Genomic DNA, 72089 nt, shown 5'->3' with positions numbered 1-72089 from the left:
TGGGGGGAGTAGCGACGCCATCTGTGCGTTCACGCACTCAACAGGTCAGTCGGTATCAAGCCGTGGTCGAGTGAACGTCGTACCTGCGCTAGTTTAGTTTTTTTGGCAGTTTGAAATGTGTGCTGCAATAGAAAACCCCGCCAAATGTGAAGTGCGTGCTGTCATAAGGTTTTTTACAGCCAAAGGATATTCTGCAGCAGCTATTCATCGTGAGCTTTGTGCCGTGTACGGACCAAGAGTTATGAGTGAAGGAGTTGTCCGTGAATGGGTACGTTTATTTAAAAGTGGACGAGAAAACGTTCATGATGAAGAGAGGAGTGGTAGACCATCATTGGTGACTGACGAACTCGTTCAGACAGTTGATGCAAAAGTTCGTGAAAATCGACGTTTCTCAATGTCGGAGTTGTCTACTGGTTTTCCACAGATTTCTAAGACTCTCTTGTACTAGATAGTGACAGCAAGATTGGGTTACCGTAAGTTCTGTGCACGATGGGTGCCCAAAATTCTTACCGACCACCACAAAACTCAAAGAATGGCCTCTGCATTAGACTTTCTGTCACGTTATGAGGACGATGGAGAACCATTGTTAAACAGAATCGTGACCGGTGACGAAACCTGGATTAAGTACTCGTACGTGAACCCTGAGACAAAAGAACAACCAAAGATGTGGGCACATTCAAATTCGCCTACCAAACCAAGAAAAGCCTCGCAAGATTTTTCTGCCAGAAAACTGATGGCAACGGTGTTTTGGGATGCCAAAGGGGTGGTGTTGGTTGAATTCAAGGAACGTGGTACGACCATTAATCAAGACGTGTACTGTGAAACAATAAAAAAGTTACGACGGGCTATACAGAACAAACGCCGTGGTATGCTGACTTCCGGTATCGTTTTTTTGCACGATAACGCCCGTCCTCACTCTGCTCGCAGAACAACGGCCCTTCTTGAGTCCTTCAAGTGGGACGTTATCAACCATCCACCTTACAGCCCAGACCTGGCGCCAAGTGATTATCACCTCTTCATGCATTTGAAGAAATGGCCCGGGTCACAGCGGTTTGATGACGACGAAGAGCTCAAAGATACGGTCACAGGCTGGCTCCAGGCACAAGCGGGTGATTTTTATGCAGAAGGAATTTCAAAGCTTGTGAAGAGATACGATAAGTGCCTCAATCGCTATGGAGACTATGTAGAAAAATAGTGCAAAGATGTAGTTGTAAGATGTATACATTAAAATATTTTTATTTAACTTGGTGTATTTTTTTAAATCAACCGGAGGTTACTTTCTGAACGGCCCTCGTATTTAAGAACTTCAGGTAAATTCTGTGTGTCTCCAACGTTAAGAGGACTTGCTATCGAGAAAATTTCAGAAAGAATGTAATTTCCAAGAAGAAACTAATAAACTAAAAAGGTAACTATTTATTGAGTTTATTTTTCAGGTAACATATTTCCACTTAGGTACGTACTTTAGACGTAATTTGCTGCTCGCAGTTACGTGATTCATACTTTGTGCTAAATTTCATGTTCTATGAATTTACTTGTGAAGCGACGTGCTTGCGTACGCTGATTTTGACAATGATTATTAATGAACTGGGTTGTAACTTGTGTATATTATGCGTCACTTGGCTGCACTGCTTTTTCACTGATGTCATATTTTTTAATTATGTGCCTGCTGTGCTTATTTATTTAAATTATAATTGTCACCTGATTAGTTGTGCTGATATGTATGTAAGTTATACTTTGTGATTTATCTGCTTGCGCCTTCATGTTTACTTATTAAGATGACATATGAACATTTATTTGCTTGTGCTGATATGATGCTAATGACGTGTTTATTACGTAAGATATATGTTTACTGCTATGCGTATGGATTGCATATTTACACATTTCTGTTTTGTTGTCATAACTACTCTTTAATTTGGTATATAGAAATGCTGATATACTGTGTACAAACATAGAGTTTAGGTCACCCTATTGTATTAATTATAGATTGTTCGCTTGGCAGAGCCTCGTTGTAAGAATTGTGCTGCATCCACTTGTTGACATTCTGTTCTCTACTGGTATATTTACTCGCTATTACATGTTTTGCTTACGCTCAGTGCCTTATATTTTTAATATAGGAAAATGAACTGCTATAATCCGACGAACGACATTAGTACAAGAAACTTCATAGAAGTCACATGAGCTGGAGGTTTTATGAAAACTGTATAAATGTATGCTAATAGGAAGGAAGCTAACGACATGACATACCAAAACTAGGTTTAGACCATTGACAGTTATTACACTGCATTTTTCGTGAGCAATTGAAATAGGAAGTGACACTTGACACAAGAAATACTCCACATGTTTGCTTCTGTTTGCCATAAATCTTGAAGTGGTGTACACACTGTGAAATATTATGATCATTCACACTCCGTAATCGTACTTAATTACTGAGAGTTATTCGAACTAAGTCTGTTAGAGGTCATGTATGCAATTCTTTTATTTAATGATGGACAGAAGATTTGGCTCAGATGGATTACACAGAGGTTGTGTGTTGACAGTGTGTCTTCGGATTGTATGGGATGATGAGGTTTGCATTAGGATTTTATCTGTACTTGTTCGAGGAGACTGACTAGAGGAAAGAGTTGTTATGGAAGTGAAATGATATTGGCGGTAAGGTTTATATGTGTCGACGTATTCAAGAGGTATTATTGAGGTATTGAGATTATATGAAGTTGATGATTATTGGAGTTTTTGTGGACAAGAGGTAAGGTAAATGATATTGATGATAAGATTTATATGTATCGACGTAAGAGGTATTATTGACGTATTGAGATTATGTGATGCTGATGATTATTGGAGGTTTGGTGTATAAGAGGTAAAGTAAGTGAGGTGCATATTTTTTTTGTTGGTCTATATGGAACAAGGAGGATGAAGATAGCAGACTAGAACACTAAAGTGGAAGGAAGATTGTCTACACACACTTTGTTAAATCAATAAGCAGTACATATTTTTTTTTTTTTTGGAGAGAGGAAGTAATTGTATATCTTGGCTCACTGACAGTTGTTCAGCAACCGTACATTTGATCTGGCTTGGCAAACATTGGTCTTGACATGATGACTACGACGTTGACTTAACTATTATTGACTGTTATACATTGCTGCCACTACTACTTGATACACATGATGAACATGAAATTTTGACAGAATTGCATTTACACAGTTAACACTATTCAATTACACAGTAGTACTTAATGTGGATGAACGATGAGTGAGTGTGTTTTGTGTGTTTTCTTTTCCTAATCCTACCCACCTATCTCCTAAATATTATTTTATTTGTTTGTAGTGGCTTGCACTGACACCCATAATTATTATAGGTTTACTGATATTTGAGTATTTGTAATAGTTAATATGACAATTATTGGATATCATTTGTGTGTTTATTAGAATTTATATGTTTAGTGTGTAAAAGCATTTGTATGTGTATTCAAACTATTGTTCACGCCTGAACTGTCTGATTAGTGATGGTGAATATTATGAACTGTTACCTGCACTGGTTCAACATTGATGGGTGCCACTTAGGAATGATTAATTTCTGCTGATGAAATGTGTGCTTAGGATAGTGAATATTATGGACTGTTACTTATACTTTTTCTACATGATTGGTGCCACTAGGACATGTTTAATTTCTGCTTATAAACTCTGATGAGCAGTGTGATCAGTGATAGTGAATATTATGGACTGTTACTTGTACTTTTTCTACATGATTGGTGCCACTAGGACATGTTTAATTTCTGCTTATAAACTCTGATGAACAGTGTGATCAGTAATAGTGAATATTATGGACTGCTCTCTGGACCTACTCAACTTTGCTGGGTGCCACAAATGGAACTACTTCTACTGAAATAATGTTACTTCTTGCTGTCTGCACCTACTCAACATTGCTAGGTGCCACTGATGATCTGCTTCTACTGAAATAATGTCACTTGTTGGTGTCTGCACCTGTTCAACATTGCTGGGTGCAACTGATGAACTGCTTCTATTGAAATGATGTCACTTGTTGGTGTCTGCACCTGTTCAACATTACTGGGTGCCACTGATGGACTGCTTCTACTGAAAAGATGTCACCTGTTGGTGCCTGTACTTGCTCAACATTGCTGAGTGCCACTAATGGAACTGCTTCTACTGAAATGATGTCACTTGTTGGTGTCTGCACCTTCTCAACATTGCTGAGTGCCACTAATGGAACTGCTTCTACTGAAATGAAGTCACTTGTTGCTGTGTGTACCTGTTCAACATTGCTGGGTGCCACTAATGGAACTGCTTCTACTGTCATAATGTCACTTGTTGGTGTCTGTACTTGTTCAACACTACTGGGTGCCTCTGTTGGAACTGTGTCTACTGAAATGATGTTACTTCTTGCTGTCTGCACCTGCTCAACATTACTGGGTGCCACTAATGAACTGCTTCTACTGACATAAGGTCACTTGTTAAGGTCTGCACCTGTTCAACATTGCTGGGTGCCACTAATGGAACTGCTTCTGCTGAATGATGTCACTTGTTGATGTCTGCACCTGTTCAACATTGCTGGGTGCCACTGATGGACTGCTTCTACTAAAATGATGTCACTTGTTGGTATTTGCACCTGTTGACCATTGCTGGGTGCTACTACTGGAACTATCAACTACTTGTTTCTTGAACTATGGAAAGCATGTTATGTGAACATTTGTATAAACTGATTTTTTGTTTATTGTGTGAACTATTATGTAAAGTCACATGTATGAAAAGAAGTTGTATTGCTTACTGTATTTCATATATTAGGTTATTGAAAGGTCAGTGCAAAGCCAAAATTTTATCTAATTATGTGGTATTTAGGTATTAATATTATCTTTTATTTTTGTCTGTTTTTTGTGGACGAATTTGGTGGTATTTTCACCACCAATGCTGGCAAAAATACCATCAAATTCTGGCCCGTGGAGGAGGGGCATATGAAAGGTGGCTACACTGAGCCACTGCGCCAGAGATTGCGCCAAAGAGTATTATTCAGCCGCCTCCACTGGCAGAGTGTTAGGGAAGAACTCGTAGTAGCCAGTGCTGGGGGAGAACTCGTAGTAGTCAGTGCTTGTTAAGAACTCGTAGTAGTCAGTGCTTGTTGAGATGTGCTAGTGAAAAGTGCTTGGGGAGAACTCGTAGTAGTCAGTGCTTGTTGAAAACTCGTGGTAGTGAGTGCTTGCTGAGATGTCGTAGTGGCGAGTCGGTGTGGAGGGATTGTAATGTTTAGAGTGCTTTTCATCAATATAAACGAAGGTAAAAAAAAAAAAAAAATTCTTTTCTCTCTCATTATTTCAGTGTCCTGAATAATGCGTCATTACAGGTTCAGTCAACAAAGCATCTGGCGTGTGTTCTTGTATTAGAGTGTAATTCTGGTTTTCTTGCGCAATTATAGTATTTCTATTTTTTTATCACTTCAGTATAAATGGTATTTGAATTTTCTTGTCTTATTGAAGAAGAACCGTGCCAGATGTGTACGTTGAATCACACTTCCACACACAGAACAGCTACACTTGTGCTTTGTTGGCTTCGTAGGTTTTATAGTTGCTGGGGACTTAATTAATTAATTGTATTAACGAAAATTTTCATTTCATTCTTTGTTGTTGTTCTATGCAGTCAGATAGCGTAATAATATTAGTCAGGGCCAACCGTATACGATGCACAGCGTAATCGGACATACAGCGACTGAAAATTAAAAATATTTGCATTTTATTTAATTAAGCCCCCATGCAACACATAAGTGATTGGTGTCGAATACTGCAGCAAGCTAAGAGTAAATAGCTAGACGAACACATTGCACATTACACCACTTCGAAGGAATTGCCAGAAAAGCTTATTAATAAGCGTACAAACGATTACATTTACGAAATAATATGTGTGCGGGAACATTATTACAAGAAGAAAGTGGTACTTTGTGACCTTATTTACGGAAAAGGATTATGTCGTAGAAATATTTTGTATATTTCGGTGGTATAATCAACTAGGCTTGTCGATCAGAGACTACAACTCTGATGCCAGCCTCATAAAGGAATCTTTTATCAGGAATATGTCAGCATAGCAGGAAGCCCAAGGAAGCAATGACATGAGCTGTGCTGCGAAGAAGAAATGGACGTTTTAAGTAAGACACGGCGGAACGCTATCTTGTTGATGGGAATACTTCGAGAAACTTGTGACTTTACGCTTTAGAATCTTACACATTTGCGGAACATTTTCTGTTTGTGAAAACTGGGGACCAGATTTAGAACAAATGTATTTCCTTCAGTAGAGAACTATCCTCATTTAGATATATGTTGAATTAACTTTTTTCCTGACAATCTGAAAGGGTCTTATAGTGCATATGTCGTGACTTCGACGTGATGAATGATAAGGCTATTTTTGGTGCTGTTTATAATACAATATATCACGTTACAGTATTGAATTTATAACCTAATAAATACTCAAGTAATGTGTCTACTTATATTTTAATCTATTGGTGGCAAAGACCTAAAGCAGTTAAGGTTTTTCATAAACTACATGTTTATGAAGACTTGTTCTGGCTTGCTTCTTCATTCTGGACTGGGACTAATTGACATTCATGATGATTATTGTTTGGCACTGTCATTAGGTCTTTGAATTTACTTGCAGTGCTATAAATAATACCTGTAAAGCATGAGTGTACTATCAGTGGAAGTTCTAAGTGGAGATTATAAGAACATATCACAAAAGACTTTATTGCCGATCATGTGAAAAAAAATTGTTGATAGTGACAAATGTTCCCGTAACGGTTTCCTTACAAGTTTCGTAACAGATTCTTTGGAGTTGAATGTGTCCATTTTGCTACTAAAGCAATAGAAATTCGCTGTTTATTATAGTATAAACATATAATTTGAATTTGTTGTGTGTATGTTTTTGTGGATACTTCTAGAAGTTTTATTACATAAAATGTACGTATTTAACAGGATTATTACTACATAATTATCATATCGGTAGTAAGAACATAGATCTACGAAGTTCTTGTGAGACACTGTAATGTAGGGCAGTAAATTGGCCGATTCAAATTTTAAATTGGGGGTTGGATTTACGTAAAGCGTGGGAACGTAGCCGTAATTTACGTCACCGGCACCGGTGCATATCTTTAGTGGATTTTCGTCCAGCCAGAGAACGTGTTGGAGACGTGGCAGTAACGAATGAGTCGCATAATTCAACCCTAATTCAATAATAAATGAAAAACGCTAGTTTATTTTACTCTACAGTATTTATTTTATTGTGTTAACCGGTTTTCACCTTACAAGGCCATCTTCAGACATTTACTGACTATTGGCGCCAAAGGAGTTACATTGTTTGTAGACGATATTGGAAAAGAAGTTACACATCTAAATCGAAGCATAAACGTACAGCAAATAACATCATTGTCAGTGCGTTGGTAATGCAATGTAAAATGTAAAAAAGGGAACAGTAAGTAAATATAAACGGAGTAAACAGGAAACAACTGAAACAGCAAGCCCACATGATAGTTTATACTAAGAAACAAAAGGAATAAAATCAGTACTTGAGAAGGCTACTCCAGGAGGTGTAAAACATGGAGAGTGACAGGAAAACCAGTTAAATGAAGAAAGAATTAGCAATGTAACTATAGAATGTATAATTAACTTAAGCAATATCAGTAAGATAAACAGAAATGAATAAATACAGGAAAATGGAGGAGTGGGAGAACAAAATCAAACTAGCCCTTTTCATTTATTATAACGTTGTTCTACCAAGAACCAATGGAAGATTCAGTTAGCATCATCAGTCAGTAATTTACACGTATAGATACTGAAGTGACTTCTTTGCGTAATTAGCAAAGTGTTGCTTTCAGCGGTGTCAAAATGTACATTTGGTCGTTACGTTGGAAAAGAATAATTACCGAATTTTCAGAAAGTACAAAATAAATATTAGTCTCACAGACAAGCAAACCGCATTTTAGTTTTTGTATATCTGAAGACCTTAATGAAGACATACGTGAATGTCATTTTGGAACGGAAAAGGAGGTACAAGGCAGGTTACGACTGGTTTCTTCAGCGGCCCAGCGACTACTTTAAAAATGGTGGCGCCCTTTCATTTGGAACATGAATGTCTTAAAATTTTCTGAGTTAACTTGAAGATAGAAAACTGTATACAAATTTCTAGGCGTACAGGGAATGATAAGTTTTCTAGTTGAAAACCTGAAGCATTACAATCGCTTGGAACGACAGATACGGTTCAGCTCCTGACATCTCGATGTTTTATGTGCCTCGGTTTAGCTCCAGAAATCTTGATATTTTATATGTCTTCCTATTACACGTGTTTTCATATACACCTAGATGGCATCTGCTCAGTTTCAAGTTTTCTCTGATAAAGTTATTTCTCAAAAATTATCAACACAGAAAAATTCTTTAAAGAGGCATACACATTTCACCGAAGAGTGATAGTAACACGTCCCAACTTAAAATTAACCCCAGAGCAGGCTACATAACAGTCAACAACTCTTAGTCTAGCTAAACTCTCCTATTTTTTCTTAATGATAATCGTCAACGCCAACGTCTAAATATCAACAACAGGAAACAGACGAATACGGAAATTTCCGGATCCTGAGGAGCATATCCGCGAACTGGACGCAGTAAAGCAAACAAGAAACGTGCAGCTTAGTGACTAATGTGCTCGACAGTAAACTTATTAATTAGTATCCTTATTTGAATTGTGCTACGCTATTCGCTGTATACCGGAAGATAATTCAGGATGTCTTGCCTGTTGGACTACAATGATAAGACACTCTTTATTAACTTCAACGAAGTCACATTTTATGTTAGCCATATTCATAATACAAATTACGTGGTTCACAACTTTTTCCCTTTTTAGGGTTCCGCATGTTAAATCGGTAAAAACGATACCATTGTAGAATCACTTTATTGTTCGTCTGTCTGTCCGTCTGTTAAGACCCCTTTTTTCTCAGGAACGGTTAGAGGTATCAATTTGAAATTAATGTGAAATACTAAGATCTAAGATCCCTTAGCGGTGTGAAAAATTTAAGCGCCTGAGTCATGGAGTCAAATAATACGGCCATTTATGTCACATATTTTGATACTGGGAAACTCACTCGTCAGAACTTATACAGTACTTCTCGTTAACCTAGAATTATGAAATTTGGCAATAAGCAAGATTTTACAGCACAATGGAAAAAATTCTGAAAATTGTTAATTTATAATAATATCACATAAAAATATTTTTTCCATTTGTTGTCCGTCTGTCTATGTGTCTTTTCAGAACACTTCTTCTCAGGAATCGATAAAGGTATCAAGTGAAGTTTATGTAAAATACTCAGCTCTACAGTCCCTTGGTGGTGTAAAAAAATTAAGTTTCTAAGTCAGTGTAGTCCAAAGATACGGCCATTTACGTCACATATTTCGACACTCGCTAATTCACTCATCAAACTTATTTAAAGTTTTTCAATGACATTAGGAGATATATATTTATATCACTCATCAAGTCCTGTAGAGAAACTATCTGTATAGAGAACCCTCGGAGTGCATGTCCTACTCACAGTCGTGCGGTTTTTTTTTCAGATACATACTATCTCTTTTCGGACGTTAATATCTGTTTTTGCGACACAAATGAAAATTATTTCGTCAACTCAACAGTCGTTAAATAATATCACTGCAGTTTCCAGCCAAATAGATTAATGTTTGTGTACTCACTAAGATAGAAACAGTTTATTATATTTTACCATAACATATCACATATGTGATTATCACGTCTTAACAGATTCTATTTCTTCCTACGTGTGCAAGAGAACAAACTGTGTGAAGTTCGAGGTCAAGGATTTTGCCACAAGCACTCTCCACTGTATACGTGGTCGACTATGATACCGTGCTGATATAGCATACTGATGCGTGACTGGAATAAACAGCCCATGAGAAAAATAGAAGAATGGTCACTGTCATGTTTATATTTATTGGATATTAACCGGCATAAGATTATTGGTCTTCAGCAACTTGATGAACTGATGGCTATGATGAGACGACACCGGTGGGGAAAGCCTTCCTTATCTCCACTTCTGATTAACTCGCCGAAGCATGCGCCAGCACGAATACGCTGTAGCTAATGGCATATTAAGCTTTCCATCAATGAATACGCCTTATAACTATTCATCTCACGCTGACAGCATTTAAAGCTCCCCTATGCATATTCAAATTGTGTACCACCTCTCTTTGTTGACGTTGCGCACCGTGTTTGCGGAAGTCTAATGACCAGCGGTGCGGCTCCATAATTAGAGATTCATCCCACGATCACATCTGACTCGGACCTAAATCATTGGTCACCATTAATTTACTCAGGAGGTTCACTCTTGTGGAATGATTTGAGAACACAAATGGTACTTTGCTATACTTCCAAAGTAATCGAGGTCAACATTCATGGTGCAAGGCTCATTATAGAACAGTTGGAATCGTTACTAGGGCAGATTTTGTTGCATAAATTCTTTGATGATAGTTTTTCTTCCTGGTTGGTAGAGTTAAACAACCCGGGATTCGTGCGAAAATTGTGACAATATCACGAAAAAGCACAGCTTCGGTGATCAGTTGTTGAACGAGTTGTGCCTGGTGCTTAGTATGTAATTCATTGCATTAGCTCTTCTGTTTTTTTTTTAATGAAACGTTTTGTCAGTTCATTTCTGTTACTCTTTGTAGTGTTCTTAATCAAATCTTACGGGTAGTTCTTCATGTTCAAATGGTTCAAAGGGCTCTAAGCACTATGGGACTTAACATCTGAGGTCAACAGTCCCCTAGACTTAGAACTACTTAAACATAACTAACCTAAGGACATCACACACAGCCATGTCCGAGGCAGGATTCGAACCTGCGACCGTAGCAGCAGCGCGGATCCGGACTGAAGCGCCTAGAACCGCTCGGTCACAGCGGCCGGCTGTTCAAGTACAGTTGGATACTTACGTTCTTTGTGGGGTGTTATTTTCCTGTTCTTTTTCCTAGTCATCTCATACACTATTCTGTGTATTTTAGGGTATTAATATTCCAGCAGTACATAAATGTCTTCTGTCTATTATTAAGAACTTTTCAATTCGTATCTCTCTTCGAAGCTAGCAAATCGAGCCATATCTAGTTATTGGTTTTCCAAATCTGTTGTACGCGAAAATGATAGTAGAGCAGTTGTTACCTCCAAGGTGTGAATGTATCGTTCCTACGAAGTTGGTATTCTTGCTAATCTTCAGTGTTATGTGACTCATATTATGTAATGCGTAGTCAGTCACCACTTCTAGATGTCTGGCCTCATTTATTGGTTGTATTCTGCCTTCCAGTACTATATTTCTAAGTTTCCTGTCCTTTCTTTTTGGTGGTGATCATGTTTCTGTGTTGAAAACGTTCTAACTGACCCTTTGGCGGTAGGTTTTGTGCTAAAGTTCGGGCAAATATCGCGACATTGTTCTTTTGGTTTCCTGGTTGATGTTTTCAGCACTCCAACACTCTCACAGGCAGAGTCATCTGCGTATAAGGCTTTGTTTCTATTTTAACTCTCCGGCATCATTATACCTGCAGTTCGATGGCTGTAGAGTATTGAGGACAGCACGTAGTAACGTTAACGTAAATTTTTTCGTGTGTCTTCACATCGGCACCACATATAACAGCCGAGAAGAAGTGTCAGCAGTACTGGATCAACCTATGTCTTGAGGAACAGCCTAGAGGGCTAAGCTTGCATAGCACAACAGGAGAAGAGAACTCCCACTAAGAAGAATTCACGCGGATAGCAGTGTATCTTGGTCCACTCCTATTTCCAGTATCGTGTCTGGTGGGATATTCTCTCATCTTTCCATCATCGAGTATGTTTATTATTAAGTGATAGACATAGAAATGTAATTGCCAGGTCAAGGAAACCACGTAACGCATTTAATTGAAGCATGTGCACGAATAATGCTGTATGGCATTTTGCAGTTGTTGGGAAATTGACAAAAACTGTTAGTTCCAGACAATTAATACGATATAATAATGTAATAGCAGATATGTATTGTTTGTGCATACAGACTGTGGAAAATACTAATTTCTGGTTTTTAAATGGACAATTTTTTACTTGATGTTGACAACCATGCTTTACAATACAGTGTCTTTCCCATGGGCGAAGCACATTGTGGGTACGGCGCACGTTTAAACCTCGATGATCGTCACTACACAGCTTCAACCAAAGTACATCGGTAATTTTCAAAGCAGGCGGCTTCTTCAAAAGCAGCTCGATGGATCTTATGTCCTTGAAGTCTTCCATCATCATCTCGTGAATGGTCAGGCCGCAGCAATGACGTGCTTCCATTCTGAAGGAACCACAACTTTTGACACTTTCTTTCTTTTCTCGATGACTTCAAAATCCCTGTCACAAGGTAGGAAACTGTGACCCGAACATAAAAACTTCTGATGTATTTCTGTAAAGTACTTGCAGCTGATCAGATAGAAATAAAGCGCTAAGACTGCCCAGTTGTTGTTCTGCCCGACACAGCGGTCAGACCAAACAAACAGTTTTCGTTCCATACCTTCCTCAAGCGTATCATAAGTGTGCGTCACAAATTTAAGCAGACAGGAAACTATTTCGGCTGAACCTTGCGGTGGATTCATCCCACAAATTTACGGTGAAGTTTACAGTACCATCGTCATGAATCGTGAAGTTATACGACTGCTGTCTCTGGTAGAATACCGTGGAAGGAGTCAATGTAGGAGAAAGTAAAACCTGTTGTAGGTCAACACATATAACATGTAAATTGTTATTCCTCTTAGCCATTTCCGTATCGTTTTTTAGGGCTTTGTATGCTTGGTCTGCCCTTGAATGATGCAACTGACTCTCAATTTCGATCTTGTGCAGTTCTATTTCATCTGAAGCTGCAATCATTTTGTTAAATAACAAATCGCACAGCCTGCAAGTATCTGATCTAGGTGTTCCGAAACGCAGATTAAAATCTGTTTGAAACACACTTTGATGGTATGACCTGCTTATTGACTTATCAGGAAACTTTTCGGTAAACAACCGATACATTGCACAGAGGTTGAGATCAGGGTGCAGACATTCTTTTGAGGATTTATTCCTGCTGTAATGGCTCATCTGCTTTGGGAAACTCGATATGTGTTGCCGAATAAGAGCCCTGTCGTCATTTGATATGGCATGTGGCCTATTGCAATGTTTTCCTCTACCGTTTTTAGGAGTGGTTATTCCACTTTTTACTTTACGTTGCAGAGTCTGCATTCGTCGCTGGGTGATGGAGAATATGTCAAGCAATGTTTTTTGACACACTTCTTTTGAGTAAACGTTGTATTTGAAAGTAGCTTGTTTCCGTGAAATATCGTCTGTCTTACCTCTCTTGCGCCTGGTTGGCACGCCTATTTCCATGGATTTTATTAAGTATATGGTTCAAAAATGGCTCTGAGTACTATGAGACTTAACATCTGAGGTCATCAGTCCCCTAGAACTTAGAACTACTTAAACCTAACTAACCTAAGGACATCACACACATCCATGCCCGAGGCAGGATTTGAACCTGCGACCGTAACGGTCACGCGGGTCTTAAGTATATGGACTGCTCATCGTATGTTAAGGCATAATATTATTCGTACAACAGGTGACAAAGAGGATGCGGCTGGTGTGGGAAGAGTTTAATAGAAATGAAGAGTTTAATAGAAATGTTGCAATATCTGACGTGGGCCGGCTGCGGTGGCCTAGCTGTTCTAGGCGCTTCAGTCCGGAACCGCGCCACTGCTACAGTCGCAGGTTCGAATCCTGCCTCGGGCATGGGTGTGTGTGATGTCCTTAGGTTAGTTAGGTTTAAGTAATTCTACGTTCTAGGGGACTGATGACTTCAGATGTTAAGTTCCGCCCGCAGCTCGTGGTCCTGCGGTAGCGTTCTCGCTTCCCACGCCCGGGTTCCCAGGTTCGATTCCCGGCGGGGTCAGGGATTTTCTCTGCCTCGTGATGGCTGGGTGTTGTGTGATGTCCTTACGTTAGTTAGGTTTAAGTAGTTCTAAGTTCTAGGGGACTGATGACCATAGATGTTAAGTCCCATAGTGCTCAGAGCCATTTGAACCATTTTATTAAGTTCCATTGTGCTCAGAGCCATTTTGAACCTGACGTGGTAGCCATTCTAAAACCCCTAATATCAAGCGAAAACTGACTTGGAACATTTCTAGAGATCATGAAGATACAATATGCGTAACTAACTTACACAAAGCCGTATAAGTAACTGTCCTTCCCATTTTGTAACCGTGTATAAAGACGGGAAAATATCAATACGATGGTACGGAATTGTTACATACCTACCTGCTTACATCCGACACTATATGACTTTTAACACCATATGGGAAACATTTTGAACCTGGTTAGAACCATGTATAGAACCTCGGACAGTCGTCGTATGTGGGGCTTCCATCGATCTGGCAGACTCTTTGGAACGAAAACTTTCTTCTAATAACAAATGTGGCTATTCAGCAAGCTGTGAAAACCTTGAAAATGTGGCAGAACATCCAAAAGTGAAGGTGGAATGACTGGGGGTTAGCAATTCGTTGACATCTAGTTCGCTACAGGCGGACCGCCAACCTACTTGGGCAAGATTTGGAGTGGACATCGACTGCAGCCATTTTGTAGGAACCATTTCAGTTCCAGCTGCAGTGATTGTGGTAGAACTTTTTAGAACCTCAGTCTTGAAAGGCGGACAGCGATCTGAATCCCTCGCCTCCCTAGTATGAGGTTTGTGTCTTAAAAAAAAAATGGCTCTGAGCACTATGGGACTTAACATCTGAGGTCATCAGTCCCTTAGAAAGTAGAACTACTTAAACCTAACTAACCTAAGGACATCTCACACATCCATGCCCGAGGCAGGATTCGAACCTGCGACCGTAGCAGTCGCGCGGTTCCGGACTAAAGCGCCTAGAACCGCTCGGCCACCGCGGACGGCTTGTGTCTTCTACTGCCGTATCACATCGCTTGTCAGGAAAAATCGAGCCAGCGCTGATACGCGTTAAAAGTAAGCAAATCACGAATAAGATTATTGGTTTCGGTGATATTGTACTTTGGTCTGAAGGGGGGTATTGGCAATAGAGATCCAACGTTTTCTGCAGCTCACTGTTAATACCCTTCATAACATTTCTGTCATCAGTGACACATTCCCATTCCTAATCTTAAGTTTGCATGTACCCATGTGCCTTATATCTTTGCATGAAATATCCACTTTCTTGGTCCCACTGCAACTCGATCCCAATTGAATACAACTCAAGTGAATGTCTCGTGATGGGAGGTAGAGATAGTAAGTCGTATTTCAGAACTTTATCAGTTGTGCGAATGTTCCCGAAATTTCATACAGCTATAGGTTTTCTTTAATTGTAAAATAAAAACAATTTTCAAGGCTTTTCCTTCTCTCTTAATATAATAAATAACACATTCTGGCTACTCATACTATTTTCGGGTCGGATTTTTGTTCGTATGGGGTCATATGACGTGAACTGACGTGTTTCTTACTGAGCTGGATATAGTTACTACGCATGGATTACCCAAAATTGTTTGGAGTCAAAGATAATAGGTTACACAGAAGTGTCATGAGTAGATAGGGCAATAAATATCGCTTTGTAGAGATACCGAAGCTATTTGGTTAAGACCAATACAACTGATCTGGAGCAGGTCCCCATCACCACATAGAGCACCTCTGGTTGAGGGTTTTCTTTATTTTTATTTATTTTTTATACAGCTTTACAGCATCCTCGTGAAGCGTAGATTGTCATCCCTTGTTGCACACAACATTTCATCGTCGCCCCGCACAGCGATCACTGGAGATGGCCAACGTACACAATTTCCAAGAAATGGCACGGCTCAATAGCCCCCAGATACGTTATGGTACCATGGGATTCCCAAACCTCTACCCAGCCAGAGCAGTTCCAAGAGTTGCGAGTACGTAGTAAGAGTGTTTAATAGCTTAGTGGTTTGATTCAAAGTCTCGAAAACTTGCTTGTTCTACGAGGACAAAGTGAAAAGTTGTTTGGTTTGACACGGATATAGTTGTGATATCAATTAAATATTGTTATTGTGGTGCTGTACGAGTCATCCTTGAACATAAGGTAAATTTTAACATGATATGCCTTATAGTTCCGTTTATACTTCTTTTCAAAGCAGTCTTTCTTTTTGGGCGGTTTATCGTCAACGACAGTTAACCCAAGATGAAAAATGTTTGTAAGAGGCAGCCTCGTCCCTCCAGCTAATATGAAATAGGTGGCTGAAATCAAACATGACTGTACTTTTCTAGATTATATACACGAGCAAAAAGAATTACCTATAGGAAATTTTCATGAATAATGGGTGCCACAACTGTTCAATGCAGAAATCGGTTGCATGCCACAAACAAAACAACAGTTAAAATAGAAACTGGCGGCCCTCCATAAGAAAAGATGAAGTTCATTTCATCTGCCATTATCATCATCAGTGTTTTACGGGATGAAAAAAGTATTCTCTTGATTTTATGTCTGGCAAAATGTCAAGAAACAATTGGTAAATTCAACTGAAGCCTTCTGGACCATGTGGAATAGAAATTACCTGAATAGGAGCCTAGATTGTATAAGAAAACATTATGCATCCTCATAGTAATGCATCTTTTCGCTATGATGGTTCCCTAAAGAGAAAACTATGAATTTTAAAGTAGCAGTTGTTGAAACATCAACCCTCTTCAGCAGATTTCGTACCATCTGTCGTCCAGCTACTTTCACATCTAAATAAATTTGTGTCTGGAAAGATTTTTGAGTCCACTGAAGAGCTGATCAAGTTTGCTGGTGGATTTCATTTCAGGCTGTCCATTATCTCACTTCCGGGAAGGGATGTATTTACTGAAGAAACGTTGAACAGATTGCATTAATTCAAAAAAGGATTTTGTTACAAATAAGTTTGTTTTAGCATAAAGTAAGAGTCTTTCACCAAAAACCTGATAAATAGTTTCCTCACTTTCGAAAAATTACCGAGATCGAGAACTGCTTCTCCCAGAAATATAACACTTCAGTGAAGTACCTACACATCGTCCGTTGATGCAAAAAGAATACCACAAACTCACCTCGCTTATTGACGGGTTTGGAGTCAGTTTTCCGAACATATGGTATTAGGGAAAAAGATATAGAAGTCCAGGAGTGATCAGCCGGTGTCCTTAATGTATGCAGTGATGGAGAGCAAAACTAAGTTTTAGAATATAAGTTATCTTGAACAAATTGTACATAAATCAAAGATCGTTGTACAATAGGGACCAACTGAATGAAGTAGTGCAGTCGTTTACAGCAATAAACTCATGTTCCGATGGATGGAGTTTGCTCTGTGTAGCCATCCACATTCTGGCTCTCCATCGTTTCCGTAAACCAATTCAGACAAATCTCTCGATGGTTTCTTCATCAAGACCCCAGCCGACCACTCGTCGTATCCTCATGAAAGCATACTTATACTGATGAGCCAAAACATTATGATCACCTGCTTAATAGCTTGTTTGTCCGTCTTTGGTAAGAAATACATAACCGATTCTGCATATCAGGGATCCGACAGATTGTTGGGAGATTTGTGGAGGTATATGGCATTAGATATCTATGCACAGGTCACGTAACTTGAATAAATAACTGACCGCTAATTTGCGTGCGCAGTGGTGGCACCCGATAGCGAGCCAGATGGGTTCCCTAGGACTTACATCAGGTGAATTTAGTCGCTGAGACATCAATGTGAGCTCAGTTAATGCCCCGAGACAGAGAAAATTGTACTGCTGAAAGGTGACGTCGCCATCGGGAAAGACATCGAGCATGAAGGGATGTCGATGGTTTGCAGGATGTCTACTACCGCAGGTTCCATGCAACTGCAGGAGAATGTCCACCATAGCATAATGCTGCTCACATCATCCTGCGTCCATAGTGCGCTGCATGTTTTGAGATGCTGTTAGTAGTAGGGTAAAGAGAGCATCACCCCACTCTCCATTGTTGCCAAATTAATTCAAGCTGGCGGATACAAGATGGCGGTCGTAGATGTGGCAATGTCACACTGACGTCATGGCGGGAAGTTCATATTTTGGCAGGAAAATAGGTCACTTGGGCTACCTACACCAGCCTAGCCCTCTCCCCTCGCACCCTCCGTCCCTCCTCTGGAAACTGGTGAGAAAAGGACTCAGTCTCTGCTGGGCTGATGGATAGGATGGATATAAGTCTTTATTTTGTATGTATTGTTTATTTAAACAGTTTGAGTTGTCATAGATAGTAGCTCCATCCAGTGGGTTCAGAATGAGGTCTGGAGTCCAAATGACCTAGTTCAAAATGCCAACACTGCTGTTGGCCCTCTCCCCTCCTGTGACATAATCCAAGATAACGATCTGAGAAAAAATGGTTGGAAAATGACTCGGTCTGTGTTTAGCTGCTGGACTGGGAGGATGGACGTAATTGTTTACGGTGTTCGATGGTTGAGATGTCTGTGCTGGATAAGGAGGAGTTGATAAAAGCATGTTCTGTTAGTGTAGATCTTTCGATAAATGTCCAGTCATTCTTCTGAAGTGCAGGAGGCAAGATGTTCACTCCAGTGCCCATGCACCACTGGAAGAGAGGCCATGCATTTGGCTCATGGCATGCTATGCAGGAGCGACCACATGCTTCCTGTTGCAATGGAAATAGATGCCGACTTCCTCCTTCCCATCCCCAGCGCCCGGATACCCTTTGTCGGTGAACACGAACTGCTTTGGGAGTTATTACATCTGGTGTTTAAGCAATGCATTGAATATTGTCACATACATAACTTGAAGATGCACGGGAATTAAATGTACTGCTGCACAAAGAGAGAGAAAGAGAGAGGGAGAGAGAGACAGGGACAGAGACAGAGACAGAGACAGAGACAGAGAGAGAGAAAGAGAGCATAGCAGATGATGCGAGAGTATTTAAACAATTACACGTTATATTCCGAGAAATACCACCACTGCCACACCTGAACACATCCTCTAAAAAGTTCACGGCACAGTTGTGAAACCATTCCTAAGACACTTCGTGCCCTTTTGTGGGAAATACCCTTGTCTTTGAGCATGAGCTGCTACAGGAGTTACTAAATCCAATTGAATATGTCTCTAAATGCACTTTCAAACAGATCACTGCGTAGCAGTTTCCTTCAATTTTGCAGTGTATTCTGCCAAACCCGAACACAGGCTCCAAAAAAAGGATGGCAGCACACTTGTGGAACACCTCAGTCCTCCTCCACTACTCTGGAACCTTTGTGTGCATAAACGAATTAGGTAACGTTTTTAAAGCCTCAATATATTTTTAGATGCTGCTTTAAATAATGTGTTTGAAATACACTCGCACACAACACACTGTCTTCCCAGGTGCACGAGGAACAGAAATACATTACGACAATATACAATTGAAAAAAATACATTGCGCAGGAATATTGTTAATAAATTGAAACTAAGATAAATGAGCACAAATACACCGGATCGGAACTCTGAAGACGTTAATGCATCACGTAAAAAAAAGTGTAATTAGCCACACCATCACATTAGTTTCCTACACGAGGCACGGTCGTAACTCAGGACCTGGAAAGTGGTGGCGCGTCCGTCAGGGGCTGCAACTGGCCGCAGAGTGAAGTGCTGACTGGAAACGGGGTTTTCCGGTGAGATCCACGAGTGCACAAAATCCACGGCCGGGCACCAACTTGTCCTGCGTGATCAGACCACAATTAATCGGTGGGTGGGGATGGAATATTGCACTCCTATTGGCTCCTGAAAATACTGTTGAGGACGTTCCTTCAACTGGCCCTCCTGATTGGTTCCTACCAAATCAGTGTGTCTATGTAAACCCTATCTCTTCACTCCCGGTGTCATTCCGCCAGGGTCAGTTCTCTACTGTGGTCCTCCTTTCAGTTATTTGTGCATCCGTTTGTTGTTGAAGATGAAGCTTTCGGTGACATCAAACACAATCAACTTTAGCAGCAAACGATGGTGACTTGTAGAAGAAGAAGAAGAATATGAACTGTCACTTTAGTAAATAATTTGTTTTTATAAATATGTGGCTGTGGTATTGAAATTGGGGAAAAATTTAGTGTGTTAAGAAATTCTCGTCGATAATTCAGTTTCCTTTCCTTGTTTTACAGCGCAAATCCAGGATTTTATCCTGGATTGCAAGTGTGGATGGAATGAGGGGGAGGATGGTGGGACACAGCCTCCTGTGGAAAGCCTGCACCCAGAGCTGGCACATGAGTGTTAAAAAGTATTGACGGTAGTAGTAGTAGTAGTAGAATTTTTTTGTATCGTTGGTCTATTTTTTATTTCGTACTTGAACTTGCTATAGCTCACATGATGAAAATGCAGCTCGAGCTGGAGGCAGTGTTGGAGGCTGCAAACATGCAGCAGCCACACGCTGTGGAACAGCCTCCAGCAGCGAATACAAAGAGCCAACAGTCGCGTAAGTATGGGAAAAAAAGGAATATGTATGTAGTAGTAACTATGTAATTCAGATTTTTAAAAATATGTCTTGTCTTCTTATAGCAACAGTTCTAGAGAGGCTAGAACTCGTAGACAGGCAGCTGGAGGCTATTTGCCAACTGCAGCAGCAATCTTTGGCATCTAGTGAGACAGCAGAACAATTTCGTAAGTGGAAAAAAAAATTATATATTTTTTGTTTTCTTGTGTCTGTGGCATAGACGGTTTGTGTTGTGGACTGGCAAGACAGCCAATCCACAGTGACGGGTAGCCGAAAGGCACGCGTTTAAGCTCACGCAGGCTGGCGTGAGGTCTGGAACAGTTAAAGGAGTTACACTAGCAAGAAAAGTACGTAGCTGCTGGAATACTTAACTTTAATCCATAATTGGTGAACATCGGTCTGACGGTACATGCATCACAAGATAAATAGCAAATGATAATGGCGCATTGCTAGGTCGTAGCAAATGACGTAGCTGAAGGCTATGCTAACTATCGTCTCGGCAAATGAGAGCGTAATTTGTCAGTGCACCATCGCTAGCAAAGTCGGCTGTACAACTGGGGCGAGTGCTAGGACGTCTCTCTAGACCTGCGGTGTGGCGGCGCTCGGTCTGCAATCACTGACAGTGGCGACACGCGGGTCCGAGGTATGCTAACGGACCGCGGCCGATTTAAAGGCTACCACCTAGCAAGTGTGGTGTCTGGCGGTGACACCACAGTTTGTCTTCTTCTTCTATAACAAATCTGTATATAAGTCTTTTTGTTGTTGTTGTAGACGGGATGGATCAGAGGCGCCATATCGATTCTGATGAGGATGAGATACCAGAATGGCTCGGGGAAATGGCCATAGACGAAGAGCTACGAAAGTAGCGTGACATGGCCCTTTTACAGGATGAGCTTCCTGAAGGTGTGGTAGAGATACCTGACAATGTCGATGAAACGTTCACGCCTCGGACCCAGAGCGTGAAAGCTAATGATTCACTCTCTTAAAAATAATTCCTTGCAGCAGCAGCAGCAAACAATGTCTCGAACGTTGTATTTAATTTTCTTTTCCATCATTCTACAGCGGATGCGTCAGGGGGGGGGGGGGGGGCAATTCACGCAATACGGTGTGGATCGGGTACTGGGGACGGCGAAGCCTGTAACAGAGAAATGAGGTGCTGTGCGACGTGCTTCGCCTGCAAGGGCGCAGCTAGTCGCCGCGCGGGAAGCCGCCCCCATCGCTGCCTCACAGCCACAGTAGTCCCGCGTCTCTGGGTCAGGTCTACAGCATCGGAATCCGTCGCCACGGCCAGGCTGCGGAGCCTCATCCTCCCTCCCAGCCTCAACAGAATCATCGCCGTAAATGGAAGCTCGGTGTGCCTTGCCGCATACCCTGTGCACCCCGCCGACTCCATCATCGACAAGATGGACATCAACCTGTAGTAGCAGTAGTAGTAGTAGTACTAGTATTAGTAACAGAGATGATCCTGTGGCTAGCGGAAGTTCCCTCTCCCGTCCTTTTAAAGATGGACATTAGATCAGTGACATCATACCGCAGTTAGAATACTAGATGATTGCAGGCAGATTTGAGGAGCGAATCTCATTCACAAGGATAGAGAATCTGGCAGCACAGTACCGCGACACCGTCGTGTTTGTTAGGGTGTGCCTTCATGTCGTGGAAATGGAGCTCCTCAAAGTAGTGAATGATCCACGGTATACCGCCATTAAATGCAATGAGGTGCTCTGCGTCCAACTATCCCCTTCCCCCCTCCAAAGTTGCCTGTGACACTGAAGAAACAAGTATTTATTATCTTTTGGGGGGAAATGGCGTGATAACGTGGAGCACTTCCATCGGCGAGTGGTTTCTTAAAACCACCTTGAGTGCCATACTGGCCCAGTTTTCCGAGGTGGATGTGAGATGGTTAGCACTCAGCTAAATACTACACCCAGAGATTCATACACACGTCTATTATCCGGTAAATGGAGGATCTAGCTATATCAAGCTCCCTAAGGTTATAGCTAATAAGAAGGCACGCATTAATGTCGAAAATGGAAACGATCAGGCATGTTTTGCATGGTCAAATCCTCGCTTGCGAAAGGAAATTACAATTACAGAGATCATCCTGAGCTTCCCAGTACATACTGTACCATGTAGGTGATAATATTCATGGGTGTTATAACTTTCATAGTATCGAGTTCCCCATCAAGATCCAGGACATACGTAAATTTGAGATGCAGAATACCAGAATATCGGTTCATGCTTACGGCCTGGAGAAAATAAGAAAGTCAGATGAGCAGGACAAGCACATTGTCGTCGGCACCTTCCATTTCTCAAAATTTGCCGGTGAGCGTGAAATCCATGTAAATATGCTTCTCGTCTCTGAAAGTGATAATTATCAATATATTTGCATCAAAGACATATCCCGACTCCTACTGAGTAAGCTTGACGATAAACAACATATTTGCCTAAGGTTCATCATAGCCATTTCCTCAGACAGGCTATCAGTGATACATCTAGTAAACTGCATTTGCAAGGACTCGGTATGTGTTGTTATGGCTACTGAAGAAAACAAATTGATAAAGTTTAAAAATGCTCACCAACAGGAGTGATGCCCGTTTGTAGTGCACGCCGACTTTGAATGCCTTCTCTCCCCTGTGACCCACTGTGAAGATGACCCAACGACCTCATATACCACCTTTACAGAAAAACACATACTACATGCAGACGTGTACCAAACTGCATCATCCTATGATTCGACTCTTAACCGCTACAAATCTTATGTCAGGGATAATCCTGTTGTTGGAGGTTGATAAGCTTTATGGCGATAACATCCCCTTGACAAATCGAAGGAGAATGAAGATATATACAATAACAAAGTTGACTGTCATATCTGTTGGCTCATGTCAGATAGGTGGAAACCGCTCGTACGGACCACTGTCATCTTGTGGGGACGTTCTGTCATGCAGCTTGCAGTACATGCAATTTGAAGTACCATCAAACAAGGCACATACCCGTTTTCCTCCACAATTTACGCAGATAAGACACTAACTTTCTAGTTGAGCACTTGGCTGATCAGTCAGTGTCCCACCTGAGAGCGTCAAAAAATACATTTCATTCTCCAAATGAATGACGCCAAGAATTACACTCTGCTTCCTTAATACGCTACGTTTTATGCAGGCACCACTCCAGAAACGTGTTGAAATTCTACCTTAGGAGGATATGCATATCGCTCGAACCGCATTTTCCGACAACGGAAAGTTTCATCTTGTGAGTAGGAAAGGGATTTTCCCATACAACTATGTGGATAGTATGGCGAAACTCAATGAAACCAGGCTACCTTTCATAACTGAATTCTCCAACAACCTTACAGGCAATGCCATAACGGATGCAGAGTATGAGCATGTCGTGAATGTCTGGCGGGAATTCAGAATCTCCAGTTTAGGAGAGTACACATGTCTTTACATGGACACAGACGTGCGCTTGCTTGTGGACGTTTTCGAGGAATTCCACAATCTATGCACGTCCACAAAACCTCGCGATCGCACCTTTTATTACAGGGCACCCGGTTTGTCTTGCAGCGCAATGCTCAAGAAAACGAGGTGCAGCATCGAATTATTGACCAATGATGATATGATTCTTTTCTTTGAGGAACAGATCCGTGGGGGCCTTTGCCAATGTGTCCGTGGGCATGCAAAGGCAAATAGCACACAGATGGGTTACAGGTTCTATGCAGTCCTTGATTCAAGTTACACAATGTACCTGGATGTAAATAATTTACATAGCCACGCCGTGCAGCAATCACTACCGATTGGTGAGTTTCTGTGCGTGTCCGAAGACGAATGCAAGGGATTAGGTGGAAAAATCGTGGGGGTATAGTGGCTGATTCTGAAGTATATGTGGTGGAGGCAGAACTCACATACCCTGTTAGTTTGCATGATGCGCAGGCCAATTTGCCGTTGTGTCCAAAGCAAATAGTTCCACGAGGAGGCTCCACCCCAGAACTGATGACAATGCTGTGGAATAAGCGGAGGTAGATTATTCATTATCGTAATCTCCAGCAGTGACACAGCTTGGGGATGTATCTGGTTAGAATCACCTGGGCTATCTCCATCAAGCACTCCCCCTGGCTGAAAGAATATATTGATCTGAATACGAGACAGAGAGCTCCCATGACGTATGACTTTGAGAAACATTTTTGTAAATTACGAATAATTAAATTTTCGGTAAAACATTGTAGAATTTGAGGGAACGACGTAAAATTTTCATTAGAACCGAATGGTATGGGCGTTGTGGCGTAAGAAAATGCTTTGGGAGACCAAATTTTAAGTGGGTCACCATATTCAATAAGAATTTTGTTTCTGTGGCGAAGACTGCTGTAGAGTTTATAAAACCTATTTATATGGGCACAAGACATATCCGAACTCCACAAGTACCGCTTTCATTATGAGTTTGTGAAAACTCATTTCACAGATCGTAAATTACGTCATAAGGTACAGATAGTTTCATCTATTGGGTGAAGAACTGTGATCCATACGAAGCAATGAGGTACCCCGGTAAAGAATTCGACACGTCCTCATATGCAGCCGATAATCCTTACGGTCTTGTTTCACAGAACAAGAAGGTTGTTGGGCATATGAAAGACGAGGCAAATGGACAACCGCTTGTGGAGTTTGCAGGTCTGCAATCAAAAATGTATGCATATCGCACATCGGAAAGTGCAACACAGAGGCGGGCTAAGGGTGTGCATCGATGGCATTGAAGACTATTTGCGGTGCCTGTACAGCAGTGTTGTGGTGCTGCTCTGAAGCCACCGCATGTGGTACGGTAAACTAGTATTCGATCGAGAGCACACGAGGTGTACCCTGTGTTGCAGCTTAAAATCGGCCTGCCACTTCATGGCGATAAAAGGGTAATTAGTGATGACGGGATTGAAACTCTGCGGTACTCTCACTACTCACTTGTAGCGATGGAAGGGGTGCGGGGAGAGAGAGCGAGAGTCTACAGAGTAGTAGTATGACTCTTATGTAACAGTGTAAGTTATTTTATGTGTGTGTGTAAATATTTATTTATATATAGTCTGTACACTTGCATATACACACATCATATACCAAAAAAGTTTTGCATCACATCGGTTCCGAGAGTTCTGGAACTTGAACAGAAAATTGGAATAGAGATCTACATAAACATGATTTCCGCCCTTTTTATTGCTGATTAAAATCACACGTTGCATGTTGTACCATCACACAGCGGGACCTTCAGAGGTGGTGATCGAGATTGCTGTACACACCTTTACCTCTAATACCCAGTAGCACGCCCTCTTGCATTGATGCATGCCTGTATTCGTCGTGGCGTACTATCCACAAGTTCATCAAGGCACTGTTGGTAGAGATTGTTCCACTCCTCAACGGCGATTCGGCGTAGATTCCTCAGAGTGGTTGGTGGGTTACGTCGTCCATCAACATCTCTTTTCAATCTATCCCAGGCATGTTCGATAGGGTTCATGTCTGGAGAACATGCTGGCCACTCTAGTCGAGTGATGTCGTTAGCCTGAAGTCATTCACAAGATGTGCACGATGGGGGCGCGAATTGTCGTCCATGAAGATGAATGCCTCGCCAATATGCTGCCGATATGGTTGCACTATCGGTCGGAGGATGGCATTCACGTATCGTACAGCCGTTACGGCTTCTTCCATGATCACCAGCGGCGTACGTCGGCCCCACATAACGCCACCCCAAAACAGCAGGGAACGTCCATCTTGCTGCACTCGGTGGACAGTGTGTCTAAGGCGTTCAGCCTGACCGGGTTGCCTCCAAACACGTCACCGACGATTGTCTGGCTGAAGGCACATGCGACACTCAGCGGTGAAGAGAACATGATGCCAATTCTGAGCGGTCCATTCGGCATGTTTTTGGGCCTATCTGTACCGCGCTGCATGGTGTCGTGGTTGCAAAGATGGACCTCGCCGCGGATGTGGGGAGTGAAATTGCGCATCATGCAGCCTATTGCGGACAATTTGAGTCGTAACACGACGTCCTTTGGCTGCACGAAAAGCATTATTTAACTTGGTGGCATTGCTGTCAGGGTTCCTCCAAGCCATAATCCATAGGTAGCGGTCATCCACTGCAGTAGTAGCCTTTGGGCGGCCTGAACGTGGCATTTCATCGACAGTTCCTGTCTCTCTGTATCTCCTCCATGTCCGAACAATATCGCTTGGGTCACTCCGAGACATCCCTTGTTGAGAGCCCTTCCTGGCACAAAGTAACAATGAGGACGCGCTCTAACCGCGGTATTGACTGTCTAGGCATGGTTGAACTAAAGACAACACGAGCCGTGTACCTCCTTCCTGGTGTAATGACTGGAACTGATCGGCTGTCGGACCCGCTCATCCACGGTTGTTTACATCTTTGGGGTGGTTTAGTGACATCTCTGAACAGTGAAAGGGACTGTGTCTGTGATACTACAGGCAAAGTCAACGTCTGTCTTCAGGAGTTTTGGGAACTACGGTGATGCAAATCATTTTTTTGATGTGTGTAAATGTGTGTGTGTGTGTGTGTGAGTGTGAGTGTGTGTGTGTGTGTGTGTGTGTGTGTGTGTGTGTGTGTGTGAGTGAGTGAGAGGGACAGAGAGACAGAGAGAGAGTGAGAGAGAGGGAGAGAGTGAAAGGTTAAAAAAAAGCATAAACAAAAAACATGTTTATTAAAAAAGCATAAAAAAATATTTCTATATTTATTTACTTATTCACACGCATTGTTTGTGTACCTTGTAAATATATATATCAACGCACCCTGTGCGTCTTATAAATAGAGTAGTCGCACCATGTGCATCTTGTAAATAGAATAGTTCTTATGTTTTCATCTGCTGCTAGCCATCCAAGTCAGATTAGCTTTTAAGAGTATATACCTACACTGAAGAGTCAAATAAACTGGTACACGTCCCTAATATCCTGTAGGGCCCCCGCGAGCACGAGTAAGTGCCGCAACATGACACGGCATGGACTCGACTAATGTCTGAAGTAGTGCTGGACGGAACTGACATCATGAATCCTGCCGGGTTGTTCATAAACTCCTAAGAGTACGAGGAGGTGGAGATGTCTTCTGAACAGCACGTTGCAAAACATCCCAGTTATGCTCAATAATGTTCATGTCTGGGGAGTTTGGTGGCCAGCGGAAGTGTTTAATCTCAGAAGAGTGTTCCTGGAGCCACTCTGTAGCAATTCTGGACGTGTGGGGTGTCGCATTACCTGCTGGAATTGCCCAAGTCCGTCGGAATGCGCAATGGAAATGAAGGATGTAGGTGATTAGACATGTCACATATCAGAGTCGTATGTAAACATATCACGGTTCCCATGTCACTCCAACTGCACACACCCCACACCATTACAGAGTCTCCACCAGCCTGAAGCCTCCTGCTGACATGCATGGTCCATGGATTCATGAGGTTGTCTCCATACCCATACACGTCCATCCGCTCGATACAATTTGAAACTAGAATCGTCCGACCAGGTAACATGTTTCCAGTCATCAAGATCCAATGTCGGTGTTGAGGGGCCCAGACGAGTCATGAAGCTTTGTGTCATGCAGTCATCAACGGTACACGAGTGGGCCTTAGGCTTCGAAAGCCCATACTGATGATGTTTCGTTCAATGGTTCACATACTGACACTTGTTGATGGCTCAGCATTGAAATCTGCAACAATTTGAGGAAGGGTTGCACTTCTGTCAAGCTGAACGTTTCTTTTCAGTCATCGTTGGTCCCGTTCTTGCAGGATCTTTATCTGGCCGCAGCGATGTCAGAGATTTGATGTTTCCTGATATTCACGGTACACTCGTGAAATGGTCGTACGGGAATCCAACCCCCCCCCCCCCCCATTCTCGTTACCTCGAAGATGCTGTGTCGAAGTCACTTAAATATCGATAACCTGCCACTGTAGCAGCAGTAACCGATCTAGCAACTGCCCTACACACTTGTTGTCTTAAATAGGCGTTGCCGACCGCAGCGCCGTGTTCTGCCTGTTTACATATCTCTGTATTTGAATTCGCATACCCATTTCTTTGCAGCTTTAGTGTATACAGATCACAGTCCATCAGGATTATTATTATTGTAAAAACCTCTGCTGTGGAAATTAGTTTCTGAGTGTACACAGTCCAACAGATTTGTTGTGAGAGCTTAACTACTGCGACTGTGGAATATCGTTGTAGTAGTAGTAAAAAAAGTATCTCAATTTAGTTTTTAGCGTAGATTTATGTATCTGGAGAAACTATAAACATTCTCATCCAGTGCTAGTGCAAATAAAAAAAATTGTACAAAATATTTTCAAAAAAAATGGTTCAAATGGCTCTGAGCACTATGGGACTCAACTGCTGAGGTCATTAGTCCCCTAGAACTTAGAACTAGTTAAACCTAACTAACCTAAGGACATCACAAACATCCATGCCCGAGGCAGGATTCGAACCTGCGACCGTAGCGGTCTTGCGGTTCCAGACTGCAGCGCCTTTAACCGCACGGCCACTTCGGCCGGCAAAATATTTTCAACCAGTATTACTGTTGTAGCGTGTAAGTTGACAGTATCTCCGCATTCTAATATAAGAGTCAAATTCTACCTCAGAAACTATATTGTACCTCAAAAACTGACCTCTACTTCAAGAATTGAATTTTATTTGTGTGAACCAAATAAGCGAGAAAAATTCGTTACCATACGTCTTTGTTGTATTTGTTGATGTTATTTCCAAAAAACCTATCCCCTATGCCATTATATATATATATATATATATATATATATATATATATATATATATATATATATATATATATATAAAGGCTGTGCAGGTCATAAATGACATTAGTTTTTTCTGATGATGAGTGCTATTTAGGAGGTGAAGTTTAACAGCGAGAATAACAAAATATGTAGAATGGTAGTATGGAATTACTCCTATTGTGCAGAGCAAATTGGGTTATGGGAGCAGGAGACACGTGACCACGTCCGCTTTCAAAGACATACAGCAAACATATCTAAAATTATATCTCCTGTGCTTTAAGAAAACCACAGACATAGTATGTGGACGAAACTGTATACTATCAAAGCGGGAACAGGGTTAAAAGAAATCATACACATATTATGAGGTAAATTCTTTTATTTCTCATCCAACTTAGAAGTAATTTTACATTTTCATAAGCCGACACAGCAACACTATTTTAACACATCTTCTTCTTCTTCTTCTTCTTCTTCTTGAGTCGATGGAGAGCAGGAAACCTGTAGAACTCCAGATTCTGAATAGCAGCAAACTTGAAGATTCGACACAAGCATGAGATCTTCTCCCTCCCCTTCACGGAGGCGGTGGTATCCGTGTGGTCGAATAATCGAAGCGACGTCACCACATCTTTCTAGGGTATGCCAGGATCATCCCAGCAAATTCCATGGTAGAAATATGCTAACCACTTTGCGCTCTTCAATATTTCATCGCACTACACATGCTCGAACGACCTCGGTGATGCAATGTTTGCTGAGAATGTCTTTATTATCCCGTCATCTCCGGTGTACGCTACCGATGCAACGTCTTTAAATATGAACTGTCTACGTTCATCATCATGGAAACCCTGAGCGTCTGCCATGATGTTCACACAACCCTGAGCGTCTGCCATGATGTTCACACCTTGCTCTGGGTATGGCACAGCACCTGTTCATTTATACAGCTTGTAGCACAACACTGGTGACAGGACAGTAGTTAATCACAAGGTTATGTAGAACAAAAGCATTCGCTGCAGTGTGTTCTGGGAAATTTTCTGAAGATTCAAATTCAATTCATACATCTATAGGTCCACATTTAATTATCTCGTTCTGTTTCGAGCAGTCTATTACAATGATCGGTGATAGATCCTTCAATTTCAGTAGACTGAGTACACACCCTCCTCCTTCATCAGCAGTTTCGTAGTAAGAAGCACGAAACCTTGCATACACGTCATTAGCTTGACTGCCTACATTTTAATCCCATTGCAGGTGTAAATTTTCGTATGCGAGAATTCTGAGTTCAGGTATACTCTGGCATTACTTAACTTGTAGCCGTCGAATACAGTGGACTCATTTGCTATATTCCCTCTTCCATCAGTGTGAAATGCAAGTATCTCTAATCTAGGCGTCTTCAGCTGCGAAAAGGTTTTAATAGCCCATGTCTGTCTGCTTGCAGTCGGTAGCACTGGGTATTCAAAAACATCGCAAGAGCGGAATGTTAGTGATAGATATGTACCGCAATTCAGAACTTTTAAAAGCATCAAACGCTTCTCATCTGAGACACTGACGTAAGGTATTTTCCGTGTTACCTTGCTGATTGTGATCATATTCTCCTCTTGAGCTGCTTGAATGTGTGTTATCTGTCACACTCCATATCATAATGAGTTCCTGTTTAACATTCATAAAAATCTGCTTCATGATTTCAAAGTAGCCCATAGCATTTTTATAGGAATGCATGCGGTAAATCGTTTGTACTCTGCAACTAATCTATTCGCCGAATCGCCTGTGAACAATCACAAGTTTTCTAAACCGTTCAAATCCATAGGTGATGCAGACACGCATATTTTAAGTGTTGATGTTATGCCGACATAGCGTGTGCGGTCGATCTCAAAGCCACTGAGATTATAGCGTAGACTATCTCTTGAAACAGGAATGTTAAAGTGGTACGTGTAAGCTTGGATCCCTCTGTAGTGCTGTCGTCGGTTTTCTTGAATTATCCCTCCAAATATATGAAACTCTTGCATGGAAGCGTCAGTGCGTCTTGGTCCTGGATGACAATCCTAATTTCATCATTCTTGTTGAATGTGGTTGAAGCATAAGGTCTATGCGAGAAGTATTTCTGACACATAATTCGCTCACCATACTGTACTGGACTGGTTATATTGAGTGAGGACGTTATTGCGAGGTTTCAAGCCAACTGATTTAAGAATCTCGTAGTTCACACGTGTTATCACTTTGCGGTTCGCCAGAGAAGTGAATTGCTGCGAATTGTGTGCACCGATCTTATTTCGTACGCCCTTGATTTTTATGGCCCACAATAATCAACTCCCAATAGTCCATTGTCTGAACTACCATTGGAAGGTATATTGCAATGATGGGGCTCTCAATAATCTTATACCCAGTTGGAACTGAGGGGAAGAATCAGTGAAGAGAATGAATCAGACTGTCGGTGAGATAGGAGTTCGTTGCAACGCTACACTGGACTTGGATTGTGCAGACAGGCAGAATGTCCACAGTCTGATCTGACTGGTAAAATTTAATAGTGTAAAATTTACTACGCTTCTTCTTCAAAACCTGTCCTTTTGTGAAGCCCAGTAGGCGCTCTGTTGAACCTTTCTGTGTACTGAGGTTTACACCTAACTCAGTACCTTTTCAGGACTGTTTTAAGACTTAGTTTAAATCATCGACATCGTATGAACCAGATTCTAGTTTCACAATGTCTTTTCCACCAATAATATCCAGATGCAGTTTGTTGTTAGCCTCATTGATACTTGGGATTCTGTTATACGTCTCTCGTCCAATCAATGCAATACTCAATTCGCCAATGCTCAAATCATTTGGCGGCAAGTAATTTGCAGGTAATACAGATGATCCTTCTTTTTAAGTCGGAGTGAACGACATTGCATCTGAACCTTAACTGATTAATAAATTATAAAAACTCTTTTTTATATCTTCTTCTTCTTTGTAAACGTCAAGAGAAACAAGATACATAGATGTGCGCAGAGGTGTGTATTACAGCCCCGATAACGCCGAAAATTGTGAAACACACCTGTTCTGTGAGTGCAGTGTCGTAATTCATCTGGCGGTTGCAGATCACCAAATGAGTTAGACGGTATTTGCATTTTTCATAACATATGACACCCAGTGGGTGCCGGGACCTCTAGCAACATCTAAATTCACAATACCATACCACATTCACTAGTTTTATACATAGTCTTCGGTAGTGTATCACGCATAAACACACCACGGAATCTTGGAATGTCGAATTTTGTTATGAAACTTAAGAAGATCAGTATTAGTGAGTGACCAATCTGGTAGGCCTGCTAATGGGCTTTTTTAAAAATTTAGTTATGACTAGTGGACCCGACAGACGTTGTCCTGCTTTTTTTGTTTGATATTTAAATGATACCCATCTTCTCCTTCTTCCCAAAATATCGATGGATATTGCAAAGCGTCGTAAGAGCGATGACTGTCTTCAGTCGTATGCACTGTGTTATCTCTGCATTGGATTCGTATATCTCGACGTTCAAATGCGTCGCCAACCATAGCAACTGCAACTTCATTAATGGTTGGTGCATTATATCGGCCCGCGTGCTGCCCCGATGGTACTTTGTCTGCTGTATACGAGGGCAGTTCAATAAGTAATGCAACACATTTTTTTTCTGAAACAGGGGTTGTTTTATTCAGCATTGAAATACACCAGGTTATTCCCCAATCTTTTAGCTACACAACACTATTTTTCAACGTAATCTCCATTCAATGCTACGGCCTTACGCCACCTTGAAATGAGGGCCTGTATGCCTGAACGGTACCATTCCACTGGTCGATGTCGGAGCCAACGTCGTACTGCATCAATAACTTCGTCATCATCCGCGTAGTGCCTCCCACGGATTCCGTCCTTCATTGGGCCAAACATATGGAAATCCGACGGTGCGAGATCGGGGCTGTAGGGTGCATGAGGAAGAACAGTCCACTGAAGTTTTGTGAGCTCCTCTCGGGTGCGAAGACTTGTGTGAGGTCTTGCGTTGTCACGAAGAAGGAGAAGTTCGTTCAGATTTTTGTGCTTACGAACACGCTGAAGTCGTTTCTTCAATTTCTGAAAAGTAGCACAATACACTTCAGAGTTGATCGTTTGACCATGGGGAAGGACATCGAACAGAATAACCCCTTCAGCGTCCCAGAAGACTGTAACCATGACTTTACCGGCTGAGGGTATGGCTTTAAACTTTTTCTTGGTAGGGGAGTGGGTGTGGCGCCACTCCACTGATTGCCGTTTTGTTTCAGGTTCGAAGTGATGAACCCATGTTTCATCGCATGTAACAATCTTTGACAAGAAATTGTCACCCTGAGCCACATGACGAGCAAGCAATTCCGCACAGATGGTTCTCCTTTGCTCTTTATGGTGTTCGGTTAGACAACGAGGGACCCAGCGGGAACAAACCTTTGAATATCCCAACTGGTGAACAATTGTGACAGCACTACCAACAGAGATGTCAAGTTGAGCACTGAGTTGTTTGATGGTGATCCGTCGATCATCTCGAACGAGTGTGTTCGCACGCTCCGCCATTGCAGGAGTCACAGCTGTGCACGGCCGGCCCGCACGCGGAAGATCAGACAGTCTTGGTTGACCTTGCGGCGATGATGACACACGCTTTGCCCAACGACTCACCGTGCTTTTGTCCACTGCCAGATCACCGTAGACATTCTGCAAGCGCCTATGAATATCTGAGATACCCTGGTTTTCCGCCAAAAGAAACTCGATCACTGCCCGTTGTTTGCAACGCACATCCGTTACAGACGCCATTTTAACAGCTCCGTACAGCGCTGCCACCTGTCGAAAGTCAATGAAACTATACGAGACGAAGCGGGAATGTTTGAAAATATTCCACAAGAAATTTCCGGTTTTTTCAACCAAAATTGGCCGAGAAAAAAAATGTGTTGCATTACTTATTGAACTGCCCTCGTAGTTGCCTTTTTGCAGTCTGTTTGAAACGGTATTGAGCAACTAGACCAACTGGTTGTGATTCTGTAAAAACGGTTCTAAAATACCCACAATTTCTCGCTCCTCCATCTGCTCGATGTGGTTGTACTGGCAGCGTGCGTTCATTTGCTGCTCCTCATCACCCATGAAGTAGATTTGCAGAAATTTTGAATCGGTATCAGGCATCGGCATTAAAGAACCAATTTGATGATACACTTGACCCTGAATCTTAAACGCTGAATGAAAATTGCGACCATCCTCATTGTGAACGATTTTTGTTGCTCCAAATGTCACTTGAAAGCATGAATTGAATGGTTCCGGCGGCCGATTTCAATGCTGACAATACAACTTTTCCAGACGCGCAGCAGAAACCGGTCGATTCACCTTTGTATTTGAGTGCATGACAGTGTTGGCATTGTTTGTTCATAGCACCGATTACAATTTGTGAATGTGACGAATAGTCGATATTCGACTCATATTCAAACGCAAGGCGAAGAAGTGATGCACGTGTCAATGTACGATACACCTGCAAACGCTGTTGTTCACGTGTTCTGAACGTGTCGGTGACTCGTTGACTGGCCAGTCTTTGTCTCAATGCATTAGCTCGAAGGCGTTCGTTGCGTTGCTCTTGACTTTCATTAGCAAGTCTGATTGCAGCCTGGTTTCTTAAATTTTCATTGTCCGTCAATTGATCTTCTGCCGATCTATTTAACCGATGGCTCTGGACTAACTGTGAATTCCGAGTCCGTCGGCCAATATTTCCTCCTCGTCCACGAAGACATGGCATTGTTTTATGTACGTAACTTATATGTGGATATAATACACTTAATATTCACTGAAATGCGACACCTGAAATATCAAAAGACACCGTAAAAAAAAAATGAAAATCTCAAAATAACGAAACACACATAATGTAATACAATCAAATTAAAATGTCGAAAAATAAACGAAATTCTATGCGCGTAACTTATATCTGAATATAATACGCTCAATATTGCACTCAAAAATGCAACGCCACCTACCGTGCTGATTTAAGAATGTAAATTTTCCAGGACCCCACTTGAATGCATACACAAAAATTCATTCAAGTCGATCCAGCCGTTTAGTTGCAGTATGGATAAATAACCTAGATACCGACTGCAGCGCCATCTGCCGGGCTGATTTGTGAATCTAAATCATCCAGGCCCCCACTTGAATGCATTCACAAAAATTCATTCAAATCAATCCAGCCGTTTCGTTGCAGTATAGATAAATAACCTAGATACCGATTGCAGCGCCACCTGGCGGGATCATTTGTGAAACTAAACCATCCAGGGTGCCACCCAAACGCATACAAAAAAAATCATTCAAATCAGTCCAGCCGTTTAGGAGGAGTTCAGTGACATACACACGTACAGTAGAATTATATATATAAAGATTAGACCAAGCCCTTTCTTGTACGTTTCAAGTATAATTCTTCCCCGTTGGTTGCAGCATCCATCATGTGGTTATGTCTTCTTGCTTCTTCAAGCTGCGCTTGGAAGTTTTCGCCGTTCTTGACTGTCCGAGAAATAGTTGCAGCATCAACACCACCCTTTTTGCGAGAGAGCGAAGAGGACTGGGATGAGGAACGGAGGAAAACCACCAGACTTCTTGGCTATTGGTGGAATTCGAGGTGCTTTAACGGGTGCTCTTCTTGCTCCCACACCCTTCTGCTTCGCAGCGTTTTTAGCTGCATACATTGCCGTCAGGATACAGTTTTCAAACACCTTTGCTTCCCACCCTTCTTCTTCCTCTTCTTTAGTGCTCAACGTGCAGCATTCATAATTCGCTTGAAATTCATCACTCCTAAACCCAACTTGATCATTCCATGCATGATTTTGTCAACTGCAAATCCTGCAATGCGTTGACCTATACCAATATCCTTTCTTCAGCGCATCACCTTAGCCTTATCAGCTAAAATCCTATCTGCAATGTGACGACTTCAGATATCTTTATTTGCAGCGTACGCAGTGTCGTGTTCCACAAACGCTTCGTCGAGCAGATTAATCCCCTTATCACCTCATGCCAAGCGTTTTTGAAGCTTTGTTCCAGGTCCACAGTAGTTATATCCCGGAATGTTAACTCCACTTTCAGTTTGTCTGGAATACCTCCACTTCCTGTAATGCGTCTCCTAGCACGCATGTTATGCTACTGCGGTGGCTGCGGACTGTGCATCCCATTATATAACAAATCGTTAGCATCAGTCTAATTGTTTTGTGCTGCAGGAAAACCAAGCCATTTGACTAACGCTCTATTTCCTCTGTGTCTTGTGACTCTCTCCACGAGAAGCACATCCGGTTCTGAGCTTTCCTGCAACTCCTAGGTTTGGAAGCAACCTGCAATTTCTTCACCCTTACTATTCTTCAGGATATAAGTTCTAGGATTCGTTGTTTGCACCTTTGAAACTAAATATCTATGTTGACCAGTTTGGTAGGTAGGATTTCCCAAATGCCGTCTCGTGTTTTGTGATACGTACCAAATCACCTACATTAAATTTCTGTTTGTGGGGTTCCAGCATTTAGATACTATAGTACACCGTATCCATGAGTCCGCTATCATGAACATCGATTGGTCTCCTTTTTATTGTGCTACGTTTGTTACGACTATACTGGGCAATTATTTCTGGGAGGATATCTGTCCATTTGGACGATCCGCGAAGATTAAAAAGCCCCTATATTTCACGTTTTGTTGTTCTGTTCAGACGTTCCACGATACTTGCCTTCAGGTGGGTGAATGTTAAGTAGTGACGTATTCCACACCGCTGCATCACGGTCTTGAAATAACTATTGCAAAAACTCTCCACTACGATCGGTTTGGAGGTTGTCCGGGCATCGATTCGTCCCTGTCTGCAGCAAATGCTCTAACAAATCCGCATCGTTTCTCCCCATTTTTGTTTTAACAGGTAATGCCCAGGAAAATTTGGAATACATACCAATAATCATTTAAATAGCTTGGAGTCCATTATTCCCATGTGAATATTTCTTCAAATCCACAAGATGAGACTTCCATAAGTCATCCAATCCTTTAATCATAACATGCCTACGAGGGTATGCTTTACTTGCTGGTTTGTGCAATTCTCGAACTACTTTCTCCATACTTATTTAGTGATAAATCTCTCTCTCTAAACTCAGAGATTATTGAAACAGCCTCATTCCAATGAGCTGTATTATCTACAGCAGCAGAGACTATGAGCAGACCTAGTCGATCTATTAGCTCGTTGCCGGCCGCTGTGGCCGAGCGGTTCTATGCGCTTCAGTCCGGAACCGCGCGACTGCTACGGTCGCAGGTTCGAATCCTGCCTCGGGCATGGATGTGTGTGATGTCCTTAGGTTAGTTAGGTTTAAGTAGTTCTAAGTTCTAGGGGACTGATGACCTCAGATGTTAAGTCCCATAGTGCTCAGAGCCATTTGAACCATTTTTATTAGCTCGTTGGGTCGTCGTAATATACACTCCTGGAAATTGAAATAAGAACACCGTGAATTCATTGTCCCAGGAAGGGGAAACTTTATTGACACATTCCTGGGGTCAGATACATCACATGATCACACTGACAGAACCACAGGCACATAGACACAGGCAACAGAGCATGCACAATGTCGGCACTAGTACAGTGTATATCCACCTTTCGCAGCAATGCAGGCTGCTATTCTCCCATGGAGACGATCGTAGAGATGCTGGATGTAGTCCTGTGGAACGGCTTGCCATGCCATTTCCACCTGGCGCCTCAGTTGGACCAGCGTTCGTGCTGGACGTGCAGACCGCGTGAGACGACGCTTCATCCAGTCCCAAACATGCTCAATGGGGGACAGATCCGGAGATCTTGCTGGCCAGGGTAGTTGACTTACACCTTCTAGAGCACGTTGGGTGGCACGGGATACATGCGGACGTGCATTGTCCTGTTGGAACAGCAAGTTCCCTTGCCGGTCTAGGAATGGTAGAACGATGGGTTCGATGACGGTTTGGATGTACCGTGCACTATTCAGTGTCCCCTCGACGATCACCAGTGGTGTACGGCCAGTGTAGGAGATCGCTCCTCACACCATGATGCCGGGTGTTGGCCCTGTGTGCCTCGGTCGTATGCAGTCCTGATTGTGGCGCTCACCTGCACGGCGCCAAACACGCATACGACCATCATTGGCACCAAGGCAGAAGCGACTCTCATCGCTGAAGACGACACGTCTCCATTCGTCCCTCCATTCACGTCTGTCGCGACACCACTGGAGGCGGGCTGCACGATGTTGGGGCGTGAGCGGAAGACGGCCTAACGGTGTGCGGGACCGTAGCCCAGCTTCATGGAGACGGTTGCGAATGGTCGTCGCCGATACCCCAGGAGCAACAGTGTCCCTAATTTGCTGGGAAGTGGCGGTGCGGTCCCCTACGGCACTGCGTAGGATCCTACGGTCTTGGCGTGCATCCGTGCGTCGCTGCGGTCCGGTCCCAGGTCGACGGGCACGTGCACCTTCCGCCGACCACTGGCGACAACATCGATGTACTGTGGAGACCTCACGCCCCACGTGTTGAGCAATTCGGCGGTACGTCCACCCGGCCTCCCGCATGCCCACTATACGCCCTCGCTCAAAGTCCGTCAACTGCACATACGGTTCACGTCCACGCTGTCGCGGCATGCTACCAGTGTTAAAGACTGCGATGGAGCTCCGTATGCCACGGCAAACTGGCTGACACTGACGGCGGCGGTGCACAAATGCTGCGCAGCTAGCGCCATTCGACGGCCAACACCGCGGTTCCTGGTGTGTCCGCTGTGCCGTGCGTGTGATCATTGCTTGTACAGCCCTCTCGCAGTGTCCGGAGCAAGTATGGTGGGTCTGACACACCGGTGTCAATGTGTTTTTTTTTCCATTTCCAGGAGTATATATACTGCGGATTCGATTGTACACTGCTTTGTGCTCAATGTTAGTACCATCGCCTCTGCTGCTGTTGTTGTTATTTTCACCATCAAGTATTGGTTTTATAGTTGTTTTATATTTCTTGTTGCTCAGGCTTTTTGCGATCTTATGTACATCAGTGAAATGCAGTATTTCGCCGTACATTTCCCTATCATTAATTAAATAATTTATGGGTTTTCTCGTGGGGTTCAGGAAGATAAGATTCACTAAGCCAGGTGTTCTCTCAAACTCCCTATCACCCATCGGTATTGTGCCATCAGTTAGAGTTATGGGCTGCTTACCAAGCATATACGGTCTTCCTCTGCTGACGCCGTATATCCTACATGTCTGGCCAGGGGCGTGACGGATAATGAATTCTGCAGTGGGAACACCATCATTATCGTGTGGTTTTGTTTTCGCTGAGAGTTACCTGAGAGATTCAGTAACCAGCTTAAAGGTCTCTCTTAGTGTTTGCTGTCGATCCATATGCCCTAACCTTACCAAGCCTAATTTCTCCCGAACGGCTTTCCGTGCCTGAATGTCTTTCTTCTTCGTTGACATCTCGGTGTACACTAATAAGATGTCCCTGCAGCGTGAGGCTTTATATATCCTCTCTTCTTCCTCTTTTTATGTGCCTGATAACCCTTCTCAACAACAAGAGCCCCTACATCTATTTTCCTCTCAATAGATTCGACATTTTCAGTTAAATCGGTTACTTTCTTACCGATACCATTAAGTAACTCATTTAAAGCGTTGATCACTCTCAGAAGATTCTAGTAATACGTCTCTAGCTCCCTGCACATACCTCCAATTTTATGTACGATAGCCTGAAGTTTCTCGTCCATGTACAAGGGAATGTTCTGTCTATGTACACCAGTTCTCTCGGGTTGAGAGCTAAACATGCTCGAGAATTTGTCCATGGTGCAGCATATACTGTTCTACACACCTCTCTTACCGGGCTATATATACAGGAATTCTTGGGAGTTTCGCCTGTACCTACCATCATTCAGTTTTCTTGTTTTATCAATAACGAGAAACCCATACTATGAATGATTTCAGCAATCGGCATACATCTTTTCAAAATCATTGAACCACATGTCAGTTCTTACATGTGCTTGGTAAATACGTTTCAAATTCAGATTGTCTTGTTCGAAGGCCATAATGAGGTTTGCATTATCCCTAGTCAGCCGTTTCGGGATTCTGGAATATGTCTGGCTTACAAGGGGAGGCCGCCAATTGTGAAATTCAGATTCGATTCATACTGCGCATAATAACAGCTTATGGCCAGAGGTGTAATGTGGCAAAGCACCAAGATGCACTTCTCAGCCGTTGTCTAGAAAATAGACAGTTAAAAGATAAAAGAAACCGTTGAGGTGAAATACTCTCTACCATTAATAACTTCCCACAGCATCGTGGCGCAGTGGTAAGCGCTCGGGTATGTAATCCGAAGGTCGTCGGATCGAATCTCGCAGCATGCAAATTTTTTTATTATTTTTTTTTTTGTAATTCAAATGTGTACACACACACACATAATTCCCGGCAATCAGTTGCAACAATTATGCATATAATAAGTTGTTGAAAGTCGTTTGTCGTGGAAAAATAATACTTGATATAAAACACAATATCACAAACAATATTCAAGTGGATACAATTTATTGAAAAGTTCGGTATACACTCGCACATAATTAACAATTAGTGCCCAGAACTAGCTGGAGTATCGCACGAACCAGAGTGATAGTTATCGTAGAAACATGGAAAACAGAAAACAGCACGACATCGAGCACATCTGATAAACGATGCGTTTTTACAAGAACAATTGTTTTTTAAATTATCTGTTGGGAAACACACCTGATTGACATTCTGAAAAATTGTTCCATCGTTCGTCAGGTTTGATACATACCACGCGTATCGTATCATATCGGCAAAAATCGGAGAAGACAATTGGTGGTGGACGATGGATTGGATTTTTATACAATCGTCTCTGGAGTTGATGTCACGGTTTCGCTCGATTAAAAAAGCACAATTTTGAAGGCGCTTGATCAAATTTTTTACCTGCCGGTAAAAATATACGTCACACGGTTGGACGAGAGGAGTGCACTTTGGAGGGATGACTTTTATAGTGCGCGTTGGTAACTTCTTATCGTCCGGGAACATCTCATCGTATAATGCCGGGTTCGTTTGCCCACCCCAAGAGTCGATCAGAAGGAGAAATTCTTTCTTTTGTACGTATGGTTGCAAAGCATTACGCAAGAAGTCCATGAACAAACCCGTTGTTAGTTTACCGGATTTGGAGGATGTAATAACAACGTTGGTATACTTCTTGGCGTACTCGTTGACTGTCTTCTGTACTCTGGGTCCAAACGTACCTGTGGACTCTTGGAGGCATACGAAAACAAGTGGCAAGACTCGTCCAGAAGACATAGTGATTGAATATTGTGCCGTATACGAATGCGTCACCTTGTTCTTGTCGTGTCGGGTTACCAGGACAGCCTTTGTGTGTGTGTGTGTGTGTGTGTGTGTGTATTTGCATTACAAGAAACAAATAATAAAAAAAAAGTTGGATGGCGCGAGATTCGATCTGGCGACCTTCGGATTACGTACCCGAGCGCTTACCGCTGCGCCACGACGTTCTAGCAAATCATTAATCGGAGAGAGTATTTCACCTCAACGGTTTCTTTTAACTGTCTATTTTCTCGACAACGGCTGAGAAGTGCATCTTGGTGCTTTGCCACATTACACCTCTGGCCATGAGCTGTTATTATGCGCAGTATGAATCGAATCTGAATTTCACAATTGGCGGCCTCCCCTTGTTAGATGAAATACATCAGCACCCATATGACTACCGAAACAGAAATATTTTCGAATTTGGCCTTGGTTTCCCACAGCAACATCCTCAAATATTAACACAGTGTTGGGCTTTCCTTTAGAGGTGAGGGGCGGGGGGGATACCACCACTTTCACTGACTGTCGTATATGTAACGCCTATTACACGGTGCACGGCGCAGTATCTCCTGTAATAGCAGATACTAGGCCTGAAACAGCGTTTTTGAAAATACAGAAACACGTTCAAATTGGACTCCATCTACTTGTGTTAGCACTGTCATGAGGACATTAGTCTTGCCACACCAGGATGGACCTACAATAATTGCTCGTATATTATCAGGAAGGAGTATTCTATTCTTCTTCTTCCTCATGTCCTCTTTTGCATCTTCAGAGATGATGCCGAATTCCGTATCTGTCTGGCCAGGGGCATGACGGATAGTGAATTCGTCAGTGGCAACACCATCATTATACTTGTGACGAGGATGTTTCACCTATCCCGCGATGATACCGACTACATCTAGGCATATATGGAAAGATATACTTGTAAGAGCGGTAATGGCATGTGTAGCCAGTATAGCTCAGTTGGTTAAGTGAGTGAGCTATGTTGGTTACTAGAAGAATTCAGCTATACATATATTTACCCAAGAAGAGTAATTTCATCATTCATTTTTACAATGACTGTTTAGGAGGTGTTTGAGGGAAATGTCTGCTGCTGGATGATTTTAGGTGTAACACTGAAAATAATGATATTAATAAGTGTAATACTTGGACTATAACGAGAGAGGTATGAAATAAAACACAATCACAGTTTGACATTATGTATACAAACATTATTTATTTAAATATTATACACTGGGTGCCGCATTTCAAAAAAATCACCGGGCTCTTTCTTTATCTTCTTCTTTGTAGCTGTACAGTGTTTCCGAAACAAGGCTTTTTGATATGCAATAAATTCTGTGCGTATCTCCTTCAAGCCGATGGGAGCCTCACAACAGCCTGATTTTTCACATGCACATTTAACCTGTTTCTCTGTTGGCTCTACGTTCATGTGCAAACAATGGTACTGCTCCAAATTGTCAACATGTATATTGTGCACACGTAGAAAGTTTACAACTTCATTGTATTCGGAGTTTATGCTCAGCAACCAGCGACTCAGTCTCTCCAATGCAAGGCATAATTCAGTATCAACATCGTATAAGTTCATAACTGAGGCGTGCCATAGATAAACATTCTTTTCACCTGTTTTCACACATAGTGTAGAGTCATCATACACTGTTGTAATAGATAGTGTCACACCAGTAAGGTGGATGTCCAGGGTTGGGGGAGGGGGGGTACGTGTTGGATAAAACTTCATGGTCATCTACTGATTCATGTAGCGCTCTGCATGACATATATTGTCCGAGTCGAACTCAGAAACAGGGACTTTAACACCATTTGATGCATTTTCAATTTCTATTCTCACATGCAAGCCCCAGTCATGATGTGCTTCTATACCTACATTTACATGTTTTGTTCCACTAGGAGTTAAATTTTATGTATAACTGAAAAGCATGGGCAGACTTGATACCTCCCCATCCACAGAATCTGCGCTCTCTCCATGCGCTAGCTCAGAGATGTTCTGCTGAAATGGATCGTATGTCGGTGACCAGTACTGTCCTCTATCTTGCTGTTGTTTAAGACCACCAGCAGCATTCGAGGTGTTGGGAGCAGATCGCGCATCCTCACCACACAAATCAATGAATGGGACATACATTAACAGCTCTGTGTCCTGTGCCAGCAGGTGGGCTATGTGTGGAACCTTCAAATCCACAGAATCTACACTCTGTCCCTGCAATAGCACTTACATGTTCTGATGGGATGGGTCATATGTTGATGACCAGTACTGACCTCCAGCTTGCTGTTGTTTAGGACCACCAACAGCATTTGAAACGTTAGGAACAGACTGGGCGTCCAAATCGATGGGTGGGATAAGCAATAACAGCTTCCTGTTCCTCTCCAGCAAGTGGGCTGTGTGTGCTACAGGATTCCACATGGTCACTACAGGTTCGGACATTCTGTAAGTTGTTGCTTCCACAGGTCTAGAGGCCAGAGCAAGGATGGTGGCTGAGGGTGTTGTTGATCTGGACATGGCAGAGATCGACATGATGGCACTTGCCCCAGCAGGCTTTGACATGTTGAAGGCTACTGATGAACAAAGTGGAGGAGGAAGTGTTACGTACAGACCACGCCCTGAAAACAACCAATATTAGTAATTTTATTTATTCGTTCGGCATATACAAGGCAAATATTACAGTGTCATTACAATCCACCAGGAAATTACAACAATACACAATGCTACTTATAGTTTTGAGCCAATCTATGGCTAGGTCAGGCAGGTAATGTATGTCCTTCAGTTCACCACTATATCCTACCACTTTACACACCAGTAGGTGGTCCATTGTCTGGATTTCACCACATTCACACACGGGACTCTCCGCAAGGCCCCACTTATTCATTAGATGTTTGCATCTTCCCACGCTTGTTCTAAGGCGATTTAAGGCAACCCAGAGCTTCCGAGGGAGATCAAAACCATTTATCTTCTTGCTGGCGTCATTGATAAGCTTTTGGTTCTTGTGTGTCCCTTTGCGCCATGATTCCCCCCAGGATAGCTTTGGGTCGAAGTCCTGTAATTCCCTGCCAATCTTCCAAAAGGGGGACCTAGATTTTAGCCTGTTGATGGGTGATAAGTCTTGGTGTATAGGGAGTTCTGGATTGTGTACGATCTTCCTATATATTCTTGAGGTCGCCATGGAGCGCCTTATATCAGGGGGTTCTATGTTGGCAAGGACTGGGAACCAGTCACATGGGGTAGCCCTAAGTGTACCTGAGATAATTCTCATCGTCTCTTTCAATTGGGTGTCTACTTTAGTTACATGCGCACTTTTCGCCCAGACTGGTGAACAATATTCAGCCACGCTGTACACGAGGGCTAATGCTGACGTCCTTAGTGTATTAGCTCCGCACCCCCATGATGTTCCAGCCAGTTTAGACATAATGGCATTTCGAGATTTTAATTTCTGTTTGGTGTCTTCCAGATGGGAGCTACACGTTAGTGTGCGGTCTAATTTTACTCCGAGATATTTGGGCTTATCTTCATGTCTGATATGCCGGTCATTCAGGGAAATCTGTAGTTTCCTGCTTGAAGCTCTGTTATTAAGGTGCATTATGGTACTGGTCGTTTTATTGGGGTTGGGATGCAAATGCCACTTAAGGTAGTAGGTGTTCAGCGCTTCAAGGTCCGCATTCAATGTTTTTTCAAGATCTTCGAAATTTTTGCTTTGGTATGCGGTGGCCAGATCATCCGCATACGCAAATTTACGCGACTTGGTGCTCGGCATATCAGATATGTATAAATTAAAAAGGGTCGGCGCCAAGGCTGACCCCTGCAGCAGGCCATTGTTTATGACCATGCTTTTACTGCTCTTTCCATAGAGATAGACCTTGATCTTCCTGCCTGTCAGCATATTTTTTAGTAATGTGGGGTGCAACGTGTAGACAACCTCCAAGATGGAGCTCCCCGGGCAACGCTGCAGTAAAATGCAATGGCAAAAAGTCTACACAATTCCGGTGACCGGACGCTCAAATGCCTCCTGGCCCACAAGAAGGCAAATGATTCAGAAGCGGAATACATACGGACAAAGATGTGATATGGGATACTTACTTTTCCATTTCTTCCTTTTCTGCAGGGCTGTGCTGAATCTCAACTACAGTTGACACTTCATGGTTCTTCTTCTCCTTCTTCTTCTTCTTCTTCTTCTGCTGCTGCTGCTGGCTGACTGAGTGAGACTGAGGCCACAGAGCCGCTGAGCCTCCCCTATATCCCCTCTGATGATGTCGCTAGAACCTGCCATGCTATTGGCTGAAGCCTGTCATGTGACCAGATTCAGGAATCCCATTGGTTCCCACCCTTCTTTTTCTGAACTGCCTTCATGGATTACATCAATGGAGGGGAGGGGGCAACAGCACCCTCTGGTGGCAGTGTTGTGAACTAGGCCAGTTGACCTCCAAACCACAAGGTGAACACCTATGGTTCATTGTGGAATAGGGCGAAGTTGATGTGGGGTATTAGGCAGTTTCAAAACACGTAGGCAGTTCCAGCACAAGCATCTACTGTGTGAGTACTGAAAAACAACTTCGAGCCACCATGTTGCAGCACTGCCATTATTCGTCTAAAAGTATTTACCAGACGCTCATCCATTATCTTTTCTTTCCACTCATTGTCTAGGCTCTGTGCTTGCATGTAGTACACTTATTATATTCATCCCCGCTCATCACCATCGTTTCCTCAACTGTACACTTGGATGTTTGCACTGATGTGGGTAAACGTCTTGGCTCTTGCCCATCAGAAGACTGACTGGACTTTTATCGAAAGATCTACAGTTAGAGCAAACGCATTTATCAGCATGAGTTGTGAAATGTAACTTAGCCCCATCGTGCTGCATCTTCATTATTTGACGAAGCATATTCGTCTTCACCTAGTATTACTACTATTGATACAGTCCCAGCTACATGATTACAGTTAATATATCTGTTAAACTCCTCCTTCTGCAGCACAGACATCTCATACATTGAACACAGTAAACAATTATGTCCGTCTTCCCAGTCCAGCAGCTAAATACAGACTGTGTCCTTTTGTGTCATTTTTTCCCTAGTATGGTCATTTGGACTCCAGACATATTGGTGAACACACTGGATGGAGCTACTATCTATGACAACTCAAATTGTTTAAATAAAGAATGCATACAAAATAAAAACTAATGTCCATCCTATCCAGCAGCCCAGCATAGAGTGAGTCCTTTTCTCGCCAGTTTCCAGATGGGGAATGGGAGGGGGAAAGGGAGGGGGCAAGGGGAGCAGGTTAGGTTAGTGTAGGTAGCTCAGTCGGCCTATTTTCAAGCCAAAATATGAACTTCCAGCCATGACGTCGCTGCAACATTGCCACATCTATGGACGCCATCTTGGATAAATTTTGCAACAACGTAGATGGTGTGACGTTCTCTTTGCCATACTACTCCCGTTCATCTCGGTAACAGCGTTTGTAGAGACAACCATTGACCTAGTGCAGCAAAAATGTTATTCGCCCGAAGAGCCATCACATTCCCATCGATCTACAGTCGAATCACGATGGTCCTGTACCCACTGCAATCGTAATTGACGGTGTAACGGATGTACATTTGAACTCGTAGGGGCTGTCTGCTGCAGAGCTTCATGTTTAACAATGTTCGATGAAAGTTGATCTGCAAAACACTTGTGCATGCACCAGCATTTTTCTCTTTCAGCAGAGAAGCCACAGGTCACCCATCATCTATCCTACTTTACAGAGCAAGAAAGCCTCAGAACCCCACGTTCTGTGAAGAGTCGTACAACCATTTAGCTCCTAATGGTAGTTTCACTGTCCTTCTACCTCTTTTTGTAGAGGCTCACGACGGTATCATATGAACATTCTTCTAGCTTCGCCGTTTTCAAGATACTCGTTCGCAGACTGTGGGTAAAAATAATCTAGCCCTTGTCAAAATCGCTTATCTCAATGGATTTTCCCATTTGCATCCCATACCTTCGCTAAGGTGATTCCCCGTCCATGTCTGCTCTGCTTACACACTTTTGATACCGCGTCACGTGTCCGCAAAGCCACCAGGAGGAATCCAACGTCGCGGTGGGCAGTGATCATAATGTTTTAACTTGTCAGTGTATATAGTCCGTTTGTGAGCATATTTTAAATTATTTGCTTTCATTCTATTATTATGACCAGTCCTATATCTTTGTGAGATGACCCTCGGATGAATAAATAAATAAATGTACCGACCGAAACAACAAAAAGTATCTAAGAATCCCGATACATGTTACTTTTAAATGCAAAGCTCCAAATATTGTATTACAGGTGGATCCACCCAGAGACCTCGCCTCTTCCGCTGCCGGATGATTCATATCTCCCACACTCTACCACTTAAAGTGCTCTTACTATATACATATTCCAGGTAAGCTTATCATACATGAATCACAGCTGCGAGTGTTGCGCATGTAGCAGTGCGTTGCCTTTCCACTGACCTGTTTATTCACAGCGATTGATAAGCGCGAGAAAGTGTTTCCCGCTTGACGATTTCTTATCTCTGGAAATAACACTACAGAGTTTGTCCCACAGTTTCGAGAACAGTCGACGTTTACAAAAGTTACGAATAAGGAGATTACCTCCCTTTCGTACGAGTCGTCATAAAAATAAAGCGCGTCTGTTCCACGAACACTCAGTAGAGCTAACGCGTCCTTCCGTACTGATTAACTGACAATAAAAGGTGGTGGTGGTATAGATATTTCGAAACTTCCTTTCAAGTTGTATGATGCGGTCACTTTCAAGCAACTGCCTTGTCACGACACGTCGATGCAGAAGTTGCACATCGTGTATTCCATCTCCACGAACATAATGCTCTTGAATATAAGCATAGTGCGGTTCAAGGTTAATGGAAGTTTAACTTTACTACATAAGCAGTTAGCCTCTACGAAATTCATTTTTGAACTTTTTATGCAAAGCATTACGTAATTGTGAAATTTCTTCTTCGACGATATCTGATTTAAGGGAGGAGTTACTTGCGGCGTATACTGTACATCAGTGGTATATGTATGTCTACGTTTGAATCTCTTGATTGCAATGTTTGCATAGAAAGTACGAAGAGCTGATGTGCAATTTAAAAATCGCTTAATTAGCTCCGGCGGACCACAAGTTTCAATCTATCTCGGAAATGCCACGTTTGTCAGTGAAGCGGTATATCAATGACAGTTAAACGACTGCGCTATCATCACGATAACGAGTGGTCATGAGAAGCTCAGTGAGCAGCTGACAGATATCTAGAAAATTAGAAAATATCTTTTTGTATCCCTACCAGACCCTCGTACATTGGACGAGTTGTTGTTTGCGGTCGAGAGTCGGAGCGATCCGCGACTCCAACATATGCGACGCATCGCGTCCATTGGGCGTTGGCTCTGAAGTTGCAGTTTCTCTGGTGCTCCCACGCGGACTTACAAGCTAGTCGCATGCCAGTCTAGAACGAATTCTTGTTTGCTCGGCCTACGGTCGCTTGCATGCTTCATGCTGTCACATTCTCTTAGTTCCGTGTTTGCCTCTGGCCGTGCTTTCGGACTTTCCATTCGTCGGTTAGATTAACACCCGGTGTTTCTCAGGGGCGCCCGCGTCGTGGTACTACGCGTTTATACTAGACCGTTTTTGTGGACAGTATCACCTCTATTCGAGAGATATAATATGTCTTCTGCCTCCCGACTGAGCTGCCATGGCTAGTTTCAGCAGTTAGGTGTGGTGTTTATATGGGGTGACTTTAAATGATTTCGGGAAGGTCATCAGCAAAAAGGAAAAATAATATGCAGACGAATATTCCTATTCCCTATCCTTGTTTGGCCAGTGGATTAGTTACTAATTAATTTCAAGGTTTTATAATCACACGAATGACCTTCGGAAACTAGCCGTGGTCAAACCAATCAGCCTTGCATAGATGTCGCTATCAGGAGCAGCATGGTGAAGTATACAGGGTGTTCTGAAATTCCCGTTACAAACTTCTAGGACTTGTAGAGGGCAACAAGTACATAATACACTGAAGCGCCAAAGAAACTGGTATAGGCATCCGTATTCAAATACAGAGATATGTAAACAGGCAGAATACAGCGCTGCGGGCGGCAACGTCTATATAAGACAACAAGTGTCTGGCGCAGTTCTTCGATCGGCTACTGCTGCTACAACGCCAGGTTATCAAGATTTAAGTGAGTTTGAATGTGGTGTTATAGTCGGTGCACGAGCGATGGGACAAAGCGTCTCCGAGATAGCGATGAAGTGGGGATTTTCCCGTATGACCATTTCACCAGTGTACCGTGAATATCAGGAATCCGGTAAAACATCAAAGATCCTGCAAGAACGGGACCAACGACTATTGAAGAGAAACGTTCGATGTGACAGAAGAGCAGCCCTTCCGCAAACTCCTGCAGATTTCAGTGCTGTACCATCATCAAGTGTCAGTGTGCAAACCATTCAACGAAACGTCATCGATATGTGCTTTCGGAGCAGCAGGCCCACTCGTGTACCCTTGATGACTGCACGACACGAATTTTTACGCCTCGCCTGAGCGCGCCAACACCCACTGTTGATAACTGGAAACATGTTGCCTGGTCGGACGAGTCTCGTTTCAAATTGTATCGAGTGGATGAAAGTGTACGGGTTCAACTTCATGAATCCATGGACCCTGAATGTCAGCAGAGGACTGTTAAGCTGGTGCAGGCTGTTTAATGGTGTGGGGTGTGTACTGTTGAAGTGATATGGAACCCGTGATACGTCTAGATACGACTGTGACAGATAACACGTACGTAAGCATCTTGTCTGATCACCTGCATTCATTCATGTCCATAGTGCATTCCGATGGATTTGGGCAATTCCAGCACGACAATGCGACACCACACACATCAGGATTTGCTACAGAATGGCTCCGGGAATACACTTCCGCCACCAAACTCCCCAGACATGAACATTATTGAGCATATCTAGGATGTCTTGCAATGTGCTGTTCAGAAGAGATCAGCACCTCCTCGTACTCTTACGGTTTTATGGACAGTCCTGCAGGATTCATGTTGTCAGTTCCCTCCAGCACTACTTCAGACATTAACCGACTCCATGCCACGTCGTGTTGCGCCACTTCTGCGTGCTCGCGGGAGCCCTACACGAAACGAGGCAGATTTACGTTTCTTTGGCTCTTCAGTGTATTTTGAATGGAACCCATGTTCAGAAACGTAACGTATCCGTTCTACGGCGGCTCCAATTCAATCGCTTAACCCCCCCCCCCCCCCCCCGCCTCCCCCCCCCTGTCGGAGGTTCGAGTCCTCCCTCGGGTATGAATATGTATGTCGTCCTGGCGTAAGTTAGTTTAAGTTAGATTAAGTAGTGTGTAAGCTTAGGGACCGATGACCTCAGCAGTTTGGTCCCATAAGACCTTACCACAAATTTCCAACTCCTACACTTCTGCTTGACGAAATGAATTAGGCGTAACGCAGTATAGCTATTAGGTAACAATTCGAAAGGAAACATGTGAAAACATCAGTTTATCATTTAAGCGTATCTATTCATATTAACACTTAAACATTACGTAGTTACATTATTCCAAAACAAAAAACAACCCAGCATAACGTACGTACAAAACAGTACTGGCGGTTCTAGGCGCTTCAGTCTGGAACCGCGCGACCACTACGGTCGCAGGTTCGATTCCTGCTTCGGGTATGGATGTGTGTGATGTCCTTAGGGCAGTTCTAAGTTCTAGGTGACAGATGGCCTCAGAAGTTAAGTCCCGTAGTGCTCAGAGCCATTTGAACCATTTGAACAGTACTCATGCATTACAACAGCGGCTCGATGTGGCGACCACCGAAGTTGTTACAGAAATTGTACTTACAAAGCATGTTGTGGTACAAACTCTGCATCCCACCTGGTGTCTCTTCAGTTTCTAGTACAGCGCCCAGAAATCGTACCAGCGGATCGTCCTCTGTCTCTACAGGAGTCTCCTAAATTAAACTTTGCTTACGACCCCACTCAGAAGTGGTCCATAGGAGTTAAATCCGGCGGTCATAGCGACCACGCGGTTAAACCACGTCGGCCTATCCGTCTTACACCATATCGTCTGTTGAGGTGTCTGCAAACCGCACGTGAGGTGTGAGGTGGCGCACCATCATGCTGAAACCACATTTCCTAATGGACATTCAAGTGACGGTCTGCCGCGGTGCACGTCATTCTGTATACGCTATTGCATAGCAGTACAAGCAGTTCTGAGACTGTGAATAACTTAGTTTTATGTTCTTCTTACCTGTCGTTCGTGAGCTATAGAAAATCTGCGGTTGTCCCCTAAATAATGGTTCGCATCAGAGATGGTAATTAACTTTACGGCTGCATTCTGTGTCATCTGTACGTCGCTTCGTTTTTCATACATTTCTATAAGAGACAAGGTTAAGCACAAAGAGAAACACAAGTGACTCGTTAAGTTAACGCAGCGAGGATATTGGGCTACGATTTTTTATTTAAGTAGTAGGTTGAATTGTACGGATATCGGGTACACACTCTGTTTTTGTTTTTCTCTGTTGATCATTCCTTTTTCTCATTTTAAGTGTTACTGACGTTAAGATATGTACGTGTTCATTAGTTCTAGACATAAAATATTCCTTGCACGGAATATACACTATCTGGTTAAAATTATCATGAAACCTAATGTTGTTGTTCTGGTCTTCAGTCCTGAGACTGGTTTGATGCAGCTCTCCATGCTACTCTATCCTGTGCAAGCTTCTTCATCTCCCAGTACTTACTGCAAACTACATCCTTCTGAATCTGCTTAGTGTATTCATCTCTTGGTCTCCCTCTACGATTTTTACCCTCCAATGCTAAATTCGTAATCCCTTGATGCCTCAGAACATGTCCAACCAACCGGTCCCTTCTTCTTGTCAAGTTGTGCCACAAACTCCTCTTCTCCCCAATTCTATTCAATACCTCCTCGTTAGTTATGTGATTTACCCATCTAATCTCCAGCATTCTTCTGTAGCACCACATTTCGAAAGCTTCTATTCTCTTCTTGTCCAAACTATTTATCGTCCATGTTTCACTGCCATACATGGCTACACTCCATACAAATACTTTCAGAACCGACTTCCTGACACTTAAATCTATACTCTAATAGTGGGCGTTAATTCTGGGTGTGTCCACTATTCACCTTTATGACGGCTTCAACTCTACTCGCACACTTTCATTAGGATGTCTTCAGGTTTATACCATTCTTAAAACTGCTGACAAACTGCGCCTTGCGGCACCAGATCTGAAGATGAGCTGCTGGATAGATCGTTAACGGTAGTGATTAAAAAATGAGATAGTGATCCAGACGGTGTTTCTCCATTCAGCAACAGAGGTAACATTTCCTGAAGAAGACCTCAGGTTTTAATTATTTCTGAAACTGTGTCTACTTTTTACTTTTGTTTCAGATTTGTAGTCTTCTTATAGTTTTAAATCCTTAGATAGTTTCTCTAAATTACTTGAGATAAAGTTGTTGACTGAGTGACCTGGTGCCACTTTCGCCTCGTTCCTTCATTTTTTAAAAATATTATGCAAATGTTTGCCATAATTTACAGCAAGAACGTTGAAATCTGCAGAGCTTTGATGCAATACACAAAGGTTTCATGTATTTAAAATAACAGAACAAATACTTAAATTCCCTCGTTGACTCAATGAGGGTCTTAAATCATTCGGGCTTCAATCCATGAAATTCCAGCATTATATTGCTTGGATTTGCCTTGTCGCATTAGAAGCAACCCGAAATACACTCCTGGAAATGGAAAAAAGAACACATTGACACCGGTGTGTCAGACCCACCATACTTGCTCCGGACACTGCGAGAGGGCTGTACAAGCAATGATCACACGCACGGCACAGCGGACACACCATGAACCGCGGTGTTGGCCGTCGAATGGCGCTAGCTGCGCAGCATTTGTGCACCGCCGCCGTCAGTATCAGCCAGTTTGCCGTGGCATACGGAGCTCCATTGCAGTCTTTAACACTGGTAGCATGCCGCGACAGCGTGGACGTGAACCGTATGTGCAGTTGACGGACTTTGAGCGAGGGCGTATAGTGGGCATGCGGGAGACCGGGTGGACGTACCGCCGAATTGCTCAACACGTGGGGCGTGAGGTCTCCACAGTACATCGATGTTGTCGCCAGTAGTCGGCGGAAGGTGCACGTGCCCGTCGACCTGGGACCGGACCGCAGCGACGCACGGATGCACGCCAAGACCGTAGGATCCTACGCAGTGCCGTAGGGGACCGCACCGCCACTTCCCAGCAAATTAGGGACACTGTTGCTCCTGGGGTATCGGCGAGGACCATTCGCAACCGTCTCCATGAAGCTGGGCTACGGTCCCGCACACCGTTAGGCCGTCTTCCGCTCACGCCCCAACATCGTGCAGCCCGCCTCCAGTGGTGTCGCGACAGGCGTGAATGGAGGGACGAATGGAGACGTGTCGTCTTCAGCGATGAGAGTCGCTTCTGCCTTGGTGCCAATGATGGTCGTATGCGTGTTTGGCGCCGTGCAGGTGAGCGCCACAATCAGGACTGCATACGACCGAGACACACAGGGCCAACACCCGGCATCATGGTGTGGGGAGCGATCGCCTACACTGGCCGTACACCACTGGTGATCGTCGAGGGGACACTGAGTAGTGCACGGTACATCCAAACCGTCATCGAACTCATCGTTCTACCATTCCTAGACCGGCAAGGGAACTTGCTGTTCCAACAGGACAATGCACGTCCGCATGTATCCCGTGCCACCCAACGTACTCTAGAAGGTGTAAGTCAACTACCCTGGCCAGCAAGATCTCCGGATCTGTCCCCCATTGAGCATGTTTGGGACTGGATGAAGCGTCGTCTCACGCAGTCTGCACGTCCAGCACGAACCCTGGTCCAACTGAGGCGCCAGGTGGAAATGGCATGGCAAGCCGTTCCACAGGACTACATCCAGCATCTCTACGATCATCTCCATGGGAGAATAGCAGGCTGCATTGCTGCGAAAGGTGGATATACACTGTACTAGTGCCGACATTGTGCATGCTCTGTTGCCTGTGTCTATGTGCCTGTGGTTCTGTCAGTGTGATCATGTGATGTATCTGACCCCAGGAATGTGTCAATAAAGTTTCCCCTTCCTGGGACAATGAATTCACAGTGTTCTTATTTCAATTTCCAGGAGTGTATTTTGTGCGCAGCTATTTGGATTTCATACTGTATGATGATCCACATATTACGAAACGGCAGACATATAAACTTTACAGCATCAGCAGTTACTATGTCGTTCATGCTATGCAGAGTAGGTTTTCAGAACATCTTCAACTTAACATCAGACTGTATGAGTTAAAATGGACACCCTTGTGTAACTTCTTTATCACTATTTCGTGAAGTACTTCGACGCACCTTTTTTCTAATACCTTAACCAATATTTGTTGATATTGTACATATCAACGACTGAAACTTTATTTCATTTTCTCACTTACAGCAACCGAGCTCCTTAAATTAGCTGCGCATTCCATATGATCCATCTGCTTTGTCAGAAGCCATTGCCACAGTTGTATACATAACGTGAGATTGAGTTCGTCTGGCACACATCTATTACATTAAGCAGTTGATTTCGGTGAAACGCGAAGCAGTTGATCCTACACCCTTAGAAATCTCGTGGCCTTTGATGAAAAAACTTTCGTTCCCATTCTTGTAAGTCGTCTACCATCTAAAAACAATTTTAGAAGTTCTGCATATAACAAAAAATTACATACATGTAGAAAGATATTGGCTGTAGTGTAGATGCTGAAGTGTTACTCAGCCCAGTGAGTAAGGCGGTAAGGCGATATCGTGGGATGGACAATGTGTTTGTTCTATGTTCCAAGGCAACATATGAGCCTGCTGTGTCTCAGATCTTTCATTTTTGTGGTTACCTGAAAACTTATGTTTGTGAAAATTGTGTGGTAGCAAGAAGTATATGCACAACTGGAAGTGATTCCACCTTTATTGGTACCCGTAACGCATCTAGGAAAAAGGAGCTTACTTGAATTTATTATTCATCAGAATACCTTGAACAAGATAGGCCCCTTGCTGAGTAGTGCTTATAATGTTTGACTTTGGAGTAACGGAATTTTTATACTATGGTGACACAGTTTGACATTTGAAGCTTAGTCTCAGTAATATACACGCCTGGAAATGGAAAACAGAACACATTGACACCGGTGTGTCAGACCCACCATACTTGCTCCGGACACTGCGAGAGGGCTGTACAAGCAATGATCACACGCACGGCACAGCGGACACACCAGGAACCGCGGTGTTGGCCGTCGAATGGCGCTAGCTGCGCAGCATTTGTGCACCGCCGCCGTCAGTGTCAGCCAGTTTGCCGTGGCATACGGAGCTCCATCGCAGTCTTTAACACTGGTAGCATGCCGCGACAGCGTGGACCTGAACCGTATGTGCAGTTGACGGACTTTGAGCGAGGGCGTATAGTGGGCATGCGGGAGGCCGGGTGGACGTACCGCCGAATTGCTCAACACGTGGGGCGTGAGGTCTCCACAGTACATCGATGTTGTCGCCAGTGGTCGGCGGAAGGTGCACGTGCCCGTCGACCTGGGACCGGACCGCAGCGACGCACGGATGCACGCCAAGACCGTAGGATCCTACGCAGTGCCGTAGGGGACCGCACCGCCACTTCCCAGCAAATTAGGAACACTGTTGCTCCTGGGGTATCGGCGACGACCATTCGCAACCGTCTCCATGAAGCTGGGCTACGGTCCCGCGCACCGTTAGGCCGTCTTCCGCTCACGCCCCAACATCGTGCAGCCCGCTTCCAGTGGTGTCGCGACAGGCGTGAATGGAGGGACGAATGGAGACGTGTGGTCTTCAGCGATGAGAGTCGCTTCTGCCTTGGTGCCAATGATGGTCGTATGCGTGTTTGGCGCCGTGCAGGTGAGCGCCACAATCAGGACTGCATACGACCGAGGCACACAGGGCTAACACCCGGCATCATGGTGTGGGGAGCGATCTCCTACACTGGCCGTACACCACTGGTGATCGTCGAGGGGACACTGAATAGTGCACGGTACATCCAAACCGTCATCGAACCCATCGTTCTACCATTCCTAGACCGGCAAGGGAACTTGCTGTTCCAACAGGACAATGCACGTCCGCATGTATCCCGTGCCACCCAACGTGCTCTAGAAGGTGTAAGTCAACTACCCTGGCCAGCAAGATCTCCGGATCTGTCCCCCATTGAGCATGTTTGGGACTGGATGAAGCGTCGTCTCACGCGGTCTGCACGTCCAGCACGAACGCTGGTTCAACTGAGGCGCCAGGTGGAAATGGCATGGCAAGCCGTTCCACAGGACTACATCCAGCATCTCTACGATCGTCTCCATGGGAGAATAGCAGGCTGCATTGCTGCGAAAGGTGGATATACACTGTACTAGTGCCGACATTGTGCATACTCTGTTGCCTGTGTCTATGTGCCTGTGGTTCTGTCAGTCTGATCATGTGATGTATCTGACCCCAGGAATGTGTCAATAAAGTTTCCCCTTCCTGGGACAATGAATTCACAGTGTTCTTATTTCAATTTCCAGGAGTGTATTTCTCGGTTTGTTAAGTATTTCTCTTTTACACTGCGATGGAGCTCCGTATGCCACGGCAAACTGGCTGACACTGACGGCGGCGGTGCACAAATGCTGCGCAGCTAGCGCCATTCGACGGCCAACACCGCGGTTCCTGGTGTGTCCACTGTGCCGTGCGTGTGATCATTGCTTGTACAGCCCTCTCGCAGTGTCCGGAGCAAGTATGGTGGGTCTGACACACCGGTGTCAATGTGTTCTTTTTTCCATTTCCAGGAGTGTAGTTGGGGCACTTACTAGACAAGTGAGCGAAACACCTTAGTGCGGAGCGAGGCGAAGTGTCTTATTTAACATTGCAGGCTGTCTTGTGTCGCGCTATTATTTATCCATCACTCTTGCTGTTCATACAGTGTTGTGTTTGTGAATTTTCAACCTCCTTCTCTTTACGTATAATCCTCTGCTCTGTTAGAAGTCTCGAAAAATTGACTGACAGTTTCTCTATTCGTGCAGTACTCCAAAGGTAGTTGCTATATACAAGATGTCCCGGAAATCTTATATGTGAGCGAGACTATGTCCGGGATAGCTCCACGGTAGTACAATCTCATCATCACGGCAAAGGAGTTGTTTCTCTGTAGTGTGACTAATTTATTATTTCTCCTGTAGGTGGGTGCCTAGAACTACTCGAAGTATGTACCGTCCACTTTTTGTTTCGGGCCATTGTACTTCTTAACGATCTCTGTCCACGGTTTCTCTTGCTGCTTTCGTTGAGGTTTGTGAGGTCCCATCTCGAATGTTAACTGCGTGTCGTGGACGACCGTAGTTCTGTCGTCATACGAACGAAGCTACGTAGAAACAAAAATTAAATGTGTGCATGGATGTGAGAATATACAGCAACAGTTTAATGAGAAAAAGCTGCTTTCTTTTCTACGCTAACCTCTTATTTCGTAGCTGTAGGAAAATTAAAAAAAAGAAGTGAACTGTCGTCCTGTTCATTCCTCGTATTTTTAGCCATACGGTTGTTGTAGGTAGCGTGGGAAATCTCTGTATTAAGGCGGAATTCACATAGCAAAGTCAGCTGCGTGTATCGTGAACGCAGAGACCGCCAGCTTGACAGCCTTCAAAGAACAAAGAACGGGACTGCCGGATTTTCCCTTTGCCTTGTTCGCTCTGCCAAACGCAAAACAAAGCTCATGATCTTTTGCATGTGGGTTGTGGTTTTTCTCACGTAATTTATTTTGTAATTTTTATAGTCTTTTTTTTGTGAGCATGATACAGCTGTCAGGAAGCAGTGAGCAGCTGAAGTTTCAAATTTTTTATATCTAAGTTCGTCTACCATGATTCCAGAGAGAATGGAGTGATGCAGGGCAAGGAGAACCTGAAGCAGTCTGTACACATACTCTAAGCAGTGCTCTGTAAATATCAGGGACTGCAAGACGCACTACACCTTCTTGTGTGCAAAAAAATCTTCTTCGTTTTTGTTATTCTTTATTGTCTGTGTGTAAATGATTTCTGTTGCTTGCACGGTTTGTATATTATTCCCTACATCAGTGGGTAATGTTGTATTTGGTCACCTGATTTTGTCCAATATGAATAATCTTCACATTTTTTATCACATTAGGTTTATTCATAAATAACTGTTCTGCTACTAGTCACGGTTTTATTTTATTCATATTTTACCCTACGCGTTTCGGGAAATGATTTTCAAGTGTGTTTTCTCTTTGTATTATTCGATTTTTACGAAATGTTGTCGATGTGTGAGGTTCTGCTTCGCTTTGTTGACTTTAAGTCTTCTTATGGTCCATTTGTGCAGAGTCTCACACACGTTAACCATCACAATCAACCGCGTGACCGCTACGGTCGCAGGTTCGAATCCTGCCTCGGGCATGGGTGTGTGTGATGTCCTTAGGTTAGTTAGGTTTAAGTAGTTCTAAGTTCTAGGGGACTGATGACCTCAGAAGTTAAGTCCCATAGTGCTCAGAGCCATCACAATCAACTCTCAGTGCAAATTTTGAATACTCTACACTAACGGTAATCAAAATTGTAACACCAAGAAAGCTACACTGACTGACCAAAACTAACCTGAAGCGCCAAAGAAACTGGTGTAGGCATGCGACTTCAGAGTTATGTCAACAGGCATAATACGGCGCTACGGTCGGAAACGCATATATAAGACAGAAGTGTCTAGCGCAGTTGTTAGATCGGTTTCTGTTGCTAGAATGAGAGGTTATCAAGATTTAAGTGAGTTTGAACGTGGCGTTATAGTCGGCGCACGAACGATGGGATACAGCACGTCCGAGGTAGCGATGAAGTGCGGATTTTCCCTGCGACCGTTTCACGAGTGTACCGGTAAAACATGAAAATCTCCGACTTCCCTGAGGCCGAAAAAAGATCCTGCAAGACCGGCACCAACGACGACTGAAGAGAATCGTTCAACGTGACAGAAGTACAACACTTACGAAAATTGCTACCGATTTCGATGCTGGGTCATCAACAAGTGTCAGCGTTGATGGCTGGAAACATGTATCCTGGTCGGACGAGTCTCGTTTCAAATTGTTTCGAGCGGATGGACGTGTACGGGTATGGATACAAACTCATAAATCCATGAACCCTGCATGTAAGAATGGGACTGTTGAAGCAGGTGGAGACTTTGTAATGTTGTGGGAGGTGTGTATTTGGAGTGATACGGGAGTCCTGATACATCCAGATACGACTCTGACAGGTGACATGTGCGTAAGCATTCTGTCTGATCACCTGCATCCATTTTCATGTCCATTGAACATTCCGACGGATTTGGTCAATTCCAGCAGGACAATGCGACACCCCACTCGTCCAGAATAGCTACCGAGTGGCTCCAAGAACACTCTTCTGAGTTTAAACACTTTTGCTTGCTACCAGACTCCCAAGACATGTGCATTATTGAGCATATCTGGGTTACCTTGCTGTTCAGAACTGATCTCTACCCCCTCGCACTCTTACGGATTTATGGTTATCGCTGCAGGATTCATGGTGTCATTTCCCTCGAGCACTACTTCAGACATTAGCCGAGTACATGCCATGTCGTGTTGCGGTACTTCCGCGTGCTTGCGGGGGCCCTACACAATGTTAGGCAGGTGTATCAGTTTCCTTGGCTTAGCAGTTTATTTGATCATATGGACAGAATACGATGCAGAGACAATTTCTCAAGTGCACGTACTGTGAGAAGGTACGCAGACTATTGGAGCTGTAACGGTTAGATCGGCTACAGACTGCACTAGTGTTGTTACAACGGAAGCATCTTATCAAGTCTGATACGATATACAATGGGCGTGCACTGCATCATATTGTTAGGGAGTACTGAGAAGAGCCATTGAGAATTCCGCATCCTCATGTATTTGAAAGACGCGTGATTGTGGATCTGTATTTGACCGGATAGTCGCATCGTGAAATATACAGGCATCTGGGCTTTCAACTGTGGCAGTGACTCGTTTTTGGGCTGAGCTGTAATGCGAAAGCAACAGTAAGTTTCATCAAGGTTTCGGTCAACTCATTCTAACCACTCGAAGGAATGATTGCCACACGGTGCGTCAAGCGTAAGGGGCTCACTACAATGCCCTGTCTCCCACGCACCATTGGTCGGAGACTAGGAGATGCCCGGGTACATGGTTGCGCCGAGGGAATAGACGCATTCTGTCTGTGTTCTGTACAAAAGCATTGGCAATACCAACTTCGTCATGATGTCTAGATCCTGCGGGTAGCAGTTCATATAATAATTGGTAGTTGTTAAGAGAACTCTGACGGTAGAACGTTACGTCACAGACATGATGACTCTTCATATGTTGCCTCTAATCTGACAAATACTCGTGTCAATTATCAGCAGGAAAAAAATGGTTCAAATGGCTCTAAGCACTATGGGACTTAACATCTGAGGTCATCTGTCCCCTAGACTTAGACCTACTTAAACCTAACTAACCTAAGGACATCACACACATCAATGCCAGAGGCAGGATTCGAGCCTGCGACCGTAGCAGCAGTGCGGTCCCAGACTGAAGCGCCTAGAACCGCTAGGGCCACAGCGGCCGGCTTTATCAGCAGGACAACACACACGTACGAACGTGGTATCCATTCTCGTAATTAGTTGCGTGACGTTGAGATGTTCCACTGGTCAGCAAGATATCCCAATTTGTCCTTGGGATCAAACCCTGTCTCCATCCGAGAGCCAATATCCAGGATACAAAGACCAACTACAGTAGTTGTAAGTAAACATATCTCAGAAGAGGATTGACCAGTTGTATAACTCCTCTTCCAATCAAATTAGTGCATGTATCAAAGCTCAGGACGGAGCAACATCCTATGTATTACGGACCAGTATTCGACTCGTTCTCTCCGTTTCGTTGTCCATTTAACTTGATTTTGTTCCCACTAACGTAGAACCATGCAACGACCAAATGCGGAAAATTTCATTTGGTTACTTCCTCCCCTAGATGTCAGTGCGATCCTCACAAAAATTCATTGTAACTAGATGTGACGCAAGAATCAGTCATCAGTGCCAGTCCGATTTCCCTCTTAATGTTACCACAGATGGCACATAGTTGTCTCCATTTTTTCTGGAATATCATCTACATCTAAATCTACATGGATACTCTGCAAGTCACATTTAAGTGCCTGGCAGATGGTTCATCGAACCACCTTCACAATTCTCTATTATTCCAATCTCGTATAGCTCGCGGAAAGAACGAACACCTATATCTTTCCGTACGAGCTCTGATTTCCCTTATTTTATCGTGGCAGTCCTTGGCTAGCCTTCCCCACAACATTTTCTATGTGTTCCTTCCAATTTAAGTTGTTCGTAATTTTAATTCTTAGATATTTAGTTGAATTTACGGCCGTTATACTTGACCTATAACACTACCTTGGAGAACGCCAGAAATCACTTGTTTTACTCGATGACTTTCCGTCAGTTACTACGAACTGTGACCTCTCTGACAGGAAGTCACCAATCCAGTCACATAACTGAGACGATATTCCATAAGCACGCAATTTCACTATAAGCCGCTTGTGTAGTACAGTCCTCTGGAAATCCGGAAATACGGAGTCGAACTCAAATCCCTTGTCAATAGCACTCAACACTTCATGCGAATAAAGAGCTAGTTGTGTTTCACAAGAACGATGTTATCTAAACACATGTTGACTGTGTGTGAATAGACCGTTTTCGTCGAGGTAGTCCATGAGGTTCGAACACAATATATGTTCCAGAATCCTGCTACAAATCGATGTTAATGATATGGGTCTGTAATTAAGTGCCGGCCGGGGTGGCCGAGCGGTTCTAGGGGCTACAGTCTGGACCCGCGCGACCGCTACGCTCGCAGGTTCGAATCCTGCCTCGGGCATGGATGTGTCTGATGTCCTTAGGTTAGTTAGATTTAAGTAGTTCTAAGATCTAGAGGACTGATGACCTCAGAAGTTAAGTCCCATAGTGCTCAGAGCCATCTGAACCATTTGTAATTAATGGTACCACCTTTCTTGAATATTGGTGTGACCTGCGCAACTTTCCAGTCTCTGGGTACGGATCTTTCGTCGAGCGAACGGTTGTATATGATTGTCAAGTATGGAGTTAATGCAGCATCATACTCCGAAAGGAATCTAATTGGTATACAGTCTGGACCAGAAGACTTGCTTTTTTAAGTGAAGGCATTTCACAAGGCTGCGTTTTGTCGCTCTGCTTTGGCAGCACTGTCTTCGATAGTATCTCCATTGCTATCGCGCAGAAAAAGCATTGATTGTTTCTTGCCCCTCTCATACTTCACATACGACCAGAATCTCTTTGGATTTTCTGCCAGGTTTCGAGACAAAGTTTCGTTGTGGAAACTATTATAAGCATCTCGCATTGAAGTCCGTGCTAAATTTCGCGCTTCTGTAAAAGATCGCCAATCTTGGGCATTTTGCGTCTGTTTAAATTTGGCATGTTTGTTTCGTTGTTTCTGCAACAGTGTTCAGACTCGTTTTGTGTACCTAGGAGGATCAGGTACGTCGTTTGTTAATTTATTTGGTATACATCTCTCATTTGCTGCCGATACCATTTCTCTGAATTCATTGGTCTACACTTATATCATTAATTTGGAAGATTTGGAGATTGTCTCTTAGGAAGGCGTCAAGTGAATTTTTATCTGATTTTTTGAATAGGTATATTTTTCGCTTATTTTTGGAGTATTTGGGGGTTGCAATATTAAGTCTCGCTACGACAACCCTGTGTTCACTAATCCCTGTATCCATTTTGATGCTCGTTATTAACTCAGGATATTTGTTGCTAAGAGGTCAAGTGTGTTTTCACAACCGTTTAGTATTGGTATGGGCTCGTGAACTAACTGCTCGAAATAATTTTCAGAAAATGCATTTAGCACAATTTCGGATGATGTTTTATGCGTACCTTCGGAATTAAACATGTATTTTCGCCAACATATCTAGGGTAAATGAAAGCCACCACCAACTATAATTGTGTCAGTCAGGTACGTGATTGAAATCAAATTAAAGTTTTCTTTGAACCTTTCAGCAACTTTATCATCTGATTTGGGAAGTCGGTAAAAGGATCCAATTATTATTATTTATTCCGGTTGCCAACCATGGCCTCTGCCCATACTAACTCACCGGAACTATCTACTCCAATTTCGCGACAAGATACAGTACTTCTAACAGCAACAAACACGCCACCGCCAACCGTGTTTAGCCTATCCTTTCGGAACACCGTTAGGTTCTTCGCAAAAATTTCGGCTGAGCTTATCTCCGGCATTAGCCAGCTTTCAGTGCCTATAACGATTTGAGCATTAGTGCTTTCTATTAGCGCTAGGAGCTCTGGTACTTTCCCAACACAGCTACGACAATTTACAATTGTTATACCGATGGTTCCTGTATCTATGTTCTTCCTGTGTTCGGCCTTCACCCTTTGTGGCTGAAGCCCTTCTTGTGTTTTTCCGAGACCCTCTAACCTAAAAAGCCACCCAGTCCACGCCACACAGCCCCTGCTACCCGTGTAGCCGCCTCCTGCGTGTAGTGGACACCTTATCTATTCAGCGGAACCCGAAACCCAACCACCCTTTGGGGCAAGTCGAGGAATCTGCAGCATACACCGTCACAGAACCGTCTAAACCTCTGATTCAGACCCCCCCACTCGGCTCTGTAGCAGAGGTCCGAAATCGGTCCTGTCGACTAGGCTGCAAATGGTCAGCTCTGCTTTCATCTTGCAAGCAAGGCTGGCAGCCTTTACTACTTCTGTTAGCCACTCGGAACGAGAGAGAATTTCTTCTGATTCAAAATGACACATATCATTGGTACCAACCTGAGCAAGCACCTGCAGTTTGCTGCACCCTGTGCTCTTCGTGGCGTCCAGGAAGACCCGTTCCACATCTGGAATGACTCCACCTGGTATGTACACGGAGTGCACATTGGTTTTCTTTCACTTCTTGGTAGCCATGTCCCTAAGGGTCCCTATAACGCGCCTAACGTTGGAGCTCCCAACAATCAATAATCCCAAGCTCTGTGATTGTCCAGATCTTGCAGGCTGAGAGGTTGCCTCTGAAACAGGACAGGAGACAGCATTTGGCTCAGCAACAGTGTCAGCGACAGCGCCTGGATCCTGTTTGTCAGGCAAGCGGGGGAGGACTTACATGCGACTGCCTGGGAAGTCTTTCGCAGTCTGCTGCGCCCCGGGGCGACCTCCCACTAGGCCACAGGTGAGGGTCCAACCTCAGTGCGAGTAATAACTGGGCTGTCCACCGGTAATGACACATCGGAGGACTCGGTCGTGCTGGACGTCCATTGGATTTCCACGGTGCCCATCAACTGCAGCCTCAAGCTGTGTAACAGAAGCCATCACAGCCTGAAGCTAGGAGCGAAGTGTTACCAACTCGGCTCGCATCCACACACAACAATCGCAATCTCTGTCCGTGCTAAAGACCATGGAAAACTAAACTATGCAGATAAGCGGACTATCGGCACATGCTGCGCAACTCTACTGTAGACCCTGACGAAAGCTCAGGCACTATGTCTAATAAATTAGACATGCAGAGATTAAAAAACCTAACTACCGAAGTATTCAGGTGAAACTAAATAATTCGCTCCTGATTAGGAACTTGCAATATGTCACAAAATAGATTTACTTTCTGACGCAAACGAAAACGCGAGAACTGCAGCTATTAGATATTAAATAAATATGCAGAAACAATAGAAACTAAACTATTAATGCACACACATGATATTATAAATTTTGCTCCTGGTTAGGAACTTGTAAAAGGCACAAAATCGGTTACTTCCCTGTTGCTGCTTGTGTCGCGGCCGGCTACTGCTGCCTGAAGGTGCGTAGCTGTTATCACGTCAGAGCGACACACAGAATTTCTCGAACGTCCACTGACCTGCAGTCTTCACGTGGTATGCTCGTCCAAGAGGAGAGGTAGCACATAGATCTTGAGTCTGCTACTTTTATGTAGGGATATATGGGAACAATCTAGAAACACTCTAAGACTGTCTCTTAATTAAGTAATGAAATCTGTAGTTTAAAGGGATGCCATAAATTTTTTATTTGCACAATTAGTTAGATTCTACAATGATCTGGCGTAGTCGGTAATTCGTACGCGTGCAATAATCACACACAAATAATCTAATCAATATTATTGGTCCAAATACAGTTATTTCTCATTTTCAAATTGAGTACAGTAGCAGATATGGTTCACAAACCACGTTAGCTTCTCAAACCTAAATTGTACACTACAATGCTCGAAGAGTCACAGTTTTAGATGCTCACTGCAATCCATCTTACCCCAGTATTCATCCCATTCATGAATCGGCGCGAAGGAGACGATACACTAAGTCATTCGGCTTTTTCTAATTCATCAAATATTTTCTAAAAATTAATAATAAAAGTATGTTTTGATTATGTAGGGATAGCGAAATATTAAGCGGTCCTTCCCTATTATTATAAACAAAATGTGAATTTAATTTAGCAATAATTAATAAGTAAAGGTACCAGTTTTGGTGCGCCAGCCAGAGGGCAACCTTTCCATCTTTTATTGCTGCAGCCAATCAAAATATAAGATGATTCATGCAATTTTGTCTTATGATGGCATGGTTGGAGACCGTGGCTGTTATTTGAAGACAAATGTTGATGGTGTTGAGACAGCAACCAGCAACACATTAATTTTCAGTTCCTTTATTCAAAAGGTACCTTTTGAATAGAGGAACTGAAAAGTAATGTGTGACTGGTTGCTGTCTCAACACCATCAACAAGATGATTCAGTTGGCGCAGTTAGCCATGATTGCTACAGCTTGGTAGAAGCGTCTGTCCTTTCAACCAGCCCCATCTCATGATGTCATATGCCAGCTACTTTATTTTCGCTCAGCTGAGGTGCGATATGTACAAATAAATCTTATGGCCCAAGAGCCAGAGATGTTACACTGTACATGTGACTGAAAGCAACTTTATACCCCAGACTATCAGTAATGGATCAGGGCCACTTCTATCTCTCATAACGATCTTATCCTAAGGTCGCGGTGTAACCAGATACTCCACCCACACCTCTCTGGTAACTGCATGACATATAAATGGCGGGAAAATGTTGGTCACCCATCCACCGCGCCGGAAAAGGCCAAACTCAAGGTTACCCTTTCTTCATTGATCTAGGCCAACAAAAAACATTAAAATGGAGGTACAACCCCTCCCTCCCTCCTCTTCTCTCGCTAGGCCGATAGGAATCACGTTATCCCTCCCAATTGTGTGAATTTCATCATTTCAGGTCTGTATGCTGTAGTGAAAAGATCATGAATGTCGGTGGAGATCTGTCACCTCCTCTAACCAGAATAAAATGAACAAGAATTCTGTTACATTTCTCCATCCATCTCTCTGTCATTATTTATTGATAAAATAGTCTATGTATTTTGCTTACACTTGGCTTTTTTTAAATAGTGCAATGTAACCCTCATGTTGCATTAGATGACATGTTGGACTAGGAGACATAGGTGTTTAAGATTCTATTTTCTGCACTGCCCAATGTTGGCCTTCCTGATTTGTCAGATCATCTGTTCGAGTATCCCCTGCCACACCAACAGGAGCTGTCAGAGTTTTCACAACCTGTCGGGCTGCAGTTAAGTGGTTCCAGAACAATGCTCTTTGCCAATAATTACCATGTGATTGCCTGTGGATCGAAATGTGGGAATATAGGCTTAACACCAGCTACTGACTTTGATGTAATGACTGAAATTGGAAATGTTCAGCTTGTTGATACTAAAGTGCAGTATACATGGTATGCGTGGGACTATCTGTACTTCAGTACACTGACAGGAAGATGACGACCGATTATGACCCATCTCATACTCCTGTTCCCGTCTATACATTTGGCAGAAAGTGTCCATAGTCAATATGCTTAAAGAAGCAATGCTGAAATTAACTTTTGGAGACACCTGCATTTACATTAAGCATTCATTATGAATGTACATGACATATAAAGTGTGATAGTGATCATGACAGACAGTCAGTGGTGCTCATATGTCAGAGCCTTATAACTTTGTAAGTTATTTGCGTGAACATAGTGTACATATATATGAGTCAGAGCAGTGTAAAAATTCCTGTGTTCAGCGGTTGCTCCCATAAGTGTAAAACTAGTAGAAGTGGAACTTAAGGATACCCAAACATTTTCTTGCTCCTATAGGACTGAATGTAATACATAATGAATATGAAACACACAGTAAACAACTATTTGCAACATATTGCAGAACATAATGAATGTAATTTTAGGATGATTAACAATAAATAATTTTATAGGAAAATAACTGGTTTTATTTTCCCTCATTTCCATCCAGGCATTCGAACGTTTTACAAAGATGTGTAGCCACTTCATTGAAGAGTGCGTGTGTGTGTGTGTGTGTGTGTGTGTGTGTGTGTGTATGTGTGTGTGTGTGGGTGTGTGTGTGTGAGAGAGAGAGAGAGGGAGAGAGAGAGAGAGAGAGAGAGAGAGAGCGAGAAGGGATCAGAAACAACAGCATTTTCTGTAACAACCTCCCGTTGTTATTTATAATTTGTGGTATTTTCACTGACTTTCTCCCACTTTTCAATGTTGACAATCAAAGACACATAAAATTAATAGACTGAACAAGTAGCACACTGCAAAAAAACTATTGGTACATGCTAAGAGTATCAGAAACCAGGGGTTGCACGCATTTCCAACACAGAAAATTCTGGGATGATGTTGGAATAGCTTACGAAGATATGTCTACATATACAGTAACGATTACAACAGAGGTCATGTTGTAGTTCCCTGAAATTAAGAAGAATGCAGCCATTCAGAAGTTCGAATCATGCAATTGTCCATCTACTTGACGACTCAAGCAGATATAGGGTGAAGAAAATGGATTAATGTGTGCTTCACAAAATGTATAATGGCTTCTAAGCTGGGTTGAAAATAAGTCAAATTTTCTTAAAAAACTTTGTATTTATACAGTTTGTCCTCCTCTAACACTGACAAGTTTCAACATTGGTTCAAGTAAGTATTTATTTTCGTACACGCATATTGCCTGGAGTTCGCTGAGTGTAGGGTAAACAATTTTAGATGTTCTTTCTATATGTCATTCTAAACAAGAATGGACACTTGCTGACTGTTGCTTAGGACCTATTCAAACTGACAGGTAAGTAAAATTCTCAGCAGTTATACTGCAAACTGAGTTACACTCGGAATCTGGAAACTGTACTTGCTTCATGTTTTTGACAAACCCCTGTCTCCCACCCATCTATATACTAGCAGAGAGATGTGCATTTGATGAACACTCTCTGCAGCACACTAAAACCTGCTGGCACATACGGCTCTCCACAGTGCACCAGCCAGAGATGATATCGACCCTGGTGTGGAATGCTATATATGGCCTTGTTGGCCCATAAGAGATGCAAATCCCGATTACACAAATTTTCAGCTTATGACAAAGAAGGCAGTCTTCTCATACGAACACCTGGATTTGATAAGAGACTCAACAAAACCACATTTCCTGGCATAGCCGCATTCAGCAGTAAACGTACAGGCAGTGTCACACTGGATGCACAATATGGGCATATAGTGAATATTTGGTAGGAATTCAACTAAACTAATTTGAGAGTATGCTAGACTATACATGGACACAGATGTATTACTGCTCACAGATGTTTTTGAGAAATTCTGCATGGACACATACATGCTGGTTCAAATGGTTCAAATGGCTCTGAGCACTATGGGACTTAACTACTGAGGTCATCAGTCCCCTAGAACTTAGAACTACTTAAACCTAACTAACCTAAGGACATCACACACATCCATGCCCGAGGCAGGATTCGAACCTGCGACCGTAGCGGTCACGCGGTTCCAAACTGACGCGCTTAGAACCGCACGGCCACACCGGCCGGCCATACATGCTGGATCTTGCATTTTGCTGCATCATGCCAGGGCTTTAGCAGAATGCCATATTGGAAACTATTGACCAACCTTGACATGCCCCTCTTTTCCGGATGTGAGACTAGCGGGGGACTTTGCCAGTGTGTGCGTAGATATGTCCAGGCAAATAACCCATAAATGAGTTAAGAGGGGTACAGAGCATCTGACAATTCGAATTACGTACTACACATATGGGCCGGCCATGCAACCGGCTCTGCCAGTTGAAGGGTTTTCATGGTAGTCCAAAGAGGAAATCGTCAGATTGGATAAGTTCCAGTATGTGGCTGTAGGATATGATGTGGAGGCAGAAACGGTGTATCCTACTAGTTTGTAAGATGCATACAGTGACATGCTGCTGTGTCTGGAGTCACTAGTTCCATGAAGTGGTTCAATACACAATATTATGACGATGCTGGGGAATAAAAAGAGATAGGTTATACACTACGGAAACCTCCAGCAATGTCTCAATTTGGGATTGAAGCTTTTTAGAGTCACCCGTATCATTTCCTTCAGTCAGTCATGTATGGCGAGTGAACATGTCAATTCCAGCATCGAGAAGGGGGACCTTGTAACATGTGATACTGAAAAAAATAGTTTTTTGATTAATGAATACTTCAGTATTCGGCAGAACCATGGAAAATTTAAGAAACCACAAGGAAATTCATTTAGTTTACCGCTTGGATGGGCAATATGGTGCAAGGGATTATGTCGCCAGGATGAATCGTATCTCTGTACATATATAACTGCCCCTGGATAAAAATTCGTCTAATATTAGCACAAAAAGGTATGTCTATGTGTATATATCCCATTCTATTTCCCACTTCTGACACCAGTGAAAAAGAAATGGAGTTAGCAGTCTTGTTTTGTGCTTTTAAAATTCCTTTGAAACGTCCCTCTGACGTGATTCCTTACAAGCTGCAGTAGTGTGGTTGACACGTAAAGCTGCCTGCTGTGTGTGTGTGTGTGTGTGTGTGTGTGTGTGTGTGTGTGTGTGTGTGTGACATCCCAAAACGCTGACAGAGTGTGGCATGGCTGAGCAGCAATGCAATGCCACTGCTTCTGTCAGCAATGTTCTCCAGACTCAGCAACAACGGCCGAAGCACAGCTGATGTCTACAGCAGTGCAGAAGCACTGTGGCCAGTGCGCTATGTCCCAGGGCTTGGCTGCTCCTGCGGCAGTGGTGGCTCTGTGTCTCGTGTCTCAGGGCAGGTTGCAGACTCTGGATGGTGCCTCAAGTGTCGCAGCCCTGTGCTGGTAGTGCTGTAATACTAAGACAAGATGATTTCATTACTAAAGTGGCCACGTATTTACATGTTCACAGGCTGTGCTTGCTTGAGCTTTGCTATATCTTGCAGCACGTATACTAAACACTTTTGCGGTTGTTGGTGTTGAAAGGCTGTTGTCTTCTTCTGCTCAGATGCTGCTATGTCAACTATATCCACACCTAACCTGTCAGCTTGCTTCACAACACACAGCTATATTGTGTTGTGTAAGGCGTAACATCTGCACTCACCTGTAACATGCTCTGCTGCAATCTACTTCCAACTTTTCGCATTTATGGCCGAATATGGTCGGTGTGCTGCAATATATAAGGCTTCTATTAAAGATCGAAGAATGTTAACGAAACTGTATTTCAAAAAATTTGTTAACTAATAAAAATATCATTAATAAATCAAAAATTACCAAAAATAAAATATATTATAAAAGATTTGTAAGCAAAATCAAGATTAGTGTTAACAAACCATAAAATAATTTGTTATAAGCCTGTTAGTGTTAAAAAACACATTCTCATTGCAACCACATCAAATCCTTTCACTGTGCTGAACATACTGAGAATGACGAGGCTCACACAGTTTTTCTAGTAAGAAAAGATTATTTGGAGAGAACGCACATTGGAAGCGTATATTCGTCATTGCCATACTGGCGTATCGCCCGGCGTGATGGTATGGGGTGCCATTGGTTACACGTCTCGGTCACCTCTTGTTCGCATTGACGGCACTTTGAACAGTGGACGTTACATATCAGATGTGTTACGACCCGTGGCTGTACCCTTCATTCGATCCCTACGAAACCCTACATTTCAGCAGGATAATGCACGACCGCATGTTGGAGGCCCTGTACGTGCCTTTCTGGATACAGAAAATGTTCGACTGCTGCCCTGGCCAGCACATTCTCCAGATCTCTCACCAATTGAAAACGTCTGGTCAATGGTGGCCGAGCAACTGGCTCGTCTCAATACCCCAGTCACTACTCTTGATGAACTGTGGTATCTTGTTGAAGCTGCATAGGCAGCTGTACCTGTACACGACATCCAAGCTCTGTTTGACTCTGTTAGGCGTAGAGGTGGTTGTTCTGGTTTCTAATTTCTCAGGATCTGTGCACCCAAATTGCGTGAAAATGTAATCACATGTCAGGTTTAGTATAACATATTTGTCCAATGCATACCCGTTTATCATCTGCATTTCTTCTTGGTGTAGCAATTTTAATGGACAGTAGTGTAGCTATCATTGCAGAGTACAATCGACTTCGACAGTTCCCCATCCACTGCCGTGTATGAGCATGGAATCAACGCTATGCACTAATCTGTGATGTTTGTTGCAGTTGTACGGAAGACA

Source organism: Schistocerca serialis, chromosome 3 (genome assembly GCF_023864345.2).
Source record: "Schistocerca serialis cubense isolate TAMUIC-IGC-003099 chromosome 3, iqSchSeri2.2, whole genome shotgun sequence".
Taxonomy (NCBI): domain Eukaryota; kingdom Metazoa; phylum Arthropoda; class Insecta; order Orthoptera; family Acrididae; genus Schistocerca; species Schistocerca serialis.
Note: the sequence above shows the minus strand (reverse complement) of the source record.